General features: G+C 46.6%; 3 protein-coding genes across 3 annotated transcripts; 1 reads left to right on the plus strand and 2 right to left on the minus strand.

Annotated features, from left to right (window-relative positions):
- Positions 1-24347: 24347 nt before the first annotated feature.
- On the minus strand, positions 24348-26641 carry LOC135384879 (uncharacterized). Its single transcript, XM_064614061.1, has 2 exons — positions 26168-26641; positions 24348-24503 (listed from the first exon to the last, which is right to left on the minus strand). The coding sequence occupies exons 1-2, from the start codon at positions 26639-26641 to the stop codon at positions 24348-24350; spliced, it is 630 nt and encodes a 209-aa protein (XP_064470131.1).
- A 2686-nt stretch (positions 26642-29327) lies between these two features.
- On the plus strand, positions 29328-35605 carry LOC135385813 (uncharacterized). Its single transcript, XM_064615342.1, has 2 exons — positions 29328-29952; positions 34600-35605. The coding sequence occupies exons 1-2, from the start codon at positions 29829-29831 to the stop codon at positions 35151-35153; spliced, it is 678 nt and encodes a 225-aa protein (XP_064471412.1). The 5' UTR covers positions 29328-29828; the 3' UTR covers positions 35154-35605.
- A 16012-nt stretch (positions 35606-51617) lies between these two features.
- Positions 51618-52394, minus strand: LOC135384880 (uncharacterized). Its single transcript, XM_064614062.1, has one exon. The coding sequence runs from the start codon at positions 52392-52394 to the stop codon at positions 51618-51620; it is 777 nt and encodes a 258-aa protein (XP_064470132.1).
- Between the last annotated feature and the right edge of the window lie 19695 nt (positions 52395-72089).

Here is a 72089-nt window from a genome sequence, read left to right on the forward strand (position 1 = left end):
GTACGCAATAGCCTCATTCGATCAACGTCGGTTAAACGAGATCAAGAATCCCTCGACTTGGAATTGCGATTCAACTCTCTTTCGACACCACTGTCAAGCATTTCTAAAATAAATATTGCGTCTCGAATTAACCTTATTAATAAAAAGGTGTGAAGGATTTTCAATCTCGGTTGAGCGTTCAATCTCGTTAACCGGCGTTGGTGAACCCCGGCGTATTTCAAATGTCCACTCGGGTGAACGCACACCCTAGTTCCAGAATGTTACACATTGCTCATTTTAGTGGTTTGGGAGGGAAGTTTGAAGAACTTGCATGGCTACGACATGGACAGTGTGACAAGTGAGAGCACAGTAGAAGGCGACAGCATTCCGTTGAAGGCGCCATTCACTACGTATTTGGTAACACACAACGGCGGCGCCCTTTATGTCCCTTTATTCTAAAAAGCTGACAGCATAAAGGGCATCTTCAAAATCTTCTTGCGAAAGCCCACGAGGGCAGGCACAGTTTTGACTTTGACGGTTTTGACAGCCGGGGCACCACTTGCGTTCCTCAGTCCTCACACGAGTGCCGGTTGCTGAAGGCCATGCAGATCCAGTGCGCATGCCCAGACCCCCATCAGACGCCTCACTCCTCCTCCCCCGCGAAGTAACAGGAAACCCGTGTGATTTGAAACAATGGGATCGCGCCCGGTATTTTCGCGGGGATATGCCCGTATTTTTCACGACTATTTTTTACGGTGTGCTGTTGCTTTGTCAATGTCCTGTTTGTTTCATGTCATTGCGTAACCGTGGCTCTTAACATAGTGATATTTAAAATTGTTCCACTCGCTGTGATGCTTCAATTTCTGGAGATTTCGCTGATGCTGCCCCATTGCAGCATCAGCGAAATCCCCAGAAATTCAAGCATCACAGCGAGTGGAACAATTTTTAATACCACCGGGTGACCCTACAGTGGGTCCCCGGCCACACCGGCATTCAGGGCAACGAAGAGGCAGATTTGGCGGCTGCTGCGGCCCACCGTATCTCCAGAGCCGTGTCCATTATCCTCTCCAACGGGGATAGGCGCTCCTACTTGTCTGCGTTGGTGTCACCCTTGGCCCGCCAGCAATGGCTACATGACATCACTCAATGGTCGCTCTTCCATGCAGTGGACCCGTCATTATCATTTAGGATGCCAGGTGGCTTCCCTCGCAGCTTTACGACACTCCTGCGGCGTCTACGACTCAACGTCGCCTTCACCCCTGTGTTCCGTGTTAAGCTGGGTTACAGTAACACGGCGCTGTGCCTAGCTTGCCGCACCCCAGCTACGATCCCCCATATCATCGAGGACTGTGAGCGGTACACGTGTGAACGTCGGGTACTTCGACGGCTACTTGAACTTCTCGACCATAGACCATTTAGCCTGTCCAAAGTACTTGGCCCATGGAGCTCCCCTGCGCATCGGTGCCGGGCTCTTCGCTCCCTTTTTGCTTTCATGCAAGCCACTGGACTCCTCGAAGAGCTCTAAGCAGAACTCCGACCTGTCGTCGCTTCAATCTTACCATAATTCATCCTCTCATATTAACCACTGTGAAGTGGGGTAGTGTCCTGTGGCTACCACGGGGAAACATCCCATGTCATCATCACTTCTTCATTTATTGTTGTTGTTGTTGCCCCATTGCATAAACATCTGCACTCCCTTAATTGTATAATTATTTGCGATACAACTGTTAATCAGAAATTTAGTACTTTTTTCTTAGTGAATTTTATTTATTTATCTGACGTGTCGCTTGTACAAACTCACTGCAAGTGAGCTTGCGGTCAAGGTCAAATTAATGTCATTAACGTGCAATGTAATCACTAATCACTAACCACATTCGAAATTATTGCCATCCGTAATGAACAGCATGAAAGCGTTATTGTAGTGGTACATTAATGGTCTACCAGCAGTCTGCATACCAAGTCGTAAAACGACCACAGCGGTGAAAGCCAAAGGAAGTGCACAAGAGGTAGGTGGACTGTTTGTATACCCGGTACAAAGGAAGGAGCAAACCACAGGAAGGTGACATGGTATAAAGAACGTACATAAGAAGACCAGTAAAAGGTGAAAACTGTTTTTGTAAGGGATAGCTGATTGGCTGACTATCGCTGACGTCGACGAGTAAGCAGGCTTTCTCGATCTAGGTGGTGTTGCTCAAAGGCGCTCAAAGGCTACGCGTGACGTCATGTGCACGAGCCTCATTAGAATTTCGTGGCCATGGCTGTCGTGCGGAGTAGGTTACGTGCAGTGCACACAAACTGAGGATTTTTTAAAAGTTTTTCAATGGTGGCCGCCATAACGCCAAAATTTCCCTATCATGGAGGTGTTGCTTAAAGGTGAAGCGTGGATTTCGTGGCACAAAAATATCAAGTGCTTTAATTTCGTGAGTATAACGTAACAGTTACCAGAATGTTACTAAATTCGCGATTTGTTTTTCTATCGGAAAGGTCGTTGAATACATCTATTCCTGATGTGGCCTTCTCAAAGGGGGTGGTGTATCAGTAACTAGTGCAGCCGTTAATTAACTTTCATAATTAACCTTCATAATTAGTGAAAATAGGTTAAACGCGCAATTGCAATGTTGTAGAGAATTGTTGTTGTAGATATGTGTTTCAGCAGAAGCGCGGCTGGTGCCATTTGAAGAACAAGTGACCAGTTTACGCGCTCCGTATTCCGCAGATACGCTTCAATACAACTCAAAGTTTCGCCGACCACATCACGTTGCCTGTTCATGGCTGTCTGCGGAATGGTGGCGTGGTGCAGTGGAGGCGTGACTGCCAAAACACAAGCGTATTCTGTATGAAGAACGCATGTATCTGAACAGCGTGTCGCACGACAACCGCCTCCATACTGGATCCGTAACCGCGGCGGAGAGAAGTTGCAGTGTGAACCATGCTTGATACACATGTACGACACGTCGTGCGACGTTCGCACAACGACTTGTCGAGTGCTGCATTCGCACATGGACAGCGGCATCCCTACGGTGAATTACCGTGTTGCTAGAAGAGCGTGGTCAAAGCTACATTCACTTATCCCTTATTTAGGTAACGATATTCCATTTAATATGATACGAAAAACGAGAACAATTCGTTCCTTATTTCCCTCCCCCTGTTCCTGTCCCTCATTTTCTCTCGGACCCACCTAGGCACCACATTTAGGAGAGAGGCAACATCATTGGCTGCTTTGTTCGTGACGTCACCACTTCTGCACGAGAACCCGCTGACGGAAACGGAGAGATACACCAGTTTTGTTGCTCTGTGAAGTGTCCTAGAGAGCTGCTGCGACGACTAATTTCGCCAGAATCCGTCCCAGTATGCTTTGCGTTGCGACGCGTTGGACAACGCGGTAGTCGAGCTGCAAGCCACAGCGGCGGAGGACAATAGGGACCCGACGTCGTTCCTGAAGTCCGAGACGAGCAGACCCTGACAGTTGTGGTAGTGGTAGTGCTAAAAAGCGCTCGCCGTTGTAGGTCTCACAGAGGTGGGCGACGTCACGACTAACGCTCTGGGGAAACGTGCGTCCTGGGTCCACTTCTAAGGGAACTGTGCCGACATATGTCCGGCAACGTTTGAGGAAAACCCCGGGAAAATCCCATACAGCACAGCCGGCACCAGTATTTGAACCCGGGTATCTCGCTGTTTCGACAAGACATGGCCAGCGCGCTAACCAATGAGCCACGCGAACTGGCGACCGTGACGGCAGACAGAAGCGGAGCACAAAGTGGCCGATCAGAAATTAGCGTTAGGTTAACTCACGTTAGGTTAACCCAGTTGCACCAGTTCTTGGGAGAGCCTATAAATGACATCTCGCGAAATTGCTCCGATTCCACGGTAGGATCACGTTCGGTAGAAGATCAGAAGATCGTTGCGGATGTTAAAAACGGCAGTTCTTGTGTCAGCGTCCACAATTTAACATGCGAAATACAAAGTCAAGTGTGCAACAGATTGATGAATGCTGCGTTCGCTTCGTATGTTTTAGTAGTTTGGGGGGATATGTTTATTAAAAAGAAAACAACAAAAGAAAAGGTCAGCCAGGGAAAGAGACGACTTGCTATTCTAAAGAAAAATAGAGAAAGATAAATAAAGGAAAGGCGGTTTGGAAAGAGTAGTTTGGGTGCTGCCTTCTGAATAGCGGGACCGGCATTCACAGCAAATGGCTCCGTGCGTACGCATTGCTGCAGTATCTTGCTTGTTATAATATGTTATCGTTCGAAAGCACCTGTGTTTGATACTTTTTTACTTGTCATAAAACTGTTTATCAAGTCATGTGGAGTTTCTTCCTATGAGAGAGTACGGAAAGCCTCGCCCTGGACGCTGTCCACCAGCCGTTGTGGAAACGCAACATGGCGATAAATCAGGTGCATAAACTGCGACGTTCACGAAGCAGTGAAGTCGCCTGTGGGCCCGTGGGTTGTGCCATCCCCCCTCCCCCCACCCCCAACAGCTCTCGCTAAATCTGTGTCAAAATGCATGTTACTGCGCACGGAAGCAATCCGTGCCTTGCCATTGGTCGGACGTCACAGGCGTGTTCCGATTGGTTGCCGGATTTTGGAAACAACACTTCGCGCCTCTTCGCCTGCGTACCTGCGTGCTCTCTCAGCGGTTTCATTTGAAATTGAACGGTGGACGTCGGGTCGGCGGTGTCTTTCGCTGGGGAGGCAAGTGCGTTCGCTGTCCGCCGTCTTATCCGTTAAGGTGTCTGATAGTGTTGTACTGTTTCTCGACACAAGCATCAGTCTACAAAGAGCCAATAGCATTTGAAACTGAAGTGTTGTCGTGAATTCTGGCTCGATGAACACGTTCGAGCGCAGTCAGATTTGCAGTGCAGTGGCAAGAAAATAGGATTCATAAAGCAGCATTATTTTACGTTTGACGTTTAGCAGGCAAGGAAAGGACATGTTCAACAACAGATTGTGCGCAAGTACCTGACAGTTGTTCGTTGTTGGGAATAGGTTGTGCCGATATGCCTGCTTTGCAAGTTTGTACTTGGTTCCAGTGCACCAGGAAGCGCTACGCAATGGACTCAGTACACTCTGTGCATGTAAATAGCGTAAACCTGTCAGGCGATTGTGTCACTATAGTGACTCAAATAAAGTTATGTTTCATTACGGCACTTTTCGGAGTTGTTTTCGAATCACGGAATAACTGTACGGCGTGCATAAAAGCTGGTAGACAGAGAAGTCAGCCGGGTAGCCGGGACCGCACAAGCCTGTATGACCTAGAGCCAGAACCAGGGGAATGAACGTGTAGTATATTTCTATTGTTGGGAGAAACTCACGTGACCTCTGACGTCGGGCCAATCGTTGGTCCTCGGTAGAGTAGTTTTTTGCTTTGTTTTATTTTGTCTCTCTGGGTGACGGGTGACGTAAAGCGATGCTGCCGCTGCCGAGGCGTTCTTTTCCCCTTTCCCCTCTGTTCTCTCCCCCGCTTTGACGGTTCTGGATTTTCGTTCGCATCCAGTGAAATAAATAAAACGCGGAAGCGTTGACTCTTTCTGTTGCACAAGGTGCTTTATTTTTCAGGATTGGTATTTCCAAATTACAGATATGTAGTCTTCTGTATCTGCGCCAAACACGAACTTGACATGAATATTGTTTCTGAAGTTCGAGTAATATGCCGAAGCAACTTCGCATTCACTGTTAGCTGATGTCTCACATGGAAGATTTCACAGTAGGTCAGTAAACTCACTGCACAGGCACGCACATTCACAAATCCAGCATGACAGGAAACATGTCCATATCCTTTGCTGTTTGTGTAGTGTCACATGTCAAGGCTGACCCGTCACAAAGGAACCTGTGCAGCTGCTAAGCCGAAAGATGATGTTCCAACCACTCGGAGTGGCTTATCCATTCTACTGCATCCACGCAGATGCTTTTCTGACGCAGATATGAGTTGAGCAGTACCTATATATAGTTGATACCTGAGCAAGAAAGACCAGAACCGGGATCAGAAAACGTGAAAACTAAAAATTCTACCGGCCGAAATGGTGCGTATATGCCACAGCCGTGGTGCTATGCTATGCTACACTAAGCGGCAGAATGGAATAGGAACTGACTTACCTGCCATCGAGTGCAAAAACACAGTATTGATCCTTCTTGAATCGTTGTCGCAAGCGAAGCAGACCTGTCTTCCACTTCTCTATCACTGAATTTACTTGCAGAAGTATCCAAGAGGATTCGAGTTTTTCAGAGTCGGTATCGGCGGGCACTAAAAACCATCCAAAGCGGTACCGGCAAAGATGCTTTGTGTGCGTCCCTGCTGCACCCTGCTGCATATTTCGAAAGTTTACGGCGAGCTCCTCCGGCGCCCCAGACACGGCGGTGCCGGCTTACGCGCGCCACGAAAAGGTTACAATTTCAAACCGACCAATGAGCGCTCGCTTACCGGGGGAGCGGGCGCAGGAGCCAATGGGATGCTCCCGGTAGACAACTCGCGCTTCGACGTAAAAATTTTGACGTTTCATGACGTTCGATGACGCGAAAGGCTCGCAGCGCCTCACTTTAGTCCGCAAAAGAACTCGCGAGTTTCATCCCCTTGGCCAGAACCGGCAGGCTGCGAGCCGAATAGAAAGACTTCTGAATGGAGGATTGAGGGAGCAATCGCTGCATTCTAATTGGTTGTGTGCCCAGTATTGTGTGAATTTTGCTAAACTATGGGCTCTATGGGGAGTTGCTGAGGGCTGGTTGTGCTTCGCGCTATCAGTGCTGCAGCGTCGACTTGTCGAGTGCTGGAAATCGTCGTAAAAAGTGCCCAGCTCAAGGAGTGTTGACAAGCGAGTTTCAAGCGAGTCGAGCTCTCAGGCTAGCGCAGCGACGGTACCGAGGCTTGTAATGGAGCGACGAGATCGAATAGTGTCGGAGCAGAACTGTTTTAGACGACATAAAGGTTACAGCTCTGTTTGTAGGCAGAAGACATTTTAAATAAGAACACCCAAAGTCCCGAGCTCCGCGTTCATTGGTGCCATGCACCAGACTGTCGTCGTTCTGGCTCGCGGGCCCTTTTCGTCTCCTTTTCTTTTCTGGAGCCTTTCTTCCTCTACAATCCTGACTACGGCTGTCGTGTCGTTGCCCAGGTTCAGTGCGTCAATGATTTGGATGGCTTCCAGGGTCCGATGCCTCGGCTCTGGAAATTTCGAACAACGATGGTAGAAGGGCCGAATTATTCACCGCTCTGAGGTGTTCGTTGTCCGTGTCTCCAAAGGTTAAGGAGATGACTCCTGATAGCGGTGGTGAAAGACCCGGATGTGCTGGGGAGCACCTCGACCCGTGGCCACACTTCACAACTGCGTCGATAGAACTGATAAGCCCTATAGTCGCGGTATAGCGAGGGGGGCGCAAAGGCACGTCGTCGTCCCACGGGACGGCACAAACCCATTATGGAGGTCTTCATGCGGCTGTTCTTCTGTCTTATCCTCATCTTACCTCTTCACTTCTGTTGCTTTTGAATCTCTTCTTTTCATTTGTTCGCTTTCGAAGGAAAAACGATGACTACATACAAACAAACGTACATACAAAACAGCTCTAAAAATACTCGTGGTCGTTTTTCTTCGCCCGTCGACAAGTTTGTCTGTAACGAGGTACATCTGGCTTCATATCGAATTACCAGTCGAAAGAAAGGAAAACGAAAATACAAAACAGCTTAAAGGCTACTCTTGGAACAAATGTGGAGCAAATTATGTTTGCATTGGGCAGAGCAGAATGGCGGTGGTTCGCAGCTCGCTTAGCGTCGGCGGACGTCACATGTACAAATATAGCTGCTGGTGTCTAGACCTGTTTGAGGTCGCTAATTAGGTTTCGACAGGGTATGCATATGCATGGTCCACCATCGATCAATAATAATTATTTCGGAATGACCGTCAATAAAGAGCCCCTTTTGAAACATCATGTGGCATTCTGTTACCCACGTAGGCAAACATAATTTTGACGAGGTATTGTACGTATTTGAAGATCAACGTCATGTACTCAGATAACTCGGGTTAGTTTTTTTTTCTTCTTTTATTGCTTTGTGTCGAAATGTGACCGAACAAAGACCTGTCAATGGTAACAGCTTTGTGACTCGCAAAGCAGCTCAGTATGGTGCTCGAAGTTCTCTTACGAGGAAGCTGTATATACAGTTTTCTCGTAAGAGAACGTTTGCTCTTGTCAATGGAATATAGCGAAAACTGGTCGTCATCTTTCCTAATCATGTCGTAGTACTTCAGCAAACCACTCTGGTTCGGCGCCTAAGCTACTGGTGTCTGCTATCGTGACGTCCTAATTCCCCTCAGTCTCATGGGCACCGCAGGGCCGCCACGATCATAGGTGCTGCGCATGCGCGTAAGTGAATAGGAGTGAGTTTTTCTATGGTAAGATGTGCGATTACACCTGATTATCATAGAAAAGGGGAGTGCACAAAATCGCGGCAATGGTTCGAAGAACACGGCACAAGTCTCATGTACAGTGTACAGTACTCGTGTACTGCCTCATGTGGCGGCTGTACATCCGTCGGTTTAAACTAAAGCACGTGCCTATCGTAGAAATGGGCGGGATCTATGGAATCATAGCTGCAAAATTAAAGGGTTGGGACACTATCATAGATGTGAGTCATTACATCTTGAGAGCATTGTGCTGCACACCAGAATACTGCGGAAAGAATTATTCTTCTACGTGTCGTAGTTAGCGAGAAACAAGCCATCGAACACACTCTCAAGTACAGCGCAGACGTCACTGAGCTCAGAGGTGCGACCATTAACATTTGTAGCCGCAAACACGTGACTTCTCCTGCGTTGTCTCACTGGCGACGTGATGTTAGTCGCGTGATTTTCGGTATTCGCGGTGCTCATTTTCTCCGCTTCTATTGCCCTCTTCTCTGCGAAACTTTCAACACAGGTTCACATCGCTACAAAGAACAAGCTGGGATGACCTGGGATCCCCCTTTAAAGTAGCACAGAAGTATTTTTAACACCCCGTTTCTTTTGTATAAAACTGCTAAGCAGGCCAGTAAGATGCACCATATTAATTAATTCATCCCATAGAGTCATAATTATTACAGAAATTGAATTTAAAGTACGTCGCGAAAAGCGACTGTGCGCAACGGCGGTGGAGAGCGAGCAGTGCCGGCCTGTGATCTGCCTGTGACCTCGCGCTGACGCTACAGGGGCCACTCTCGCAGATTGGTGCAGGGAAATCTTGTCTGCTACTCCATTGTCCATTGCTGTTCGGGGTTCTGAAAAAGCATTGCTCCTGGTTCGGTCATGATTCGGCTTCTCCTTCTATCCCTAATTCTCCGTGGGAGCTGGAAAAACTGGTTTGCGGCGGCAAAAGGACAGGGCGCTGACCTCCACTGACCAGCGAACCAGTACGAGTTGCCCCTGTAACGTCAGTGGTGACGTGGCATCATATTTCTCCTGTTCGTTATACCCGGAGTGGCGAGTTAAGGGTGAACGCGCGGAGCCATGTTTATGTGAGTTTTTTTTCTGGGAAACAAATTGCACACATCAAAACCTTTCGCGCTATTCGATAAAATGACACACACGCTTTCATCGGACGTCTTAATCTGAATTATTATCATTATTATTATTATTATGATTATTATTGTTATTATTATTATTTATTGATTTTTATGGTCCTCTGTACTCCTTTAAGGGCCCGTCACTTCTGTACCCTCAACAAGATTTCATCGAGTAGAAATTGAGAAAGGGTAAGGGGAATTTCACCAAATGACCCTGAACATTCTTTTAATTCTTTTGCATGAACGTCACGATCACGCTGAAGCTCACCAGTGAGAGGATATTCGCGGTTTATGCGTAGAGGAGATTAGGTACGGATTTTACAGCTGGAACTGGGTGAGTCGGTGAAGTGAACTATGAGCTCAGCATTTCTTTTTCTTGGCATCTCTTTCTTTAACAAAAGGAGTAAAACAGGAAGTAATTGGATCTCCTAGACCCCTAGATTACAATTACTCCCCATTTTAGTCCCCTAACCCCGATATTTACTCCCCAGGACTGCAAATAATCACTGATCTTCGCAAACGGTCTCCTGAATGCAAGTCTACATAAATATGTGCTCTTGGTGAATTTGATGGAATAAGGCTATACAGGATGCCTTTTTTTTTTTGATACAGATTTTTCATAAAAAGAACTATGAGGGCTATAGACTTCCGGTTTTCAGTTCTATCATCTGTGGGCCGGCGGACGTTCTTGGCCATCTGTTGCTCAACCGTCGAATGACTAATTACCTAAAAATCGTTAATTTACTTTTTAATTATAAAAACTACGAAGTTGTTCCAAGGAGAACATATGATCCCCTCTGTCACCTGATAACGTAGCCGTTTTCAGAACAAAAATCCGTTCGATAGATCGTCCGCAAAAAATTCGTGAAGGAACACCATTTTTTCTTTATTTTGTTCATTGCGCATCTGAGGAGACGCGTCTTTCCTTCACCCGCAATGTGAGAGGGTGAAAGAGCATATCGCCTCATGCGTGGAAGATTACCTTTAACTTGCGGAAACAAAACAAAAACAAATGTATAAAAAGTGAATTAACAATTTTTAGGTAATTAGTCATTTGACGGTTGAGCAACAGATGGCGAAGAACGTCCGCCGGTCCAGAGATAATAGAAGTGAAAACAAGATGTCTATATCCCTTATAGTTTTTTAATGAAAAATCTGTATAGAAAAGACACCCGTAGAACTTATCGAACTTTGCAACTTTCTACCCACACAGAGGAAAAAATAGCGGTTCTTTCTTCGCAAATTGTGCCGCACACATGACGCAATATTTTATATCACTCGATATATCACGGTTGACTGTTTGATTCGAATATTTTCATGCATGCACACGAATTATGTGCCTGGGACTCTTAGAACAGAGCGTGAAGTGCAGTCTCCACTCTGTGACATTCATTTACTCCCGTGCATTTCCTCCCTACAGGAACTAGTTCTTGCGGTAATGCATTTAGTTCGCGAAGGGACTAAAATTACTCTTTTTTTTTCTGACACACCTTGCGTGTAAACCTACTTCAATTACTTGTTGCGCATGTGTCTTTCGCTCTGAACCTATATGTTTGTGTCCCCCGGTGAGCCCTGTCTTCTTGGTGTTTAATGTCAAAGTCGGGAAAGGAGGATTACGCGAGGACAAGTGGGGGAGAAGGCCAGAAGAAGCCGCGTGCAGGAGGAAGGCACGGCGTGGTACGTTCTGAAGCTGAGCCGAAAAGACCCAACCAAGGAACATGTACTGGTGTTGGTGACGTGCTATTTCCGATCGATCTGTCTGCCGATGCGCCGGCATGTTGTATCGCGGGGATCGTGCATCCTGGGCCGAGTACACAGGTTACTGTGCCGACATTTGTCTCAAAGCATATGAGGAAAACCCAAGGAAAACACTCGGACAACATGTACTGTGTGTAACTTTTCGTGTTCCTTGCATATGCGCATCTCCGTGCGATGTGTAGAATACATTACAATGATGACAAAGAATACATTTATTATTTCAGTTATACACTTGTTTATTTCGATAAATTACAGTTCTATTTCAAACTCTGAAGTTTCCGTTTGTTGTCTTGATTGATGAATTCCGAAGACATCAAGTAGTTTATTCTGATTATTGGGCGCTTGAATCCAGCGTTGATTAACGCAGGTGATATGTTGTCGCCGTGTTTGTATTGCTTCAACAACTTGCACTTTGTTGTGATGAACTTGCACAGTCTATTATTGATGTTTCCTTTCTTTGTATGAAGACTCTTGAATGGCGTACAAGAGAGTATTAGATGAAAATCGTCCGGTGGTCCACCGCAATTGACATGTTTGTTGAGTTTCAATAAGTGATGATGCATCAGACCTTGCACGACAATATTGAACTTCTGTTCATTCGACATCATTGACTGGTAGAATAAAATAAATGTGTAGAGGCTCTAGGGTGGAATATATCACGTGATAAGATTTTTTATGTACTTTCCATTTCAACCGTTAGGTGTAATTTCAACAAATCCGTAATGAACCGTGCGATATAGACTGCTTGTATATGATAATTTGATCCCTATTGCTTTCTTGATTAGTGCAATGCCCATTGCAATGATTACAATTACGTTTGGTCTAGTGTATTTCAATTCTTCGTTAGCAAACCTCAAAAACTCCACCATCAATCCCAGTGGTCCTTCCGATGTTGACGTGCAACTATTTTTATCTTTACTTTCTTACTACTTCTCTTACTTTCATCTTTCACTATTTTTATAACTATTGTAGATTCGGCATACAAGTTCTCGCATCTTGAATTCTATAATTTGTACCATATCTCCGAATACGACCATGTCTAGGACGTATTGAAATGCAGCGATAATTGAATCGTTTCGAGGCTCCTCCTTTTCGAAGCAGCTTTTTATCAGGTCCTCCCATGACCTATGGTAACGAGTACAAAATTCTTCCATCTCTTCAATGTATAGCAATTGTCTGTTGTGTTTTGTTGTGTGCCTCGACACTTAATTAACTCATATCGGTGCTAATTTTATTTATTAAAAATGTATTATGTTATCGTGTTTAGAATGGTGTTAATATCCACCTGTCGTGAGAATTATGAAAGTCAATTTACAAAAAAGGTCTGATGTGCGAGAAAAACGCCAGCTTTAAACGCGCTAGAACCCTCAATTCCCGGCTTGAGTTGTTGGAGTTAGTTTATGACATTGATCACGACCATTGTGGGATCCCCGAACTCCCTGCGGGGCGTAACCTTGGCGAAAGTGCATGGGAGCTCAGCTTCCCTCTCTCACTCGTTCTTTTTGTTAGTGAGCTCTGAATGAAAAAGATGTGTTCCTGTGATGTATCGCCCTGCTTGGTCAGAAAGTGTTTCCCTAAATTAACTACTGCTTTGAGTTTGCTTCAGATGATCGCTCGATTGATATTAATAAAAATATTCTACTAGTTGGGAAAGTATTTTTCAGTTGTGGCGCGTTGATTTTCATTGTAGCAAACTTTTACATTAATTTGCATTTCAGATGAGTTGTTTGTTTGTGGCTTCTGCGTGTAGAAATTACTATTGCAAAGTTATCATAAAACGATGTAATTAAATTTGATTCTCGTTTTCGAATGAGTATTGTTTCTATCATTGAATAAATTTGACTTTCTCTTTTTGCTTGAGATATTCACTCGATTGATATTTTGTGAGTTGAGAATAATGTATGCATAATAGTGTCAGATCTGAAATACATTAAAATGCAGCGTTTCTCGTTTTGGTTGAGTATTGTTTGCCCCAATAATATTTCTCATTTGCTTAGATAATGTTTCTCTGAAACCAGTTTGCACTGACATAAAAGTCTATTCTTCGATTTTTTCTTTTTGCGTGCTATTGTTTGTTGATAGAATTCTTATTGTGTTCTTGAGAATCGAATAATTCCAATGTCTATTTGGGATCAATAAAAAATTTCGTCTCTGTACACCGATCCTAAGAAGATTTCCGTTTGGAGGAAAGAATGTGAAAAAGAGAGAGGGTTTCCCCACTCCGTAGATTGACAATGGATGTGCGGATTCTTCGCTTTGGGCTGTATAGAGGGAGAGAGTGACCCCACCGGCCTCAAGTAGCAAAGATTGGCTGTACTGTGTAAAGCTTGTCTGTACTGCATGTGTTGGATATCTCCGTCAAGGTAATGTTTATAGTGCCCGAGTAGGACGAAAACTGTATATTGTTAGGTCGCAAGCATGATTTTATGATAGTTCAAAAGATATATTATTTCCATTTCAATTTATTAAATTCGTAATGTTTGATAGTTTGTTTCGCTATTATTTTCCTGTGTGTTGTTTACATGCTGGCAGATACATCGTTCAAAGCGTTTCTCTGCTATTCATCCGTGCATGTTTATCGTTTTGAAAGATTGTTTTTCAATTATTTTCTTTTGTGTACCTCTTGTTTGCTTTGGTTCATTTGTTTGATTCTCTATTAGCTGTTGATTGTATTTCTCATTATTTCATTGCATGTATCTATTGTTTACATGTGGATGGTGTGCCGTTCAAAGTGTTTCTCTGCTATTCAGTGCTAGCTCAGTGCATGTTTCTCGTTTTGATAGATTCTTTTTAATTTAGTTTCCTGCATGTGTCTGTTGTTTACACGTTTGCAGATGCGCCGTTTAGCGTGTTTCTCTGCTATTCAGTGTTAAGTGCGTGCATGTTTCTCGTTTTGATAGATTCTTTTTCAGTCATTTATCCTTTGTGTACCTCTTGTTTACGTGATGGGTCTTGGTTCTCTATTATCTGTTGATCGTATTTCTCGTTATTTCCTTGCGTGTGTGCTATTCACATCATAAGAAATTGTCGTGTATCGTAAGTCGTGTTGGAATATTCAACTTAGCTTCCCATATTTTTTATTATGTGTATTGCATTCCTTCTGCTTTCTTTTTTTGGCTTGGTTTTTCGCATTCACGCAGAGTTATAACATAATTCCTGCCACTATTTGGCTTTACTATCCTTTGCATGTAAACCGCCTACTGCACACCTGTTGTAGGGGGAAAAAATTAGCCATCCAAGTCGTCCCAGATTGAAAAATGACGGCGGAAGTCGGCCCAGGTGTGACGGTATGGTCGCCTGGATGGGATGAGAGTGTGCATGTCCCTACTTACATGCAAACCACTCACGCGTCGCCTAAAAAAATTGCGAACGAAGTCGGCCCGGGCGAAAACTCGCCAAAGAAGTCGTAGAAAAATACACAACGATAAGGGCGCGCGCTGCTTTCCGGCTCGCTGGTAGGCAGTCGGACACCCCCTCACCCATCTACTTGCACGTAAACCACTCACGCATAACCTGAAAAAAATTGCGCACGAAGTAGGCCCAGTGTGAAAAATCGCCAAAGAAGTCGGCTGTTGTCAGTGTGCATGCCCCCTACTTGCATGTAAAGTGCCCACGCGGCGCATGAAAAAAAATGCGAACGAAGTCAGCCCAGCTATTTTCTTGAAGTTACATACATCCTATTAGAACTTTGTAATTAAAACTCCACTATGGTGCTCACGCATAATAATGTTAGACTTTTTATAATACAACTTTTAATTTTGATTGTAATCATATTGATTAAAAATATCTTCTTTGATTAAAATGTGCTACTCCTTCTGCTTAATTGAAAACTTGCATGATTATCATTAATAAAAATTGTGATACCCCTTAAATGCTATTGCGTCAGATTTTTGTAAGTTTCTCTCCTTCACACAGAGTTATAACAATTCCTGACACTAATGACTTTAATAAATATATTTTCACTTGTACTTTTGTGTATGGCTATCCTTTGCATGTAAACCACCTACTGCACACCTGTTGTAGCTGAAAAAAAATTGCGAGTGAAGTCGGCACAGATTGAAAAATGACGAAAGAAGTCGGCCCAGGCTGAAAAATGTGAGCGGGTAAGCGCACGCAGCCCTCCGGCCACGCTCCGCCCACCACAGCAGCCCTTCACCCGAGCGTCGCCCGCCGGTGCGGGAAAAAATACGCGAACGAAGTCGGCCAAAGCTCAAAAATGTCGAAAGAAGTCGGCCCAGGCTGAAAAATTTGAGAGGGTAAGCGCACACGCAGCCCTCCCCCCGCCGATAAGCACGCGGACAACCCTCCGCACACGCGCCGCGCGGGAAAAAATTCGCACAGGGCTCAGGGACAGGGGTGGCAGGGGTGCCGTAGCTTCGCGTTGCCGTAGTTTAACATAACTTCTATACTACTAAAGTATAACTCGATTAAGGCGACTGTCACCTCGTAGTGGCTAAAACTGCAGCGCCGGAAATTCCTATTCGTTTGAAACAAAGGTAAATGCTAAAGAATATATACATCAATTTTGCTTTTGAATTCTCGAAGGCGGATTCTGTCCAGAGATCTGCACTTCCTCTAGTGAAAACGTCAGGAACAATACTGCAGCTCCGTGTCACGAGTGCTTATTCTTCCTTCCACGCTTTCCAAGCATCTGCTAGAAATATCGCGCAAACGTTGTAACTAGCGATGTCGCGATCCAGCCGCGATTCGAGTTCTCAGGGATTCGAAGAGAATCGAGCTTTTTCAAAAAGTTCATCGAAACTTTCGAAGGGGTTCGACACGTTTGCCCATGCTCAATGCAGAAGTCTACAATTTACAGTTTTGACAATTTTTTGATAAACCGCATGATTTAACGTCCTATTACAAAGGAAGCAAAATGTTCATAGCTTCCCGACGTGCAATTCCTAAACATAGCAGTATGGAGAAATGTACATCGAAGCACAACGCCACATAATCCACACACTGATCGTATCAATCGAAGCAGTCTCTCATTCTCGTTCTCGTCGTAAGGAGCCGCGGACAACCTCCGATGGTATAGGGTAGAGTTTTTCACTCTACAATTACTGCACTCGATTCTGATTCCATTTCCAACAAGGTACCCACGCGGAGAGAATGAATGCTTTGTGTTTGCCCCCTACGTGTCCCTGAGTATTATTTCTTCTTGAACCGTAAAACACATTACATCGTTTAGCTCGGCACGTCTTTCACCCTTTTGCCTCTGAAATGACATCGAACCAATGATTTATCCCGACCCCCAACCATCCCCTTCCCCAAATCATTGACGACACTCCGCTGCCCTTCTCCCATGTGCACTCCCTACAGCTCAACTGACACGTTTCGGCAATGATATGGAAAGCACATACAACGTAACTTAATTGACCCCAACCCGGCCGAGGACGCCAGCAACTTGGTGGCAGGGTACAAGTTGCTTAGACACGCCGTCTTCCGCGAGGGACGTTAAATACGGGGTGCCGTGTGATGAGCTTTCGTCGCACGTTAAAGAACCCTCAGGTGGGCAAAAGCAATCCACAGACCGACCTCTGTGGCGTCGCTCATGATCTCAGTTGTCTCGCGACGTAAACACCCAATTATTATTATTATTATTATTAATTGACCCCACCCCAATTTTTTTGCGACACCACCGTGCTTGCGGTTCTGGATAAACCACTCCACCGAATCATGCCAACCTGGTCGAACCATTTGAAACACAAAGTTTGACAGCGAACTCTGCAGCGAACAATTTTTCCGGAGATGTAGCTTACACCTGTGCGCATTTCCCCACATATATTACTGGTCTCCTTCTGCATACTACGTACATAATTGACGTCTGTCCTAGTGGCTACAAGGTTTTAGTACGTTGTACATCGAGTTCGTGTCGGAAAAATTGCAAGAGGTCCTAATTCTTCGTACAAGGTGACAGGCTTTAAAGTATTCCTGGAAGGTAAGCGGTACCACGTTGGTGCCCGATGGGTCATGCGCTGCGAATGAAGGCGGTGGCAGAAATGGAATCTGGAATAGTAGTCTTTAGTGGCAATCTTGGAAAGCTTACATCCTGGGCCGACTTCATACGAAACTATGGAGACATTTACGTTAGAGCGTAAGGCGGGTTATCGTAACCGTTCAGTCGCTGGTAATGACAAAGAAGATCTAGTGAGAGCTTATATGCAGTAAAAACGACGCTTATACGACGAACAGACAGTAGTGTAGAACACTATCGATTGTCTGGCAGGCGCGTTAGCTAACATCCGCCAAACGTATCGTGAAGAGTGCGCGCGGACTGCCCTGAATAGTGCAAAATCCCGTATGATGCAATGTAAAAAAGAAAAATACTGTAAGAGGTGTGCCATCTATCCAGAAAAACGAAAGGTATTCGAAAAAGTTTAAAGAAAAGGACATTACACATCACAGCCGGCCACGTGCTCAAGAACCATTTTTTTATCTGTTGACGATGAGGATGGGCACACAATTTCGGTCTGCTACTCAACGGGGCGCTATGCAGAGAACCGTTCAGAAAAGATGGATGCGGAAGCCATTCAAAACTATTTTGATGGAACGTCGAAGCATTTTTCCCCACAAGGGACGAGAGCTTGAAACTCATTCCTAGAAGAACCATTGCTCGTGTTTACCCCAAGGCACCACACGCGACCGATCCATATCATCCGCAACCTTTTCGAGGAAACTTTGCCCACGTAGAAAATATTCCTATTTCGCACGCAGTTATGAAACTCATAGCTTGAAAGGCTATCATGACAGCCTGACGAGGGAATGACTCTGGAATAGTATTACTAGAGCCCTGTGCAGGCTGAAAGTATTTCGCTTCAGAAGAGCCCGTGATATAACACGTGCTAAGTGCACGTAAACAATGCGAACTGGAACACAGTTTGAGTTGAGTTTGATTATAAACTGGAACACAAAAATTTCGTCGCTCATTTGATGTTCGGATGAAACGTTTCCAGTACATTTGCGAATAACATCCTTGGCGTAAGGTCGAGAGGTCACAAAAGTGAGGTACTTTGTCGCTATCTACGGTCGTCGTTCTGCCCGTTGTTATGCAGACGATCGGCTAGAGAGTGCCAAGATGCTTCCTTTAGAATCCTGCCGTACGGATATCTATGCGCTGCTTGAATTTCTACCGTCTCACGTTTCCAGCAAAGGTTAAAACCAGGCAAGACCCGTGCCGAGTGGCGGTTTCGGTTGTATCGGTCATGCATTCGTGTCGTGCACGAAAACCGGAAACCACGTATTGACTGAATTCGAAAGTTCCAAGTTGATATTTCCGGTGACCCACATACGGTGATTGAACGCTCGACGAGCGACCCCAACAGTCCGGTATCTTTTTTTTTTTTTTTTGCGCGTAGGCTAGGAACTACAGCGTAAGGGAAGTGTTTGATGACCGACGCGGATTAGTTTGCCGTCATTCCCCGAAACCAGCAATGCCCGTTGACAATAGCCTGCACAGCGCATATCGCGGTACATGTTTTTCTTGTTCCTACAAAGTACCCGTCAAGCACATTGCAAATTGGATTGAATCGTTGCCTGCTTCACCGTTGGTTGGTTCGTTGGTGTCAAAAGTTGGTGATAAGGTGAATATAGGTGGTTGTTTTTTTATTAACGTTTACAGAAAAACTTTAGCAAGAGCTTGTTGCAAGTGGTGATTATCAAGCCTATCTGGTTTGGTACTTACTCATAAATATGAACAGCAGAGGGATATGAAGAATACAGCCAGCGTCCAAAGTCCACAACAGCATCGGCATGCAGGAAATCCAACAGTGAAGCATTCTTTGATTCTTTGTTCTACACAAGCTTTCAAATCAAGCCAACAGGAACTATTGTTAGGTTGAGACAGGAGAGCTTCGTGAATAACGTGAGGATGAGGCGATGGGTAAATGCGCGGATGACGTGATTTCTTCCTTACACTGTATATATTTCGGATCACTCCGCGTTGCCTTTTGACGTATCACATAAGCGACGTATCACGATTATCCAGTATGAAATAATATAATGCATAGTAAACCCAAATCCCTTTTACTACAGCTTTGTCAAAATATAAGACAACACATGTTTGCCTTACAGTCTTCTTTTTCCTAACTAGACGTCGATTAGACATTGTGAAATAGGGCTATTATTTCATATACCTAATGCTAAAAGACTGAACGACATAAACGAGTCATAAAATCAAGCATTGGGAACACGAAAGCCACATAGACAGTAGTGTGTAGTTTCGTGTTTTTGAAAGTATGTTCCTGTTTTCCAGGTATTAGCTGTTATGATTTCTGAACATTTCAATCCTGTAACCAATGCATTTTCAAAAATATAGGCTTTGTACAAGGTGAATGTAGCAAAGGTTACACATTTCGATCGGGTCGTAAAAATATAAGATAACGTCTCTGGCGCTTCAAACTTTGCAGACTGATAGCCATTCGCCCGAAGTTTTACCCTTATTTTTCCAAATGCTATCTATCACTTTGTAGAAAAAAAGTTAGAAGCAAAGCAAATTCTGACCCCATGCATTTCATGGCCTGTAGCGCCCGCAAACCGCAATTTTTCTCCCTCTGTCTGCTTCAGGTTCATAACACCACGAATAGGTGGCGTTGCCTGGAGACGAAGCAAAACCTGAACCTATGGAGCAGCCAACAACCAGATGGACCAGACGCAGGGTATCGAGGAAGCGCCACCTATATGTGGTGATGTAAATGTGAAGCAGAGAGAGGGAAACATGGTGGTTTTCGGCCGGTATAGGCCATAGCAAATGCATGGGGTGAGAATTTGCTTGGTTTCTAACTTGCTTTCTGCAAAATGATACTGTTTGAAAAAAAAAAAAAAAACTATCGATAAAAGTTGAGACAAATGACTGTAAGTGTGCAAAGTTTGCAGCGTCAGAGAGGTCATGTTCTATTTTTACGACGGGCTCGAAATGTCTAACTTTTGCTAAATTCACCCTGTAGTTATGAAAATGGTTTATTGATATTTTCCTGTTTTGACTTTGCATAACAAGTCGGGTACTTGAGTAGGTGATGGCAAATCATTAGAAAAAGCACTTAAAGAACGGTACAAAAGTACACAATATAAAATGTACTAAAAGTACAATATACGTACGAGTATTTTATACCTGCGCAAATGAAGGTGTACTTCAACGATCCCAACACCGCATTGCCGTACGCTATACTTGTTACATATCCAGCAATGTAAAATCAGTAAGTTCATGTAAAATCAGGCGCTGGTACGCATGCTACAAAGCTACTTCGCTGACTATCACAACAACTTCAAGCACCTCGGAGGTCACCACCACCAGGCAGTATAAAAGACAGCATGGTGCATTCCGCTTTTTCAAAATGAAGTACCTGACTCCACATTCCCATTTGAAAAACTTTGTAGGGCGAAGAAAGATGAGACAAAAATAGCAATGAAGTGCTGCTGGTGTGTGTGTGTGTCACTGCGATTTCCAGAGCGAAGCTCGAAACAGTTGGCATGTGGTGGTGGTGGTGCTATAGAGAAAGAGCTCGCCGTTGTCGGGCTCGCAGAGGTTGGCAACGTCACGATTAATGCTCTGGGGTGGGGGGAGCAATGTGCTTCCTGGGCTTCTAAGGGAGCTGTGTCGACATATGTCTGACAGCGTCTGAGGAAAACACAGGAAAATCCACAGATAGCACAGCCGGCACCGGGATTCGAACCTGAGTACCTCCTAGTCTCGTCGTGACACGGCCAGTACGCAAACCACTCAGCCCCGTAAGCTAGTTCAGGTGGTATGTACGTTCTTCTCCTTTTTTGTTGCACGAACCAGTGGCGTCAACGTATATAAAACTTGCTGAATCGATGAATATCTCGAGCAACGCTAGATGCAGCATATTTCGGCAACGAACGGACGTGTTTCTTTTGTGCTCCTGCCCGATATTCGTTTCAGGCCTAGCACCTTCGAGTCGCACTATTCCCTTTACTTCCACGCACAAATCGACAAATCCACTCAGCTTCAGTGGATTGCCTCTTATACTTACGCTGTTCAGGGCAGCCTGCGGGACTGCCCTTAGGTAGCCCTACTATGAATTCGATTTCCAAACTTAGTGGCACAACTGCCGGTGACCTGAACGCCCTTGCTGCGATCCCTCCAGACATACCTCCAGCGCTACCTCCAGAAGACCTCGGCAAGCTTCACGTCAACGCAAATCCTGCAACCTCAGGCACGCAATCTGCTGCCCGAGATTATGACATTGACCGTCATCTGTACAACACGGAAGACGACTACGCGCACTCCGATGTCGGTTTCCAATTACCAAAGTCAACAACGGAACCGCCGACGGCAGCGGGACCGGCGCCACAGCACCTCCAGCGATGAGACAGTGAAGATCGCAATCATAAGAGCTATTTGGTCAGCGGAAACTCGGAAACAGTACTTTTCAGACCAATTGGTACCGGAAAAAGCATATCATCTCTTCGTGTAATCAAGCTGAAGCAATTCCTCGAATCTGAGGCGCCAAATGAGATCACTGAAATACGGATTAACTGCAACAAAAACATTGTTGCAGCAGACGTCAAGATCTCTGGAAGCGTCAACAAGCTTCTGTCCCTCAATTATCTAGGTGCCATCCGTGTTCGAGCCTTTATGCCTCCTCCACTAGGGTTTGTCATAGGATTAATCCATGTATCCGATACAGCCGTGAGCGACAACTGTATTGCGTCACGCGTACGTTCTGACATACCAATAATCAGTGTTCACCGGCTTGGGAAAGTAGGAGAGGGGGTGAAGGTGGCTTTCTCCCACGGCCACTTCCTGACAGCGTACACTTTGGGGTAGTAAACTTCCCGGTGACTTCTTTTCTAATCCACCCTATGCAGTGCCTGAAATGTGGACGTTTTGGCCATGCTAGCACTGCCCCTTATCGAGACCAAGTGTGAGTAAAGTGTGCAGGGGATCACGAGGCTCACAATTGCGCAAATGAAAACTGTATAACGACGATAAAAACCGGAGACACGGAACAGAAAAAAGACAACACGACACGTTCTCAAGACACAGCAACCCATTTAATCTGCACAATGTACCAGCTCGCCTGCACCCCTGCACTTCTACCATTGAAAACTGTACCAAGTGTGCGTGAACTGCGGTGGACAACGCATGATGACCGACATGACCCGTACAAAAACACGCGAGAGCGGCATACAGGCTTAGCCGCTCCAATGAAGTATCAATCAAGGAGGCCAAAAGGATAATGCGCCAGAGAAATGCTCAGCATACTTTGCCACATCCACAGCCACACCCATCACAGCCACAGTCGTCGGTACAACCTTGCACACAGAAGGCTGAGAAATCGATCGAATCAAGCGTGTCAGAATCTATTTCTGCAGTTTCACCTTCTCCGCCCACTGGATCATACGCAACCGCATTGACTAGCAAACAGTCCAACCTACGCACAGGCCCGTGTCCTCAGACTCTAGACCAGGCACATGAGCGCCAGGCCACTACTGACACTATGGCACCAAGAGGGATGCTGGCCCACCTAAGGGAAAGCTGCAGTCAATGGCGACTAACTAGTCGAAAGCTCAGCACGTCGCGACGTCCGCTACTCCCGTGGTTATCACTATAATCGACTTCGCTTTCAGAGCGATTCATCATCTCTCCCAGTGTGTGTCGGTTTCGAAGGGGATACGTGACTTTCTATCACAGTTGGCTCCTCTACAGCAGACCATGACCGTCTTTTTAACGCCGTAGTGGCGTGAATGGTAATTAGTCTGCCATCTGTTAGCAATCAGCGCCGCCCTGAAGCAATATGGAGGGACACCACAAAATACTGCAATGGAATTGTGCCGGGCTGCGTCCCAAGCTGTCAGAACTGCAACTACGACTAAAGGAAACCTCCTACAGTATCCTGGCTCTTCAGGAAGTCAACGTCCCCGACACATGCAATATAAGGAGTTTCGTTAAGTACACCTCACCCGCCATCCCCAGCTTCAAACACGGCAGTGCGGCCATCTTCGTCCTCCAAGACACCCCACATAATCGTCTACCATCCACGCATCTGACAGACGACACTGCGGAATGTGTAGCTGTGCAGGTCATGCTAGGCCACCACAATATTAACGTAGCGTCCATATAAATCAGGCCCCATGCAGCGGGACGCCACCTCACTCCTTCGTACATAACAAAACTACGAGAGGCTTTTAGTGGACCCATAATTATATGCGGCTACTTCAATGCCCACCATCCGCTCTGGGGTTCGAAAACAACAGATGAGCGCCAAGGATATATCCGCCCGTCATGAAGGCTCGGACCTAGTGGTTGCTTATACCGGTGAAGCCACGTTCTTCTGTCACCCTCACTCTAATGCCATCGACGTTACCGTACACTCACCCGACGTCCCGGCACAATGGGCAGTGTTAATCGACACCTGGGGAAGTGACCATTTTCCCATCGAGATCACACTGGCATGCAAGGAAAAGAAATCGAGGAGGTGATGCACAGTGTTAACTGGGAGAGATACCGCGCGTGATTTTTTCCGGATAGCATAGAAGAAGGAGTCAGTGGTATGGGTTCCCTGTCTTCGTTGTAGACGAATGCGAGAGGTCAGGAATTTATCATTGCCTCAACTTCGGTCAGTAACATTTGCAACTCTCCGGATTGCCGTACTCTCCTCGAAAAGGTCTTGCAATGGGCAGACTTAACGGACCTTATGAGGCGTTCGTAAAAACCTCCCCACCAGGGCGTCCGTTCTGCTATAAACTTCCACTGAATTGCATTTCTAGAGGAGAAGTCTTGGATTAGCTGTTCCTTGAGGATTTTCCTTGCACAATTAAGTTCTTTTGCCACCTTGAGCGCCCTGTTGAAAAAAACCATAGAGCCATCTGTATCAACAACCACATGGAGCTCATATATGTGTTTATTACATGAGTAATCATAGGTTCTATGAGCATGTATGAGCTATGTGAGCACTCTCATACAGCGTATGAGCTATATGAGCACTCTCATACAGCCTTTGCGCCATATGAGCATTCTCATGCAGCGTATCCATGTACATGAATGCACATGAACCGTCTGAGCAAACGTGCAACATGCGTGATTAAGCTAAAATGACAACACGTGATTACAAAATATCGGTTTATTCAGGTACGACGTAGGTCCCTCCGAAAGCTTGCCAAAGCTTTTTCATGAGCTTTTTCAGTTTTTGTACAGGCACCTTTGATGTCGATGTTTTACAGGCACCTTTGATGTCGATGTCGATGTCTACCTTCTTCTGCATATTTGACAAAGGCATCTGTTGAAAAAGAAAGAACAAAATTAGAACTGCGCTAAATTTCTGCGCCTAGAAGTATTCAGTTCCCACAACTTATACAACCGTAGCGGTTCATGCTGAAATGGACATGATTAGGGTCCGTTTCTGATCCCAACGCATAGATCACACCTCCAAAGTATTAAGTTATATTTAGTCAGTCACAATAACGCACGAGGTCATTTTGCCGATTAAAATTGAACGTAACCTTACTCGAATGCTGTGACGTCCAATGAACCCGTTGAACATCTGAGTATGTATGCGCAGTGCTTGCAAAACTGAGTGCATGTACTTGTTCGCTGACTACTACAGCAACAGATTAGTGATACAGAGTGTTTGTGGCTTGCTTGACTTTGGGGCATCCAAACACACACTTTTTGGAGCATGCTAACGTGCGATTTCGGTGCGCCCTGCATCACGTAGCCACAATTTTTTTTGTACAAGAATTTAGTGCGCGATACACACGATAAACACTCGATACACACATATAAAGGCTATCAGCGAACGCTTTCCACAAAGAGTCACAAAAAGCAAGAATACGGTAGTTGCACACAGCTAACCCGACAGACATAACGAACGATAACGGAAAAACGGGACTGCAACGTACCTGTAATGCGCACACGCCTCCCACGGCTTCCGTAGGTTGATTCCAAGGTACACACACAAAACACCTTCAGTGATCACTGAAACGGCACAAAGACACTGTCGCAGCCTGGAGACGGCGACGAAAATATGAGTCCCACGCAGAGCGGAGCGAAATACGTCCACGGCTCCGAGAAGCAGGGTAGAATAAGCAAGAAAGCGCCCAAGCACTGAGATGGCACTCGCAACGGCTTGGATGAGAATCCAGGAGCGAAACAGAATGTGGTAGGACACAGAACGGGAAACATGAACCTAAAATTTGAACACAAGCGGACGAAGGGAAATGGAGTTCCGGCCGTTACGGCCCGACGACAGTGACAAGCGTCTCTTCAAAGACCATCACCAGACGCTGTGGCGCCAGCACTCGATGCGCACATGGTCAATGTGATTTCAGATTCCGCTCATTGCACATCTCACAGCGCTCATTCGTTTGCTCATAACTGCTCGTAACGCTCACTGCTGTGCACACCCCCCCCCCTGCTCCCCTTTTCCTCTTGCTAATATTGGCTTGCTCACAGTGCTCGTAACGCTGCTCACAGAGCTCATAGCCGTGCTCACAGCGCTCGAGCGCTTCAGCTTGAAATGTGGCGCGCATTTCGCTGCTATTTGAGCCCCATTGCTGTAGCTTCATTGAAGCCTTGCTGAATATCTGCTGCTTTTCATTGTATCTACTCCTTGCTTCTTTGGGCTCACTGATCCCAAAATGATATCATCTACGTAAATAGAGCCAAAGAGTGCATTTACAGTCTCGGGATAGTCCCTGTCATTCCGCCGCAAGTGATGTTGTAGGGTAGCTGCTAGCAGAAAGGTGCTTGGAGCTGTCCCAAAAGTTACTCTGTTCATTCGCCACGTTTCGATTCTCGGCATTGGTTCCCCTTGCCTGGGTGTCGTTTCGTACCATAAGAGTCTGAGTGCGTCACGATCCTCTTCACGAATCAATGTTTGGAGAAAAGCCTTTGTACGTCGCTGATCAATGCCACTGGGTATAGCGTGAAGTTTAATATCACCGTCATTATGTCTGGGTTGAGGTTTCGACCAGCGTTCAAGTTGGCGTTCAATGACCTGGTGAAGGCTTCATGCGCCGAGGCATCGAAGACGATCCTTATTTTAGTCGTTATACGGTCTTCCTTTACCCCTGCGTGGTGTGGCATGTAGTAAGTATGTCCTGTCTTGTTTTGAGTTCCCGTAGATTCTATACCCCTATCAGCGACGCCTGACCTGATATATTCACGAATTCCAGTACCGTAGTTGATCATCAATTCAGAGGATTTGGTGAGTCTTCTGGTAACTTGTGAGAACCGTCTCAATGCGATATCCTTGTTGTCTTCCATTGAGACTTCATCTTTCCAGGGTAGAGCAACCACGTATCTAGCTCCTTTGTATTCAATTGTTCGTTCGAAATTTTCCATGACAGGATGCGGTTTTTCTGTCTCGTGCTCTTGAATACCGACTCCCTCGAGAGTCCATATTTGGTCCATCATTTTCGTTATCTCTAATACGACTCTATATACGAAAATATTCTTGAGGAACTCTGCTTCTCGGTGGTCAAGTTCGTCTGTTTTACGTATACTTGGGGACTCGCGATGCACCGTCTAGTTTCCCTTACTTGCGTAAGACGCCAACTAACTGCCGAGATTGGGTTCTCACCACCTGTTGCTTCGTACGAGTAAGAAATACAATTTCAAAATGTCAGTGGAAGTCAGTGTGTAGGCATCGAAATATATAACATACCGTTTCGCACAAAGCTCCGTTGGTAACCTAACGTGGTTGGTAATCTTCCTATCGGCGCACATTATGCGTGTCTGCGAACAGTGGTAAAGGTGTAAAGCGAACAGGAATGCCTGTCACTCACAAAAGCATATTTGACACATTGTCTACATACCTCAAAAACAGTTAGAATCCCGAAGACTTGAGATCCGCGGCCGACGTCCTCACACTTCAACGTTTCAAAACAGACTGATTGATCCGCTGACGACTGGCCGAAACGCTTCCACATACGTGCAGTGCAATAATGCACGGATTGCAAGAACAATAGCTTCAAGGGGGAACGACAATACAAGGTTATCACGGCACGTGTTCCTTGGAGGAATAATGCACAAACATGTGAAATCTTGCGAACTATTTTCCAAAGCGGACGAGGTAGCATATCCCGCGGCTCGGAAAACATGTAGCAACTTGCTCTGAGAGTGTTGCACGACGCACTGTAGCAAAGCTGTCTGAGAGGTCCCCCCAGACCCCTCAGGGCTACATGAATGATTCTACAACGTCTTCCAGATTTTCTCTAAAAGGTCCTCTCAGACCCCTCTGTGCTGCCTGAAAGGTCCTAACAGACCTTTCAAGATTTCTTGAAAGGTGCTCTCAGACCTCTCAGGAAATCTTGATAGGTCTCTTAGACACATTTTGGATAGGGACAGAACCACCGCTGGCAAGGCCCTCATCGGGAGACTCAAAAACCGCACAGAAACTCGCTTCGCAGCCACCACCCGCGCTTTCACCGAGGTAGTGCCCGCTCCACCTGCAATGCCCCGTAACAACGCACCTTGGACAGTTTTGGAAATTCACAGCGAGCTATATTTAGCTGGACTTCGGAAGAAAAATTAGCTCTCTGACGCAGTTGTTCAGTATCTTGCCGGCGAGCGTATTCACGACGTCTACGGCACTGCCACCCACATTAACACTGACGCCAGCGTTGACACCAGAATGGGCAAATGCGGCATAGCGTACTGCGTACCATCATTGAAGCTAGAGTGGGCAGAAAGCTTGAAGGAGAGCTAATATCTACCGACGCAGAACTGATGGCAATAACTGAAGCGCTTACGGCTGCAGAGACCGCGAAGTTGTCAGACATCGTTGTAATCACGGATTAACGAGGTGCTATCTCACGCATCGATCGCCATTCTGAGACATGCTATTTCGCAGGAGAGGCCCGGCACCAGCTGACAACACTTACATCGCGCGGTACTGCGGTATCGCTGCAGTGGATGCCCTCTCATAAGGGAATTTCGGGGAATGACCGAGCTGATGAGCTGGCCAAAGCGGCTACAAAAATCGAACCGAAAGGCCAGGCCCGTTCAAGTAGTTTCGCCTGCTCCAGATCTATCAAAAGACATGTATGGAGGCTGCACCCCGATACGCGAACGGGAGACGGGTCTGCACCCGCACCCTGTGCAGTGAGTGGCCTCTCCCAGGTTGAGGTTTCCCTCCTCCTTCGCATCCGATCTCGTAGTGCCTATACACGTGCGCCCACAATTTCAAACTCGGCCGCACTTCCAGTCCAAATTGTCACCAATGCGGTGAGCCAGAAACGGAGGAACACATTATAATGGTGTGTCCGGCTACATCCGACGCCAGACGGCAACTTCAAAAAGCAGCGCAGCACCCTGGAACATCAGAGCTACAGATTGAGGAGATCGTCTATCCGCGCGGCAACCTCCAGCGCCGCAAATCCGTACAGAAAGCCCTGGTGAACTTTCTGAAGGCAGTGGACCCTCACGGTCGGTTGTAGCTGTAGAACCAGACGTGTGAGCCTTCCTCTTCGCCTATCCCCTTCCCCCACCCCCTTTCATCCTTTCCCCAAGCAAGGTGCCGCCAATCTAGGCAGGCAGACTGCTCGAAATCCCCACGTCAGCCCCTCCTCCCTTCTGGAGCATCCAACCCCAACAACAACAACAGGTAAATTGATGATGATGAATGGGAAATGGAGTACTCAATGCAAAAGATAGCTCCCTATTTCTCCTCCGGTATCCAACAGGAGGGCCAAGTGCGGCGATCCACTTATTGCCTTAGCTACACCGTTATCATTGTAGCAATCCCTAGGGAGTAGAACCACTCAAGCCGGAGCCCAGGGAAGAACTGTGTTTAATTCTGACCTGCGATGGCGGCTCGATTCCTCGGAGCCCGTGCCAGGCAGGAATAGAACTAGACAAGATACGGTTAAAAAGATGGCTAAATGGTTAGGGAAAGTCTAGGGAGATGGGTACACAATCTTCTGTGGCTCATCTCATAGAGTCAAAAATACAAGGTGATGGATGCGTGGGTGGCGGGCACGCTCATCGTCTTCAGCCCAAGCAGCTACTACAAGCATATGAGCCGTTGATGCTAACGAAGCACGGAATACCGTGCTCCGGGGCCCGAGATACTGGGGGGTGACGTTATGAAGTGTTGTGAGTTTGTTTACATGTGTGAAAATGCATTTCGAGGCCGTACGATAACGGGATAGATAACGTTTCTGAAGGCACGTGTTTTAGCAACGCCGTGAGGGCGCTGCTGTTAGCCCTTTAAAAGGGAGCAGGTTTCCCGAAAACGGGAGTTGAGTTTCCAACGGTTGTACGGGCTGGAGGCCACGACTTATTCTACTGAAGGTAATAAACCTTTCTGTTCTGTTGTTCATTTGACTGTGCTGCGTTTTCCTGGGTCGCTGAACGGACGGGCCGACGCCCCGGGAGTGGGAACCCTTGGGTTCCCACAATTGGCGCCCAACGTTTTCGGAACCGGGTCGTCCGTTCGGTGGCGGGGGGCACGCAGCCCAGACGTTCTCGGTGCCTAGTGTTCATCGGCATGGGAGTGTTCATTTCATCTGTTATCAACTTGTTTTGGGGGAGTTGCACGTTAGTGCCTTGTTTTTGTGTCGTCTTTTGAGTGTTTTTCAGTTCCTGTCAACGCTTGGAAATGGAGCATTCCCCGCCGCGCGGACACCTTCTCCGTAGCGGTGCCCGCTACGGACTCCCAGAACAAGTCCAGCCGACAGGACCGGTCGGTGATGGGACAGCACCGGCGGGGGTGCAGCCACAAGGTACGTCGGCTGAGGTATCTGCAATGCCACAGCCAAACCCTGCAGTAACGACAGAGCTACTGACACGCATAACAGAGCTCTGTACGTTGACGACGCAACGCCTTGCAGCCGGGTTTGTTTCGCAGCCACAGGCTCAAGCGCCATTACGACTCTCTGTACCCGTCCCCACCTTTTCCGGGTACTCAGACAAAAAGTCGGTCGCAGACTTCCTAGATGACCTGACAGCCTATCAGACTGGCATGGGAATCTCGGAGGAAGTTCTGCTTGAACGCGTCCTGCAGGTTGCCCTAATCGGAGATGCCGCACGCTGGCTTCGGTTGCAGTCGAAGTTTAAGTCCCTGCGGGACTTCCAGCAGCGGTTCAAGAACGAATTCCTCCCACCGGATTACGAATACCGTATCCTAGAGGAATTACATAGGCGATCTCAACACCCTAATGAGAGCCTATTGGAATTCGTTCGGGCCTTACAAGAACTGTACAAGAGAGCAGATCCCTCCGCTCCAGAGGAACGACGGGTGGCACGGGCAATCCGACAATGCCACCCGCGCTTCCGGCCCTATCTCCGAGCCCAGCGCTTCAACAGTCTAGAAGCGTTGGCCCAGGAGGCTCGTACTATACAAGGCGACCTCCTGGCAGAAGCCGAGTATCGGCCCCCGCCACCACCCGAAGAGGTCTTGGAACCACGTTGCGCGTGGTCGGCGGGTGTGGCCCCGGTTGAGCACTCACCTGCGGTGAGTCTGGATGACAGCTACCGTAACCCTTACATTGCGGAGTCATCCCACCGGCAACTTGACCCCTTTCGTTATGAACGAAGGGTGACCCCAGCAGGACTGCATCCTGCTAGACCGGGCGCGACCCGAAGCTTTGGGGAGCAGCGCACGGGAGCCCAAGAACAGCGGTACCTTCCGCGACAAGAGCGCAGAACGTCCGCTGGCTGTTGGAGCTGCGGCAGCCCCGACCATTTTCGTCGGGACTGCCCGCGGGACAGACGGAATTCCCGCAATTTGCAAACGGGAAACGACCGAAGCCGACGTCACTGAACACCCGCTCAGCGACGTCGGCAGTTACCACTGGCCCTAATCATTCTAAAGCTGGCCTTACAAGCAGCAAGATAAAAAATGGAGACGCTTTAGCTCCTTTTGCTTTTTCTGTCCGGGATAACATTCAGGATATAGAACCAAACATTGCTGTTCGAATTTTGGGTAAAGATTACATCGCCCTTATCGACACTGGAGCTACGCTCTCGCTTATCGGTGACTGCGTTTACGAGCACTGCCTATCTAGACACGTGCACCTGCAGACCACGGAAGTTTCCCTACGCCTTGCTTCCGATGACGTCATTCCAGCACAGACTGCAGTAGCACTCTGGTTGTGCTTCGATGGCAGACGACGAAAGCAGCGCTTCGTCCACCTTCCCGGCCTCGCAGTGCCTATTATCCTGGGCAGGGACTTCATCATCCGGCAGAAGTTGGCGCTGGACCTGCCCAATGGAGGATACGTTTACCACGGATCGGCAGGATTTTTTCCCTTCGCCGTGGCACAGGAAAACAGCTCAGCTCAGCAAGCTGCTGCGACTTCCGTTGAACAGTCTCCGTTCCCGACTGTGTTGGGGTCATTCCATGGTCCTGAGGAGGAACGCCGTCAGCTTGAACAAGTACTGCGGCAGTTTGACGGTGTCTTCACGGAAAAACCCGGTAAGTCGTCTGTGTTACAGCATAGCATAGACACGGGTAACGCTAGGCCTTGGCGTTGTAATCCGAGGCCATTGAGTGTGCATAAGCGTGCTTTGTTAGACGCTGCTCTTGATGAAATGCTCCAAACCGGTGCAGTTCAAAGGTCCCAGAGCCCTTGGGCGTTTCCTGTCGTCCTGGCTCCGAAACGTGATGGTACGGCTAGGTTATGCGTCGACTACCGTCGACTTAACGCAGTAACTGTAAGGGACTCTTACCCCTTTCCGTCCATCGAGTCTATTATGTATTCCCTGGGCAACGCTACAGTGTTTTCAACGCTTGATTGTAGTAGAGGGTTTTTGCAAATCCAAGTTGCCCCGGAGGATGTCCCGAAAACAGCCTTTACCTGTCATAGGGGTTTGTTTGAGTTTGTACGGATGCCTTTCGGTCTGTCTAACTCTCCCGCCAGTTTCCAACGGCTGATGGATACCGTATTGGGAGATGCGAAGTATAACTTCGCGATGGCGTACATGGATGATGTCGTAGTGTTTTCCAGAAACTTTCAGGAACACTTGGAACACCTGTCAGTCGTCCTTGCAAGGATGAAGCAGGCGGGGCTAACCATCAACCCCCGCAAGGTGCAGCTGGCATCGCCTAGGATCAGCCTTCTCGGCTTCATGGTGGACGGAGGAACCATCGGTCCTAGCGATGACAAGCTAAAGGCGATCATGGAGTATCCGGTTCCCGGTAACGTAAAAGCCTTGCAGCGTTTCTTGGGTATGGTTGGTTTCTACAGACAATTCATTCCTAATTGCGCTGAGTTAGCGCAGCCGCTCAACCGATTGTTGCGCAACGATACACCCTGGCAGTGGGCAGAGGAGCACGAACGATCATTTCGAGCTCTTTCTCACGCAATCGCTAATACGGCCAGGCTATATTTGCCTGACCTGAACAAACCGTTTGTAGTGCAAACAGATGCTAGCGATTATGGGGTTGGCGCAGTTCTCTTGCAGGAGCATGACGCTATTCTCTGTCCAGTGGCTTTTGCAAGTCGCACGCTGAATCCGGCAGAACGGAATTACTCCGTCACGGAAAAGGAATGCTTGGCGATCATCTTCGCTCTCAGGAAGTTTGATCTGTACCTGGACGGCACCACTTTCACCGTCCAGACTGACCACCAGGCACTTTCCTGGCTGCAGCGGCTCCACAACCCATCTGGACGTCTTGCCAGGTGGGCCCTGACGCTACAAGGCTACTCCTTCAACGTGGAGTACAGGCGGGGCTCGACGAACGTGGTAGCAGACGCGCTTTCCCGTGCGCCTCTACCGGAGGGGGGAGAGGAAGGCACCGATGCGCCTTCCCAGCTCCTGGCAGCAGCGCAAGTGGCACGAGACGTATCTTCGTCTTGGGGCACGGTCGTGAGCAGAGAGCAGCTCCTAGACGCTCAGAGAGCGGACGGCCTTTGTCAGCGGGTGTCTCAATGGTTAGCTGAGCAGGACTCGGCAGGCACCGGAACGACTGACGGACGGCACGACTCCTATCTGCTGGGCGAGGATGGCATCCTGTTCAGATACATACCCCAGGCGGATGACGATGACGGCTCATCCCCATTCAGAGTCGTGGTGCCACGGAAGTTGCGTAAGTCTTTCATACGTTACTTTCATGATTCGGCCTTGGCAGGTCAGAGCGGTGGCAGGAAAACTTATGAAAAGTTATGTCGTGTTGCGACATGGCCAGGAATGAGGCAGGATGTAACAAAGTATGTTCGTACTTGTCCCGTATGCCAGAGAGCAAAACCTCGTGGTGGTCCACCCCCTGGGCGCTTACAGCCTATTCAGAGTAATAGGCCCTGGCAGATAGTTGCTTGTGATGTGATGGGACCGTTTCCACGTAGTCCTAGAGGTAACCAGTATTTGTTTGTGGTTACTGATCATTTCACGAAATGGGTTGAGCTGTTTCCTCTCAGGACGCTGACTTCCCAGAGAGTGTGGGAAAGACTACTCGACACCTTTTGCCGGTTCGGGTTTCCTGCTCAGCTCATCACAGATAACGCTACCTACTTTACAAGTAAGGTGTTCTCAGATTCTTGCGCTGTCTTAGGCATTCGGCACAAGAAGACTTCCCCATATCACCCTCAGGCTAACATTACCGAACGTGTTAATCGGAACCTGAAAATGATGTTGGTTGCTTTTACTAGTCAGCACCACCGTGATTGGGATCTTCGCCTGGCTGAACTGGCGTTCGCTACACGGACAACAGTAAACAGATCTACAGGCTTCACCCCGGCGTTCCTGAACTTAGGACGAGAGGCACCTTTTCCAGTGGAGAATGCTCTACGCCTCCGGGATGACAGCACCCAGCCTCCTTATTCAAGGTTCGCTGAGGAACTCCGGAGTCGACTAGACGATGCAGCTCGGACGGCTCGGGAGAATCTGGACGTCGCACGGTTGCATCAGGCTCGCCAGTACAACCGAGGACGACGGAACCTCACCCACAGCGTCGGTGACCTCGTCCTTCGACGGACTCACCCGCTAAGTGATGCGTCACGAGGCTTTGCAGCCTCACTTGCAGATAGGTGGGATGGCCCCTTCGAGGTAAGTGCGTGCTCCTCCGGCCTCACTTACAGGCTTCGTCGCTGTGACACGGGCGAAGCAACTGGGCCAGTGCACATCTCGGACCTGAAACCTTACCACCTCCGAGACCCCGAGAGCGGAGACTCTGACCTTCCGCCCCCTCAACACCTGGACCAGGATCCCGCTACCGGACCAGCTTCCAGTCGCTACAACTTGCGTCCCCGCAGGCTGCGCACGTAGTAGCCACTATCTCGGTCACTATGACCTAGTGCTCACGAGTTATGTGATATTAGTGTGATTTCTGTTTCGCAGTTTTCCACAAAGTCATTTTAGGGGAGAGCCCTTTCGAGCTCTCACGTGTGGAGATAACCTCTCACCGTATTCCCTTTTTCTCCTCTCGGCAGACACCATGCCGCGACCCTGCCGACAGAGGACGGGCCAGCCCCGACCCCCCCGCCAAGAGACAGGAGGTCGCCCACGACCCAGGGCATCCCCGGAGAGGACGTCTCCGCAGCAGCAGCAGCGATCGGCGGCCACGTGGATCGTCGTCCACAACGCACGGCCAGTAGGATGGGCATCGCACACCAGATGGGCGGCTCAGGTCCGGCCCCTCCGCGGCACCAGCCCTTCGCGGATACCCCTGCCCTTCCGAGGGTTAACCCTCACCGACAGGCATCCTCAGGACCCGCCCATCCCATTGACCGCAGAAGAAGAGCGCCTCCTGTGTCCCGTATGTCGGGTGCCAGAAGTGCACCGGAGCACCCACTTGCGAGGCGCCCTCCACCGCTCCAGGATCACTGCCCCACGCACCGCCGGGTCAGACGTAGATGCGGCCCTCGCAACCCTCAGGCGCCTCCGTCCAGACCTCCTTCGACAAGGCCCTCCACCGCCTCCCCCTCAACTCGAGCCTAGCCCGGAGGACATCATCCTCGAAATGCCATCCGACGATGACCTTTGAGCGAAGAGACGGCAAGGAAGCAAGTTGGCGACGTGGAATCACTCGTTTATTTATGTTATACTAATTTTCCATTAATACAGCGTTGTTTCGCTTAGTGTGTGCCAGTTGCACAGAACAGTTATGCGATTTGAACACTTTTTAGTGAACCATGTGAACATTTTGTGAACTTTTATCTTATAACCCCAGAGTCATGTTTCTGGGTGGGGGAGTGTTGTGAGTTTGTTTACATGTGTGAAAATGCATTTCGAGGCCGTACGATAACGGGATAGATAACGTTTCTGAAGGCACGTGTTTTAGCAACGCCGTGAGGGCGCTGCTGTTAGCCCTTTAAAAGGGAGCAGGTTTCCCGAAAACGGGAGTTGAGTTTCCAACGGTTGTACGGGCTGGAGGCCACGACTTATTCTACTGAAGGTAATAAACCTTTCTGTTCTGTTGTTCATTTGACTGTGCTGCGTTTTCCTGGGTAGCTGAACGGACGGGCCGACGCCCCGGGAGTGGGAACCCTTGGGTTCCCACAGAAGAAAAGAGGAGTGAGGTCTGCCCGAGATACTGATGAGTTCAGAGTGTTTTGTATTCATTCGCACAACGACAAACGAAAGAAAGGAAGCACGTACCCAGGGTTTTACACTGGGCTGTGGAACTCGCTGGAAGTTTTTGACTGCTGTTTCTTGTCCGGGCTCTCTTCGCCCGTTCATTATCGTCAAAATATTTCTTCTTCCTGGTCAGTTTTCTTCGGACTGCGAAGTGTGTGTGTGTGTTTTTTTTAATGTGGATGTGCAGGCAAGTTTATTCGATTTTAAAAGAGGAAAATGTTCTATATTGTCTTTCTTTTTTCTTTCGTGAAAGCGTGTGAATGATTTTTGCATGAAAACATTATTGGTTCGTATTACACCAGCCCTTTTGCCCTATAGCAGCTGATTACCTGTGCGCTTGAAAAGAAGCCATCTGATTGATTGATTGGAAAAATACAAAGTGGGGCGATCTATTTCATTATATATTCATGAGTAAGTAGCAAACTGTAGTGAGGATTTATAACTGGCACATGCCACACATGCTTAGTAAAATTTTTCTCTAAATGTCAATCAAGGTATAATTTTCTTCTAGTTTGAGTTTGATTGTAGAAAAACACATATATTTTCTTCTAGTGTTGGTGACCAACAAGCCTAGAATAATCTAAACGCATTTGCGGTGTACTTGACCAGTAGTTTAAGTGTTTTGCAAAGTACTTTGTACTATACTTTAAGCGCATTCGCAGTATGGTAATCTTCACGGTACTTGACGGACCAGTGACGCGAGGTACTTAGCTAATATATGTCGTAATCCGGAGTCGCCAGCACATACTGGAATTGTTTGTTGCTATCGTTTATATTAAAAAAACTTGAACAATTAGTTGTATTATGAATTTACATGACACTTAGCAAGAAGCGACCACTTTAGATATTTTCGAAAAAGATAAAAGAATCTGATTTGTAAATTCTGCACTCGTACCAGATTCCAGGGGTATTGGTAGGGATGATAAAACATCGTGGAGAGCTGATCTGAGGCCACCGCCTACAGCAGTCACATGCAGTCCATCGACCCCTCGGTTGCCTTTTTCATTGCGGGTCGCTGCAGTCGTCAGGAAGAGTCACTGCTGCAGCGCCTCCGTTTCAACGCTGTCCGCACCCCATTGCTCCTTTACAAAATGGGCCAATCCAGCTCCCCCTTGTGTTCCAGCTGTGGCGAGGCGGCCGACGTTCCTCATTATCTTCTGCACTACCAGCAGCACATTCCTCAACGGCAAGACCTCCGTCGCCGTCTAATGCAACTTGGGTGCAACACAATGTCTATGACCACCCTCCTTGGCCCGTCGCTTGGCCCCGTCACTCGGCCTACCCAGTGGGCCGTCACTAGAGCCCTGCTCCGCTTCCTGAAAGACTCGGGCCTTGCGTCTGCCCTCTGACTGGGCTTTCTTGTGCCATGTCGTATATGCGCTGCACTAACCGTTTTTTTGTTTCCTTACTTTTCCCTTTCCTTTCTTTCTTTCTTTTTTAATTTTGTTTTTTTCTTTTCTTTTTTGGAGTAGCAAGCCGGCAGTAGCATGCCTGAAATTTCGATTTTTCTTTCTTTTCATTCTATTAAACATACCCCCCCCCCCGCCCTGGTGAACCCCGTACCCGAGGTCTGTATGAAATTAAAACAATGTATGCAACATAAAATCACCTTCAAAATATATGTGGTGGACGTTGCCTTCCGGGAAAATGAAGCTGACGTTCGATATTTTGCAGCGAAAGAGGAGTGAATGTCGTGTCCGGGTACGTCCTCAGGGGAGAGCGACCTGTGCGGCCGCACAGGGCGCCATCGACAGGAGGGAGTCGACGTTCCTAATGCCTGCCTCCTAGTAAGAACGGACGCCCTTCTGTTCAGCCATGGAAGATATACTGACAGATTATGTCAAAGGGCTTACCTTGAAGGCATTTTGTGAAACTCGCTGGGAATACCGAATCAACAGTCTGAAGCCCGTTTGCCACCAGATGGCTGAACTTTATGACGCGTTTCTTCATCTGGCCGAGTCGCAGCGGGCAGACCCTTGCATCCAGCATGGAGCCCGAACTATTGCCGGACAGCTAACAGACATAGTCCCTCGTATATGGTACGACATTCTTTTAACGCTAATGTTAATAAGTTAATGTTGCAAGCAAGCACACGCAAACCAAAACGGACGACATCGCAAACACAAAGGTGCTGAACGCATATGTTGAAAATAGGTTTCAAGTTACCGACAGGATAGGTAAGAAAATGTATTATTACACGGCGACGTCCCTTGCGGAAGACATGGGCGTTGTCAGTGTAATGAAGCCAGCTCCGCGGCTGCGGCGCAGAAAAACGCGAGTTTAGCTAGGAGTTTGTAAGAGTGGAGTAGGACGTGAAGCTTTGGGGCTTTCTCTATGACTTAACGCAAAAGGGAGAACGGTATCAAGATCTCCATAATGCCCTTCGAGACCAAGCAAGCGTGGACATCAAAGATCGGGATCTCTGCCAAGAGCTTTTCTACCTACGCAGCGTGCTACCCAGTAGTCGGAGTACTCCCCGAGACTTCCATCGGTTCTTTTTGGACAACCTCTGTGACACCTTTTCCGTCACACGGGTGTTGTTGAGGATTGTCCTCACACTGCCGGTGTCAGTGGCGATCGCGGAGAGAACTTTCTCCAAACTAAAGCTGATGAAGACATGCCTAATGTTGACTATGGCAGACGACAGCTTGTCGTAACTTGGAATTTTGAAAATTGAAAACAGAGTTGCGTCCAGCAACCTTGCGCAGGCTGTAGCTCAATCTGCAACGGCAACAGCTCCTATAATGTTCCATTATAGGGCTTTTGGAATAGGGCTTTTGGAATTTAGGAAATGGTCCGTGGAATAAAGTTGTATTCGCCGTAAAGTAAACGCAGTGCGCTTTCTGGTGAATTTGCCACTGACGAACCACTCAAGCAAAATACGAGACCGGTGAAATCAATAACCCAAGCACCTGGAACCGAATCGAAGCAGCGCGGGTGTCGAATTTGTAGGCACTTGTCTGAATGGTATGGGCCGGGAATCAGCGTGAAAAAGACGAGGGGGGGGGGGGGGGGTGAGTGTGCACAGGGCGCCGAGTCATGTAAGGGCTGCCCTGATCGTGTCCATCTTAGCCTGGCAACCTTTCCCCTCACATCACAATGTACTGGAACGACGGGACGAACAAGCGGTGGTCATTCTGAGAAGCCGTGGTCTAACGACCACTCCTTGGACCTAAACTTGCGTGTTGCACATACTGTAAAGCACTAATAGTCATTAGCACGTTTATTTTCATTTTGTAGTGTGGTACATTTTGTGTCATTATACAGGGTGTTTGCTCTAACGTGTCCACAAATTATATATAAAGCAAGCGATAAAAGAAGAGCAAGTAGTACTTCTCTACTACTTGAATAAGAAACAGGTACTGCTTCACTAGTAGCACCTGTTTCTTAGTCAAGCAGCTGAAAAGCAGCGCTCGTTTCTCTTTTATCGCTCGCTTTAAATAAAATTTCTGGACACGTTAGAGCAAACACCCTGTATAAAAGGCAAGAAACACCTATTTCTTTTGTCATTAAAGAAATCGAGCTGGATAGTATTGCTCGGTCGAATTTTCTGTCCAATGTTTGCAGATATTCACTATGTGCCTGTTTCATTATACAGTACAGAATTTTTTATTTTATTTTTATTTTTTGCCACCGCGCCGTACACCCAGGTCGTGCATAGTAGGCGAGGTTTCCCTGGGCTTTTTGCGGCACATTTCCCCGTGAAGTCAGCCGAGGACGCATACTAGCGTCTCTGTCACTCATTCCTTCCCGCTGTCCTGTCTACATCTGCCCACGTCTGTATGCCACTCATACCCATATGGTTGTTTTGCGGCGCTAACAGGGAACTTAAAGTTTTTTGTTTTTTTTTTCGTATTGTATTGCAGCGCAAAACAGTGTTGTGCTCCGTGATGAAAGCTCCCGGCTCATATCTCCCCTCTTTGCCAGTCTCATCAAAATGTCAAACGCATTGACTTCGACGAGTGCTGTAAAGGACTCGAAGGGCTACTGTTGCACAAGAAAGAGGTAACGGTTTGTTTGTGAGACGGCCTGTACAGTACAGCGATAACTCTCGAGTCCGGAACTAGCGACATGCGCATGTATCTGCATAAATGCGCTGCAGCTTCATGTCGGCAACCCACATCCTTTACGGCGCTTGTCCCTTCAAATAATGACGCCATATATTTTCCTTGTCACATGTGCCTGCAAGGAATTTCATCTATTTGTGCATTCGAGTAAGGATGTTCCTTAACTACATACATACATACATACATACATACATACATACATACATACATACATACATACATACATAAACATTTTATTTCCATCAGCAGCCATAGGAGGTGCCTCCGCCAGCCCTGCGAGAGTTTGTTGGCTTTACTGTTGCGACTGAAATGTGAGTAGGCGCACACATTGCTTGCGCAGGACAGCGTGTCACTGAGCTGCCCTATTCAACATGAATATAGTTTTTGGGAGAACCATGTAGGTTAATGCCTGTGCAATTAGGTTCAAAGCCTTTTGCGAGTGCTAATTTTACGTTTTAACGCTATGTTCTCAAGAGAAGTGGAAAACGACCAGGACATTTGCATAAAATAATCCTTAGTACAGATGGCGACCAAAAGGTTAAATGGGTACCTCAGTGAGGAGTGCGTGATGCATTGAGATATTTAAATACATCAATATTTTATAAACAGAGAGGAGCACGAAGGACTTTTTGTCTCCTGAGTGTAGAAATGGCTCGCGGTACTTCTTTTTTGTCATTTTCACACGCGACAAGCAAGCCTCAGCGTGGTAGTCCAAATTTTCTGCAAAACAGAAGACACGTGCTGGACAAGATGGCCGACAACGAGGTGAGCGCGCACATCGAACAGCAAATTTTCATGAAGTTTCTCGTGAATGAAGGCGTAAAGTCATCTGAAATTCACAGAAGACTTCAGGCTCAGTATGGCCGCGATACACTTAGCCGCAGCAAAGCGTTTGAGTGGTGCAAACGGTTCCGAGACGGCCGTACATCAGTGCAGAACGATCCCGACCGGGGCGGCTTAGAGCTGAGTGTCAGATTTCCTTAGAACATCCAACTTGTGGAGCGCCTGATCCTCAAGGACCGACGGATAACATGTCTCGAACTGGTTCGAAAGACGGACCTCTCTGTGGGAACCTCGAATACCATCATTCATGAACACCTCCAGTTTCGGAAAGTTAGTGCCCGTTGGGTCCCGAGGCAGCTGTCCGTGTTTGACCGGCATAGAAGACTGGAAATCTCCCAAGAGCAAAGGTACCGTTTCGACACTGAGGGACAACCGTTCCTTGATCGGATCATCACGTGCGATGAAACTTGGGTGTACCATTTCACTCCTGGGTGTAAACGCGCATCAAAACAGTGGAAGCGCCCCGGCTCGCGAGCTCCCAAGAAGTTCCGATGCATCCCGTCTGCGGGTTAGGTCATGGCCACGGTTTTCTGGGACAAGGCTGGCGTTGCTCATGTTGATTTTCTGCCCAGTGGTACCACCAGCAATAGTGCATATTACTGCCAGGTTCTCAGGGATGCGCATAAGGCGCTGAAGCAAACCCGGCCGGGCCTCATCACCAAAAGAGTCCTTGTCCTACAGGACAATGCACGCCCGCATACCGCGCACCTCGCGACACGGACCTTACAGGAATTTGGCTGGGAGTTGCTGCCACATCCCCCTTACAGTCCAGATCTCGCCCCCAGCGATTTCCATCTCTTCGGGCCACTGAAGGCGTCCCTTGGACGCCGCCACTTCAGCTCCGACGACGAAGTCAAAAATGCGGTCCGATCATGGCTGCTACGCGCCGGTAAGGATTTCTACGCTGCTGCCATCCAAGCCCTCGTGAAACGCTGGGACAAGTGCATTAGTGCAGCTGGAGATTACGTTGAAAAATAAAACTAATTTCTCGCCTGTAAGTTCATTTTACTTTTGTGTAAAATTAAAAGTCCCGGTTTGACTTGAACACCCCTCGTATTATAACAGAAACAGCAGAAGTAGTGCCTTTTTCTTTTATCTTTTCCCCTATGTAACACATGCATAATAAACCTTAAAATGTGTCGGAAAAACCTATTGGGTCTGCAGCATACAGGTGCATGCATCCCCATCACAACTGAGCATTCCTGTGTAGAGTTGTTCATGGGATGGTGCAGCTTCTACTTGCTATATGGGCAGAGTGAAACTATCTGAGTGCTTGTATTATGTGTACCTTTATGAAAATACAAGGTGCCTCTTTATGTGTGTGTACTTGTATCAGAAATGCATTATTTTCTCATTAACTTGTACTGCTTCTTTCAGTGCCTTTTCTTTGATGGTTGAACAAAAACATGACAGATGGTGTCAAAGAAATATAAGTAACTGGGATAAGGTGGGTAGCCGCTCTGGGAGCAGTGGGTGCTCAACTGCATGTGCCCTTTAGTCAGAGCTCTGTTAGTAAAAAAAATTCGATGTTTAAATTTATAAGTTTAGGTTAATATTAGAAGAATAAAGGAGTATGTGTATCCATTGGTACTCTGATGTACAAAGTTCTACAGCAAGGCAAAGACAAACTTCATTCGTTCAAACCATATATTGGAAGAATTTCACACAGATGAAAGTAGGAAAAGTAGGCTACTTACTTGGGAAAAGATGCTTTCCTGATCCCCTCTCTCTGCACTGCTTGCAGTTCTCTGTGATGCATTTCTTGGGCTTGTTGGCATTGCCGACTTTTAAAGGCATCGCTAGCCAAGAAACCTTTGGAATCGCCGATAAATTCACTAATTAAAGTTATTTGACGCGCTTTATGGCTGGACCGTTTGACGGTTACGGAATAGAAGCCGAAACCTAACTAGAGTCGAGTTACAAAGCTATGTTGGAGGCCGGTCTAAAAGAACCACGTCGGAACAATAAAAAAAAAAAAACACGATATATGACCCAGCCTTGTTTTAATCTTTTTTTTTTGCACGTTTCGCATGTATTTGTTTGTTACACAGAGTGAAAAACGACAAACATGAACCAAAAACATCGTTCAGATTTCTTCCGCCAAAACAAGCGGGCTCCGCCAGTTCTGGTCGGGCAACTCCGGGACGCCTAATGGCGGCTTCCTTCATTTGACGGAGGAATGTCCTGGTGGAATATCTCATCTACGGAATTAAAGCGACAAAGTAGTTTCGCAGTCCCATTAGCGAGCCCACTGTATGGCTCACATATTTCTTTGCGTAAAAAACAACAGCAAACTTTAGTTTAATGGCGATGATGACTAAGGTGGTAAGACAGGCAATACTCTACCACATTGCTGGCAGTAGCCTGGTGAAAATACAGTTATGGGCCTAGCATATAATAAGCACAGCGAGCACCAAACCCCACCATTGTTCAGAAAACTGAGCAGCGCTTTTATGACAGCGCGTTCGTTTGCTGCATTTAACCAAGTAGCACGCATCTGCGAGAGGACGAGAGTCTAGCTGATTTAAAGTCGCACTAAGCGTGGTCCTGAAAGGTTGGTAGTGCGCGCAATACAGAAGGATGTACCCTCTGAAGGAAGTATCCACTGACAGCAGCTTCGAGAGTTCACGTGTCGGTAGCAGTAACACAACTGAGCAGTAAAAGATGCATCCTGACAAGGACCGTTGGGAGAAATTCCAAAGAGATGTTGAAGGGAATGTCGGTTTCCCACTGGCGGAAGGCCACGGTACCAATAAGCATCAAATAATGAAGCGACAGCCACGTCTCAGCACAGTGCGGCACTCGTCTGTGAATTAGAAGAGCGCGTTAAGTAGCGGCTCTGGTGATGGTGAAAAGTCTAGCCGTTGTCGGCCTTGCAGAGGTCGGCAACCTCACGACTGTCGCCCTGGGGGAATGTGCGTCCTGGACCGACTTCTACGGTAACTCTGCCGAAAACCTCAGGCAGAACAGGCCGGCACTGAGATTCAATCCCGGGTACCTCCCAGTCTCGACGTGACATGGCCAGCACGCTAACCACTGAGCCACGCGAGCTCGTAAGTAGCGGCTCAGCAGAGCGCTCTCCTCCCACTCTGTCCATCTCGCTCCGGAGCCACTGCTAAACGCGTTTTCAGGCCAAGAGGACGTTACGTGTGCAAATGATGTGTGCACGTTGCGTGTGCAAAGCGCCTCTGGGCCTCTGGGTGTCACTGGGTGCGTTAAGTAGGCGCTTTTAGCGCACTCATATCGGGAGTACGAGACTCCCGGAGCGGCCACTAAACAGCGAAAAGTAATTTTGGAGCGCTACACTGCTCGCTCACCGATGTCGCTTCCTGTTGTCTGCTCGTGCAGTGCACAGACGAAGGACACGTTGGCTTAGTTTGAACCCATAGCAACGTTGGAAGAGACGACGGCCGTGGTGAACACTTCTCCTTATAACAGCTAATGAAATTGAAAAGATGGAAGGAAATTTGTAACAGACGTCATAGGAGCTGTTTACTGCGAAGATGACTGCATGACGCGAAGATGTCTGCTTCAAAGCACTGCATTTATTTATTTATTTCGTGGTACGTTAAAGGCCCTTGGGCACTACATAACGGACGGCGGACACAGCACATATAAGAACACACTATGTACATACTATATGGGCTAACATGGGTTATATAAATAAATTTTTACAAAGACACAAAAGGTACAGACTTCAGCTACACACTGTTCTTTCATTGTCCCCTATGATGAGTGCGGTGACTGTTTTTTTTTTTTTATTCTAAAGGATCATGAAGCGCTGCCAATGTTACGAGTTAAATCATTCCAACATTTCGCTATGTAACAACCAAATGAGTTAAGGAAGAAATCATGGTGGCAATGTGTTAGTTCAACCTTGTAGTCATGATCCAGTCGTGCAGAGATAAACGCCGCATTTCTTAAAAAGTCTGTGCTTAAGATTGTGTTGTGGAAGACCTTATGAAAGAGACAGAGTCTGGATACTTTCCTACGTAAATCTAATGTTGGGATATCAATAGACGACTTCATTGTTGTTATACTACTATATGGAGAAAAATTATTTAAAATGAATCGAACTGCGCGGTTCTGCAGCGCCTCAACTGCACAAGAGAGGTTGGAGTGGTAAGGACTCCAGATGGGGGAGGCATACTCAGGTATGCCTCCCCCATCGCCCATCCCACATTTCCCGCGAATAACTGCCGATATCCGTGTGGATGTTGTCCACTAACCGAAAAGCATGATAACACTTATAAAAATATGACAGTTTCTCGAAAAAGGAGCATCGGATAACATAGTAGTTCCGTATTTTGCTTCCGAGCACACTCTTCGGAGGCCGTGCTGCCGGGGCTCAAGAGAAAGTACGTCACGGAAAATCCCAAGCACCCGGGCGCTTGTCGCCTGCTTCCATGCACCCAAACGAAACGGGAGCGGGAACAGCGGCTCGGAGTGTCACACCCCCGGGTGTGCGAGCGGCGCTTGTGTCACGTTAAATGAGTGGTGTCTGAAACACTCGCGCTCCGGGGCGCCTACTTCACGCATCCACTGAATGTTCTTCTCCGGTAGAACCGCCTTCCGATCCGGCTTAGTGCAGCCAGATCAATTAAGGTGCAGGTGGGTTCAACCGGAAAGGAGAGTGGAGAGCGCGAGAGGCACGCGGACTTCTGGATAAGAGAGCGGGACCGCCCCATTCCGCAAAAGGAGATGTTCCGATAAGTATAAAGGTGCGCGCTTCATGCCCTTCATGGCCACTACTTAACGTGCCGGACCCTACTACTTCTGCGTCGCGGTCATCCTGCTCGTTCCCCACTACCCCACAGTGACGCGGAACAGATGGGAGAACTAGCTTATGGACCTGCTTCAAAACACTTTGCGGTTAAGACAATGTCACATCCGTCACCAGGGGCCGGTGTCACGAGGTCCAGCGGGAGCGCTCCGTTTGGTTAGCCATATTGATCTCACAGATGAATACCGGGACCAATTCCACAATATGTACTTCAACCTATGCGTTTCACCCTAAGCACACCCTATCTCGTAAGCAAAAACACAGAAGAGAGAGGTTGGACTGCCAATGCGTACCTTACAGCACATGTGAAGGCGAAACTGCGAAATGACACAGAGACAATGCACCTTTAAAGAAAACAAGTATTTACTCAAGAAGAACAATATTTCTTTCGACCAACAATATTTCGACCAAATCTCTCGCACGATTCCCCGGCTCCTTGCATAGTTTCTTCGCCCCCAACGATATACTCCCCCTGAAAGGTTTACATTTCCACCCCGAACCCAGGGCTGGGCAGTAATAGTAATACTTTGTATTATAATACTATTACTGTAATACTTTGAGTATCTGTATTATGTATTATAATACTGATTCTAAAAATGTATTTGTAACTGTATTATAATACACAAAATTGAGGTATTACGTGTATTATACTAATTGCGAAGTCGTAATACTTTTTGTGGAGCTTTTGGTCCTAACAAGAGCGCGACACGTGCGGATGATCGGTAATCTTCCTTCCAAGAAGCCCATCTCCCATTGGTGACAAACAAAAGCGCCTGGTATGCGGCCACACTGACCGTAAGTTCACAGTAAGACCCCTATCCTAGATTACACGGGACTGGATCAATGCTTTCAGAGGTGAGAACACTCGTTTCCGGGCGTTTCTTCGGGTCAATGACAACATCCCCTCATGTCAGTCATCACAGGTGCAATGTCTTCCTAGAAGGGTGCTTTACGTGCCCGGTCAGAACTGTAGGTGGTTCTTAACGTGGACGGTCGCACAATTTTGGACTGCCGGACCACATGAAGACCGTGCCACATTGAAGGCAAAATGTGTATTCTGTTCGAAAGTGATCAGCGCATCGAAGCAGTCAACCTCGAATTTGAAGGTTCATCTCAAGGTCTATTGTCTTTATTTATGGTGTGTGAAGAAGTGAGGACATAACCAACATCACCCTAATAATGATGACGCGTCATTCTTCTGCAGCTTAAACTGACCGCACATGTGAACGGGATGCGTAGAACATTCTTGCACGAGATCCGTTTTTTTTTTTAACATTTCAGAGGGTCAATCCTTCTGCACACCTAGAGTATGAAGAAAGCATGAAAAAGAACCCTTACGAAAACGGGCTCACAATCAATCCAGTGAATTGTATTACTAGTATTACTCAAGTAATACATAGATGTATTATTATTATGTATTATAATACCTTGGCGCAAGAGTATTATGTATTTGTATTATAATACCCATTGCCGTCACGTATTATGTATTTGTATTATAATACAAAATATCAGTATTACTGCCCAGCCCTGCCCGAACCAGACAAAATAAGAACACACAACCACAAAAATTCCGAAGCAGCACAATGTACTGAAAGTGGAGTGCAATGTGGATGGACGGGTAGGTGGATGACCTTGAACAGACCCGTGAAACTAAAGAACATTGATAAGACACATACCGTCCACCCCTATTGCACTCGACTTTCTGTACATTGTGACGCTTGGGTTGGTTCGGGAGCCACGACGTCTTCAAGTTTCCCTCTTATTTATTGCTTCCTGCTGTTTGTCTCAGATGCATGGGAAGGAAGAGCCCGAGTTGAGAAACCTAACACCCCGACGCGAATGTGTTTACGTCCTCCAGGTCGCTCTCGACTACCCGCGAGAGAAACACGGATGCTATTTCCCGGTCACTCCCACCGTCACCGTCATACGATACCACGTGTTTTGGTCCGGAGTCTGGGAATTGTTTCTAGACCTCAGACATTTGGAGAAACAAGACTACATTATTACTGTTACATAAAGTGGCCAGCCGTGTTTTGTGACAGGAGGACGATTCTAGTATGCCTGTGTTTTGAATGGCGTGCTTACAAGAAAATAAAAGTAAAATGACGCAAATAATTTCAGTGGGAATAATTAATTGGGAATAACCCTTGCTAAAGCAAAGGAAGGAACGAAGGGTGGGTAGAACATTTCTGAAATATCGACAGGCGGCTTGACGATACGTAATTCTGGAGAAGGTCTTGCCGATCTGCTACATAGCCGGTAGTATGCTATATTGAGAAGGCTTTTAGTATCGATCCCTATAGAGCCGGCAACGTTGAGCTTTCCCGTGAAGTGCACTAATGATAAAGTTATTAGAAGAGCGTCTCACAAGAACGAACGAATGAAATTATATGCACTGCGCGAAATCATACGTCTTCGGAGCTTTATAGCGACTCTTCCGCCCTCCTTTGCCTCTTTGCCTGCCTTCACTGCGCCATCAATGGAGCTTCAAGAAAGTAAACACTTGAGCGATGGCAGTTGAAGGAAGTAAACACTCTAAGCGTCTAATCTCCGCGCTTGTTACTTCAGGTGCCAAGGCAATTCCCCTTCGTTCCCTCCACATTTGCAGTGACGCCTACATACATTATAGCTTCCCGAGAAGGGAACTGGAATCAGGTGATAGCAGCCATGTTGTTTACAAAGAAACCGGCTGTAATGCACTTCTGACATGACTTTTAGTCTTGGTGAACTTTGCTACCTCCAATAACAAAGCGGCTTACACATCTAACGAAGGCTTAGGTGGATAAACAAGAGGGTTATTCAATCCGATCGCTAGGATTTGCGCTGAGTGTATTCCCCGAAGTAGCCTGAGAGGATTATGTGTCTTCTGACCTTCGTTGTGTTCGAATGCGGAACTGAAATTCTTCTTTTTTGCTTCTCCTGATGAAAAGGAATACTTAGCGTTCATCCCATTATTATTTTTTTATTTTTTTGCAGAACTTGCGCTCGTCACATATACGACAACAGAAATGATTGTTGCTCCGATATGATCTTTAGTATTGGTCCTTCACAGAGATCCTTTGAGCTCATCCTGTTTGTTCGGCGACTGCTAATACATACGTCATCTTAACAATATAGAAGTATCTTCTAGTTGGGTAGTCTCATTTTGAATCAAACATGGTGCGGAAGTCGCGTCTTTGAATTCAAACGAACAATAAAAAAAGAAAGAGCTATGTTGTAGGTGACCTGGAATAACGTAACAACCGCACCATACAAGGCCCTGTGGAGGCGATATTTTGCGAGGAGAGGAGGGGCAAACACTGAAGCCTGTTGCGTGCGCTCTCTTCTGTGCCGACTTTGACCGCTTCATGATAATAATAATATAATAATTCGGGGCTTTACGTAGCGAGACAACTGTGATCATGAGCGACGGCACAGTGGTCGGGTCTGCGGATTAATTTTGCCCACCTGAGGGTTCTTTAACGTGCGCCGAAATCTCGCCACACGGCCCACCACATTTACCCTGTATTCTCACGAGTCAGTTTTCTGCCGGCAGCAAGTCGGGAAGGAGTGAGAGGATATCCGCGATAAACGAGGTCACTACGCGTCTGAAGACGCCCGCTCGTTCTCTAGCATTCACACGAGTCATTTTCCCGGCGGCTGACAGTTTTCCGATCCCTTCCTGAATTCGCGCTTGCATATCGTTTGTGTCTGGAGCAGGATGGACCAATGAAAGAAAAAACTTATTGCGCTAGGGCTCCTTGTGGATGATTCAGATGCATTCACGTGAGAAACGGGACAAGATATGGGCCAAAGAATAGGTTCCGAAGAAGCGCTATGGAATGTAAAACAGCATTAACCCAAATCTTCGTGTGGACGACCCAAACGCCTGTCGGAGTATTTTGATAATAGACGTTGTCACATTCGGTTTTATTTTCCACTAATGAAGCGTATCTCGTCGATGCTGAGCATCAATATAGGCGTGACAGCGTGCTGACAAGTGATGGACTGGCGATGAAGCTGTGATGTCGAGCTACAGGCAGTTAATAATTAATTAAATTAAATTAAATTAAATCAGTTTTTATTTTCCTTTCGGTAGGACTAGTACCTTCCAATTATTATGTTTTTATGCATGTATTGGAAACGTGCAAGCGAACGATTATGTGTAGTCAACGTCTGTCCAGCGAAAGAAATATACGCGTTTGTAAAATTCATGCTTTGTATCCCGTGTCTGTTTCGTCTCACGTAGAGAAAAAAACTTCCTATGCAACACTACATTGTAAGCATCTATCTATGCATTGCATAATTGTTCCAAAGCTGCTGCGCCGGTGTGTCGTTGCACCACTTTCGCGGTAAAGCCAAGCATCGTTGGCGTTCCAATTATGTCGTTGTATGGGGCACATACAGCACAATCCTCATGAAATAAAAAGCAAGCGCGATAAGTATCCGTTGCGTTACCTTCTCCTTCTGCCGGCAGCAGACGCCGTCGGTCGTCAGAATCTGTGCCAGGAGGACAAGATATCCGGCTGCCTCCGACTGCCGCTCCGGAGATCAGAAAGTGGTGACGTGGCGAAGAGCGCCGGTCACGTGGCACCAGAGAGCGGTGACGTTCCCTGCCGCCTGAGCGTCAGCCGGCAGAAAACTGACTCGTGTGAATACAGAGTTAACGTCCCTCGCGGAAGACGGCGTGTCTGAGCAACTTGTACCCTTCCACCAAGGTGCCACCGTCCTCAGCCGGGTTCGAACCCGCGATCTTGGGATCAGCAGGCGGACAAGCTACCGAGTGAGCCACCGAAACCGGTGACCGCTTCATGAGTCGTTAGTTTTCGAGCTACAAGGAAGACATTCATGATAAAATGAAGTGATGTTAGATGAGGAAATTGTTCAACGTGGGAAATGATACCACCCACCAACCATGTCTATGTCAAGCATGTGTATCGATATTAGACAATTCTAATCACCCATTTATGAAACATTCTTACCTGTAACACGGTACACGGCAGATAATTCCATGATTCTTCGATGAGAAAATCGCGAAGCATCTGGTATTTTCCGAGAGACGTTGAGATGGATAGCCGTTAAGGCCTGAAAGAATATGCATAATTAAAGGCCGCTTTACACTGCTGTGGTAATGGCTGCGCTTGCGTGTTACGTCCGCTGACTCATTGCAACGGAAGCGAAGCGTATCATTCCAACGGAACATTCTTCCGGGTGAAACGAAGATACACGTAAGACGCTGTACGCAGCCGTAAACGCAGTAATGTGAATCAGCCTTAAAAGTAGAGTGAGCCGACCACAACTTAAAAGGAGCACACGTACGCTAATATGCGTATATTACCAGCATAGCTGTTTGTATTTTAAACTGTAGGATGGGACAAGTGCATGTAATGCTTGCTAGGATTGTCTTCATTTTCATCAACTCAGTGGACTGAAGCGCCTGCAATAGAGCTTAAAATGAACACTGTCAAACGAAGGCACCGCGTCCGTCTTGGTGATTTACTGCGGATGCCGCTGGTGTCTCCATTACCTAAGAGGCATACTCATTCAAGGCTTCACAAAGTTCAAGCTGTATTGGTGCTACTCATGTTGGGGATTACCACATTTCGACAATTAATCGGTGTATACCCTGTTTTGTCTGTGACATATCATTACGGCCGATGATTTTTAATCCCCAAGTGATTCATTATGCCCAAAACCTCGGTTCGACCAAAGGTTTCGCAGTGCGACGAAGACTCTCTCATTTCGGAAAAAAAGAAAAAGAAGACGCATCCGCCGTGTTAGCGATCACAGTGTTATATGCTTCCAAAAGGTGCCATGCGACGGGCATGCCCTCATGGCTTGTGTCAATATAGTGTATGCTCACAGTATTACGTGACAGTGCTTAATGCATCTCTCGTGAAAAATGCTTTTATTTCCATACCGTTGCTTTTGATGTTGATGTATATGTATTGGATCCCAGTATTGATGTGAGGGAGAACAATGAGGCCTAGCCGGACGTAAGGAGAAGAGCGGTTTATTTGTGGTCAGTGCAACCGGCTCTTGGCTACGCGCTTAACTGGGAGAACGTGAACTCCGAATTACCGAGCGCTTGGCGCGCGCGGTGGAGATGTGGATGAGGCTGGCCGCTTTGAGTCGGCGTCGTCATCACGACATGGCTCCCCCTCTGAATGCACGGAGTCCTCGGGATAAGAGTTGCTGGTCACCAGGTGGGTTGACCAGTGCACGTGGAGTCGCCTGGAGCTGCAGAGAGAACCGGGTGGTGCAAAGGGGCTGACGAGGTCACAGTAGCCAGAGGCGGTGGGTCTTCGATATAGGCTGGCTTCAGCCGGTCGATAGCGATGATGTCGTGACGGCGTCCGACGTCGACGACGTATGCCTTTATGTTACGCTTGACGACGAGGTAAGGGCCATCGTAGCGAGGATCGGGGGGCTTGCGGAGGGTATCGCGGCGCACAAAGACATGGGTGCACGTCTTCAGGTCTTGGCTGACGAAAACGTGGGTGGCAGGAGGTGTCCGGTGGAGTACAGGGCGTAGCTTGGTCATTGTGTTACAGAGGGCCTCGGCGTACTGCTGAGCGTCAGGAAGACCGGTGCAGCGTCGCGGTGAAGAGCTTTGGAGGAATTCGCCGGGTAAACGTAGGGTGGCGCCCTCCACTAATTCGGCCGACGAGCATTGGAGGTCCGTCTTCAGTGCAGACCGAATACCAAGGAGGACCATTGGCAAGGTCTCGGTCCAGCGATGTGAGTGGTGTGCGCGGAGAGAAGTTTTCAACTGGCGTTGAAAACGTTCCACCATCCCGTTGGCTGCAGGGTGGTAGGCAGTCGTGCGTACTCGAATTATTCCTAGGGTCTTCATGGGGTCGGCGAATAGGCGAGACTCGAACTGACGTCGGCGATCTGTAGTGATGGTGGTGGGGACGCCAAAACGCACTATCCAGCCGGCGACGAAGGCGTGAGCGACGGCTGCTGCGGTCATGTCCTGTATGGGGAACGCTTCGGGCCAACGGGTGAACCTGTCTACGCAAGTAAGGAGGTACGTGAACCCTTTGGATGGTGGTAGGGGGCCCACAAGGTCCAGATGAATGTGGTCGAAACGACGAGTGGGAAGTGGTATGTTTGACACAGGTGTGATATATGGTGTGGCGCTGAATTTTCGTTTGCTGACAGTGAGTGCATGCTCGCGTCCAGGCTCTGATGTCGGCGTTCATCTTGGACCAAACAAATCTTGCGGTGATGAGCTTTTGAGTGGCCCGAACGCCTGGGTGAGACAGACCATGAATTGCGTCGAAAATGAGACGACGAAAATTGTGCGGGACGAATGGTCTTGGGAACCCGGTGGATGTGTCGGAGACTTGACGGGCGTCAGAATATCCGACAGAACGTTATTCGAAACGTAAGGAGGATGACGAACGTAGGTCAGCGAGCTCCTGACATTCCTGATGATCAGTCATGGCAGCGAAATCGATTCTTAGGATGCCAGGAACGTGGAAGCTGTTGTTGTGGAAGCGAGAGAGAGCGTCGGCGACAGCGTTGTCCTTTCCATGAATGTGGCGGATGTCTGAAGTGAAATCGGGAATAAAGGCGAGTTGTCGGAGTTCACGAGGAGAGTCACCAACGTCATTAGTTGGCAGAGCGAAGGTGAGCGGTTTGTGATCTGTGAGCACGAAAAATGGGCGGCCTTCAACAAAGAATCTGGACTGCTTGATAGCGAGGAGTTCCCTGCCGAAGGTACAGTAGCGAACTTCTCGTGGTGATAGGGATTTAGAGAAGAACTCGAGCGGGGACCATTGACCGTCTAGGTGTTGCTGCAGGACAGCGCCCACAGCGTGCTCGACGCATCAACCATGATGCTTGTGGGAGCGTCCGGTTTCGGGTGGACGAGAAGCGTGGCGCGAGATAGCTTGTCCTTGAGTTCAGCGAATGCAGCGGCGGCCGAGTCCGTCCAGGTGAAAGTAGGCGCTGATGCGCGTTTGTGACGGAGAAGGTCGTGCAGTGGCCGTAAGATCTGCGCACATCCAGCAATGAACCGGCGGTAAAAATTTACCAGCCCTAAAAATTGCCGCAGCTGCCGCTGCGTCCCACTCATTGCATCTGTGAGCATACCGTTCTTATACGTTCTGAAAAGGTTACTCCACAGAAGCATTGCCAAGAGCTGCCTTCTACAGTTTATGTCCCTCTGAAATAAAAAAAAGTACATAAGGTGCCGTACAACATAACATAACTCTAGTTCGGTGATGGTCACAAGCCATGTCGGCAACAAGACATTTTTTACTGCTTATAGGTGTACACATTCAATACAGTTCTTTCTTTCTTTTTTTTTTGAAACGAACAACCACTCAAAGACCATTGTATCGCACTGATGTCACAATGTTGTAAGCGTGTGCCATCCGGGGCGACACCTTTTGAATAATGTATTATCTGATTTGGAAATTCGGAAATACCGTAAGAAACACGATGTAAATTGAGAATTCGTATGTCAGAAAGGAAAGCAATAATGGTTACCTACAGGCTTCATGCTTTCATAGACTGGTTTAGCATAGCAGTGTGCTATCCACATATACTTGCATTCTCATAGGAGTAATTTGACTGAATGAAAACAGCCGTAGTCCATGTAGTAGGCGCGCTTCGATATGTTAGTGAATACGCACCGTTACTAGCTGTTTGTACGTTTCGGAACAACAGATTGATTCGAAGTTAAAATGCCGATAACGTATCATCGTACAGCAGCATTTATCATTCTGCGTCATATTTCATTTGTTAAAATTTGTCGTCATAGTTGTCCAAAAATAAAAGCACGACTCGGTATCTCCTTGAGTTGCTTGCGGCCAGACTTGTGCCCGTTACCAAAATAAAGGAACTAAATGCCGTTACCCGTTACTTCAGAAAAAAGTAACTAAATACGTTACTCGTTACCAACATACAAAAGTAACGAGTTCTCGTTATTCACAGGTAACGAGTTACTTTTACGTTACCACCGCATAGTTAAAGGAGCCAACAAACATGCCATCATGAGTACCAGCTTGCCTGGACCTTCTCCCTTCTTTCTGAAGTGGGGGTGATCGGAGATTATGAAAACACAAGAAAAGACACAGGTTTTCGCGCGAACGATCACCAACGGTTCCCACAAACAGACGAGGGGCTGCGTCATAATTCAGGGCGCTCAGAAGCTTAGCAAAGACAAGAAAAAGCTAGAAGTTGAAACGCGTTTTTTGTAGCCATATTGGTGCCCATTCTTGGGAAGGAGTCATGATCGGAGATTACGGAAACAAGAGAGAAGACAAGGGCCTTCGTTGAAGACGATTCAGCACGTCAACAACACATCCGGCGAGGGACTGCAATAATACCTTGATTCACATGTGGTCGTGGGTCACACAGGTCCACGCATTGCGCCACACGGAGTGCCGAAATGTGCTCCCCCGCGCTGAAGAAAAGGAACGAGTAACGTCAGTAACGCGTTGCCAATTTTTCTAACTGATTCCGTTACTATTACCATTTTTTAGAAAGTAACTGAATCGTTACTTTGTTACCAAAAAAAGTAACCGTTACCAAGAAAAGAGTTACTTGTAACGGAAGACGTTGAAGAATTTTCAACTTCTTCGCTTCTTCGCTTGCGGCGAATATCTCGTACAGATGGTGTGCCTGTGTGCCTTCGCGCACCATACTAGGCGCCTAAAAGGGTACCTGATTTGAAAAAAATATTTCAGGAGAAAGTTATTTAAATACACTTCCTCGTTCTTTGCCATTCCAATCATGTCTTGTGACTTCACAAGGGATTCCGGAAAAAAGTTGCTGGAGTCCTGCCCGAAGAGGTGAGCTGTTAACACTACAAAACTATTGGTTCCTTTGTTAAAAGGAGACTCCGCACAAAAACGTGTTGAAGTAACAGTGCGACTCAATCCATACCTATGACGTTTCAGTGGACACAATTTCTCGTCCCCAGGTGGCACAGATAATTAGAAAACGAATATTTTCCTTTAAGTGATTCGGTGCTCCTCAATGGAAGAGCGGTTCCGCAACACTGGGCTTCAGCTCACCGATATATGCTTCTCGCGCGCCTTTCTGTAGGTACTGCTCCATCAGTGGCGAGTACTTTACAACGAAATCGAGGAAGCAGATGACTTGTTATCCATGTCGCATGAAGAAGTAACCAAGCGCGTGCCCGAACCTATAAGTGAATAGCCGCACGAGACTACCTGTGACGTCACGCAGGGTACAGGAGACCTGATGGAGGAGCCTTCAGGAGTTTCGGTCTTGATATAAACTTCCCAGCTTTTCTGGCAACTAACGAGTCCACGACCCCTAAACCAACTTTGTTTCTTATTTCTGAAGAATGTACCTATTTACACAGTCACTATAAGAATTTCGAATTGTCCCGGATCATTTTGGCCCAAATATCGCGGACGGTCGTGCCGAGGGAAGCGATTTTGTTGCATCTCCCATAGACCCCCATGTATTGAAAATTTGACAAACTTTAATTCGCCAAAAAAGAGTGGATCGCATCAGGCCTTCAAAAATGTGCAGTTCCCTAGATAAACTCGAGAGGAACACGCCTGTACCTCTTTCGTGTAGTAATTTAGAGAGGTTTACGAGAACCCTGCGAACAAAAATTCCCCATAGACTTCCCTAAGAAGTGAGTCCGCCCTAACAAAGAAACTAGAAAAAAAAAAACATACACGTACCGTTTAATGAATTGTATTTTTTTATTGTCAGTGTTTTGATATTACTATTTTATTTCCTCATGTTTTCATATGAATCCATGACCTAATGAAATCAAGTTCATTCCACGGTCATGCTATGAATTTTTTCTGGAAGTCACGTTTTTAAGCCTTCATTTTTTTCTTTTTTCTTTTTTTGTCCTGATGCAGATTTTGGCCGAGCATGAGATGTTGAACACGTATCAAATGCAGCTTGTGCACATTAAAACCAGCTACATAGAGCCAAGCGTATGTTTCGAAGATTATAGGCTATTCACTGTTGCTTTTTGCTTCTTTTTTTTTTTTTTTTTTTTCAGGTATAATTATTCCTGGAACAAGAATTGTACCATTGCAAGCTGACCGGGAATAAACCGAGGTGAGATGAGAAAGGTGTTCTTTCTTTTCCAGCGATTCTTGGATGACTCCAAAAAGTCACAACAAAGTATCTATTTGGCTAACTGGAAGCTCCGTATACCAACGTGCTTCACAACAAAGTAAACAATACCTCATGATGAACACGTTACACAATTTGCTGCATTGTGCTGTGCCATGTTTATAAACTGTTGATAAGTTGGTAAGTTGATAAGAAATTATACTGTTTATCTCATAATACATCCACATCCCTGCGTATATGTATAACTATACTGTGAGCCATAATGTACTCTGGACCATAATATATGTTGCAGCCCAGTATAGATACGCATTCAGCAGAGTATGACTGTATGAGCCATGCAGTGTGCCCTTATGGCTACCCCGGTCGCAATAAATATGACAACCTTTTGACTTTTACTTGAACCTTTCGCTGTAATGAGATACCTCCGGCCGTAATGAGACACGTTCGGCCGTAATGAGATTTCAGTCGCAATGACACATTTGGAGATTAAAGGATTATCGGCCGTAATGGGACCTCGGCCGTAACCTGATAGAATCATTTTGTCAGCCCCATAGTGCCGTACTTAGGACAGTTACGGTTTCCGACGATTTCACGAGGTTGTTCGCCCTTAAATAAGCCGCGCAGGGCACTGGTGGGTAGCTTGAGGGGCGAAGCAGCGCCGTCTAATTCTCCGTGTGACTGTGCACGTGCGAAGTTGTAAAGTTTAAAACGTTGTTGCGCAACGTGCTGTTTGTGCATTTCGGCACGCAGCACGGCCGTGCACTGTCTTTCTTATTCTTTGGCGGCCGTTTGTGCAGCAACGTTCCGTAAACATATGTAATTTGTTATTTCTTTCACCTCATAGGGGCTACGTGTCTAGTACCAGCGCCAGCGATGACACACATGAGACACACAGCGCCAGACTCATGATTGTGTTCTCTGAAAAATGTTGACTCTTATGTTATCTGTCTCCTTTCCATGCAATTCCTCTCGATAATTCCGGTAAGTTAATTTTTTGGCAATTTTATTCCATCAATACGACTGACCCACTGGCAATCGCGCCATTTCGGACGTTTCCATACGTTTCGTTTCTTGCGAACGTTTCCATACCGCTCCGTACCTGAACGTAGTCTCAATGGACGCACAGTCCTTACACAGAGGCACAGCAGACGCCAATCAAACTGTACCTCAAGATTTACATCAAAGGTGCCTCATGTTTCTAGCATACTGCTTCAATATCCAACCGATTCTACAAAAGAAAAAGAAAAAGAAAAACATATAACGGTAAGCGCAGACGCAATCATTCTCGTGCATTCCCATCTTTCTTTCATTGATCAAACATACGAAACGTCTACGCGACTCCTATGGCCGTTACACCATTCACACACTCACATAACATCACCCCACCACGCACGCCGCAGTAGCATCTTCGGCGAACGCGGCACCGACAGCAACGTCGTGAATTTATTACGCTACTATGCTGGCCAAGTTACAAATAGCAGCATATTTGACGTAACGGCACATGCTAGAAACGATTGCAAAAGCTGAAATACCACGCTCGTTTGGCGGGTATCGCCTTCGGCACAGCTGGTCACGCTATTCGCCAGAGAATGATAAATCCCGCACGTTGCAATGCTCTTGCTGGCTGTTCCATCCCCCGCAGGAGAGCGTTTCGTCGATGATAAAATTTCCAGTCCGTCCTCTCCTTCTCTGCTATTAATCACGTGGTTCCGCAAATCGGGAATATCCAGCGTAGTGGTGGTCTTAGCTCTATTAATCATCCAAAGTATGTGTTTCTTCGCGGTACCGTTTTAAGGAGGCTGCAGGGAAGGCACAGGAATATTCTCTGGCGCTCATTGATATTTACGTTCATTGGCTGCCAAATAGCAAGGGCGGACCATGCTTATTCCGTAACCCTTACTGGGGTGACTGCATTTCATAGAGGGAACAGTTCGGAAGCCTATACTGATCGAGCGTGTGTATGCGTGTACTGTGTTAGGTGCATTGAATGTGTATGGAGGTTGGATGAAAGGGCTGAATCTATCTGCAAATGTATCAGGCCGTATTTTGTGTGTGCCCAGTATAGCATAATTTTCTTTCTCGAAAGTGAGGCGCAAATCGTGCATTCTTTACGGAGGAATTCGAATCGTTGGTGAACCTTGCCAGCTCAGCTGAGCTGACAGTATACAGTTTGAGAGATCAATTGAACATGGTGACTGACAGTATTCCTAGCCCTACGAGCAGGGTCACTACAAATAGTCCTCTGCCTATACTGACAGTGAGATTACCCTGACTGAATTGTAACAGGCGCCTTTCTGGGTGAAGAATGATGATTTACGGAATGAAGTTCTAGTTCTAGGATCTGACTCGACACAGTACAGGTTCATTCTTTTCGCCTGCACTGCCTGCATCTCCTGAACTGCTTGAAGGAGTGCAACCCTCTCGCATTATTTTTGTCGTAGACCTCACGTGTACTTAAGAACTGGTGCAGCACGACTGCAGCACTTTTCTTTCGAAAAGAATGACCCTACAGTTTTAGCAGAACAGCAAAATATTAAGCAGCAAGATGAGCGGCGTGTTAAAGTCCCATAATGCGTATTTGCCATCATACCCACTGTGGCAGCCGTTGTTGAACGTAGGTTATAGGGTGCTACAAAAAAAAAAAAGTCCGCGCCTATATGCGTGACAAAGTTTTTGTTCATGAGAGAACTGACGTTCTGAAGCTGGAACAACATAGAAAGGACAAATACATACAAGGCCTCATCAAGGCAAGGTTTCATCAAAAGTTATTGTATTAAAATGACAATGCTCTGCATTCTCCAGTTCCGTTTCATACACTGCGAGCTTGTATACATGTTGATCGATGGAAGGTGAAGAATGTTTTGAGGGTAAGTACGTGTTTCCCTGGTTCCCTAGCGTAGCTTGGTATATCGGAGAGAGGGCAGCTCGCATGGCGGAATTTGCAGCGTCTCTCACCGGCAACCAGAAGGTGTGGGTTCAAATCCCACTACTGGTGCCTTTCCTTCGACTGCCATCATTCAATTTGAAGTACGCAACTAGCGTTTTGAGGCTTGTGCAGTGCACTGCATTCATTCGCTACTATACAGGGTGTTTCACCTAAAGTGATAAAAAATTCTAACTGACGACGTACTCGCCGGAGGACTGTGGGACTTTCGGCAATTACCTTCTGGAACCTTTTGCCGCCATTTAGGAAGGCTTTGGCCATTTTTTAATTGAGGGAAATTTATTTAGCCCCGCCTTAGCACCGCTTTAGCACCGCCTGCTTGGTTGTCGCAAAGAAGATCGCACGTAAGGAGCATGGAGAAGAGGAAGTGTTCCCGCTTCTTGCTTTACCTTTCGTTCCCCCGCTTTAACCTTGATGCTGGTGACAACTGTCTTATCACAAAGTATGCAAAACAAATGAAGGCGGGGACACTTCCCCCTCTAGACGCACATTTCGAGTGCGCTTCTTTGCGACAATCAAGGAGGCGGGACTAAAGCGTAATCTTTACTAATTTCTTCGACAAATTCTGTTCCAATACTGTGCATAGTTTTTGTTGGGTATGCGCTTATCCGTGGAGGACTTAATATTTCTGTAAAAAAAGTGAGATTCGCTTGACAATTTTCAAAGTTCAATTTAAAAAAATTCCCGTAATTAAAATTGGCCAAAGCCTTCCTATATGGTGGTAAAAGTTTCCAGAAGGTAATTGCCGGAAGTCACACGACCCTCGGGCGAGTGAGTCGCCAGTTTGAATCTTTTATCACTTTAGGTGAAACACCCTATATGTTAGCATGTTTTCCTGGCCATGGGCAACGGAAGTCGTAAAGCATAAACAGAGACCGCCATCTTCAAAACATGAAAATCAGGCGTGAAGGTTTGTGGATAAGTATCGTGCATGTCTCCGCTGTGCCCGCGACTAAAATGTGAAGAATCAGTGAAATACAGCATTAAAAACGAGAGTAAAGACCTTGGTATATTTGTCACACATCTTATTTCAGAGTACATGGAGCTCGAAACATTATTTATGTAGCTTATAAGTGACCGGAAGGTCACCTCAACAAAGCCGAATGCTAGCCTCTAGCAAGAAATATATAGAAAGCTTAGACTCGGTTGCTCGTCTCAAAATGTCCTTTAATTTTATTGGTGGCGATCTGCCGTCCACTGGGTGTTCCTCTTCCCAAGAAGCGGGTCAAACATCGAAGGGAATGTCTTTGAACCACTCAGCTTGTTAGACCTTGTAATCTATTCTGTACTATATTGTATTATCCTCTTATTTTTTTTCGTTTTTATTTACGGTTATTCGTGTTCTTATTATTTTTATCATTTTGCATGCATACTTTGTTGCTTCACAGTACCTTTCCATTCTTTAGACACCACACACGCTTCCTCATGCAGTTTCCAATGCTCATTTTGGCAGTTAAAAGGTTCGTTTTACGTGCATCATATTCACTTTCGCTGAGACGCCAAAGAATACTCTTAGGGGGCGCTCACACGGGCCAATTTTCAGCACCAGCTCAGACCAACTCGAAGCAACGTCTTTGGACCAACTTCAAGACGGTACCGTCTCCACGTTCACACGTACCAACTCGTTAGCTCCGCCCGCAACCAACCTTATGGCAATCGGGCTGTATGGGTTCAAGTCCTACCGCTGGTGACTTTTTTTTTAATTGTCGTTAATCAAAACGAAGTCATTTTATTTCGTCAGAAGGTCACCAGTATCTCAAAAAATGCCTATTGATATGTTTATATTGCGCTAGCAACAAAAAAAGTTAAAAAATTATCATGTACCCCTGTAGGATTTGAACCCATGCCAGGCAGTACGACAGGAACGAAATCGCTTGACGCCCTCGAGGGTCACGTTGCAATGGTCCTCACGTTGATTGGTTAGACCACCACCAACTCACCAGTTTTCGCTCAGCGACCGATTCCCACGAACTCGAGTTGGTCATGGTCGGTGATGTCGGCCGACTGCCACCAACTCCAAAGTTAGTCCGAGTTGGTGCAGAAAGTTGGCCCGTGTGAACGCCCGCTTACTCTTTCTAGTTACCCAGGTTCCCTTCTAGTCCTGTGTTTTTTCTCTAACTCAAGTCAATGTTAATATTGACATACAGTCATGTCTCGGTTATCCGGAGAGCACCGTTCCTGGCCTCTACCGTCCGGATAACGAATTTCCGGATAAGTAATAATTAATAATTGGGTGTTTACGTCGCGAGACAACTGAGATCATGAGCGAAATAAGCGAATCAAGCGAAAATCCAGGGGAGTGCGCGAGAGCCCTTTATTTTTCCAACTGAGAAACAAATAAAATACGTCACCCCAAAGCACCAGCTACCTCAAAAAGTTATATAAAGTGAGCTGCCTGAAATTTGTAGGCATCGCTGCTACATGTGAGAGAAGCTTGCTGATCGCCGCGGCACTAGCTGCATCATACTGCTGCTCGAAGAAAAGGAACGACTTAGAAAGGTGGTCCGGTGCACATGCTTTCGACGCAAGCTCCTGCACGTCAATGCGGAGGACTTCTTTGGTCCATGCCATGAGGCTTGGTATGCTTTCGCAAGGCTTCCACGCAAGGCGCTTGCATATGATTTTTTTGTGCCCGGTCGTTATCGGACACCTCTTGCGCTTCACGCACGCCACCCCTACTCTGTACCCGCACAAGTGCAAATGAAGTGAGCTCTGACGGTTAAAAAGTAGGACAGAAGACGCCTTTGCCCCTCTGGGAAAGCCCGCGAGCGGTGACCCTTCTCCGGCGCAGATTAAAGAATGCCGGCAAATGCCACTTACAGATAGCGTTGACACGGATTAGGGCCACTGGTGGCCAGTCCGGATAAGTGAATCGCAATAACATAGGTTCTCGAACATCTGAACCCCCACTTCCCGTCCGAATACGAATAAGAAATTCCGGATAACTGAGCCAGAAGTCAGTGGTAACAGGTTCGTTCCCGCTTAGTGTAGAATGTAGTGTGACGAATATTCGGGATAACTGAATTTCTGATAACCGAGACATGACTATATTGATGCTCAACGTGCGCTACCTTAATTATCCTGTAACTTGTACCTGGATCCATATTGTACCAAAGAAAACCCAACAGAGAATCGTGACTACAGAGGTGACACAAACCCGCCATTGTTGTTACCACACCCAAGCGGGTGCTTTTCGCAAAACTGCCATCTTGTCGTGGTCACACGTCATGTGAGTTTGCTTACAATGTTTTAGCGCTTGCCGACATATTCTCGTTGGCATAAAGTCAAGAGATGAACGTAGTTCGCCAGCGTAAACTATACGGTGCTTCTTCCGCGACATGGTACCCAATTTCTCCTTAGTTTAAATACATCATACCGGCTCAGTGTGTTTTAACGCGGGTTCGTAATCACATCTTTGAAAGTGGGCAACAGTACGAGCCCTCATATACGTACAAAACTGCGCGTTTTACTGCGAGATTATTGGATAAAAATAATTACCGGTATCGAAAAATGTCGAAAACGCCGCACAGAAAGAGCAAAGGCTTTGTTTACAAAGCGATAACGGGCGCGGCCATCTTTATAGTCACGTGTGCGTTGACGTGTACGTTGTACTTGCAGCTGTGTGACGCGTAGTTAATTTCCAGAAAAATCGTAAACTCGGCATGTGTGTCAAAAAATCTCACAATTTACGGTCACGTACCACCGTAAGTATTTCTCCCACTGAAGTGAAATTAGTATCACTCGATAGATCGTGCAACGCCCTTTCGTGTGATATGTTTTTTATGTATGTCGATGTGGGTATTATGTAATTTGGATGCGTTCAAATGTGCAAGGTATGCGATAATACGGAAATTTTGGCCGCAGATATCTCAAAAATGCCATCTTCGATTTTAATAATTTTCGGCACATCAGTAGCTTCACCCCGCGTCTTTCTAATGGCGGAAATGCATTTTTACTTTTTTGCGTTTGAGAAGAGGAGCGATTTTTTTCCTGAGACAATGTTTACGACACGCACGGTTCGCACGCGCCGCTACGCACTTTAATACGCCACACGTGCGCATCAAAGAACACCACGAAATAGTGTGCCACGCTGAGCTTAGGCACTATACACAGCTATGTCCACTCTATAATATTAATTACTCCATTTGTTATGATCGTGTTGTACTGTTTCTCGATGCAAGCATCAGTCTAAGAACACCACGAAATAGTGTGTCACGCTGAGCTTAGACACTATACACAGCGATGTCCACTCTATAATATTAATTAATCCATTTGTTATGATCGTGTTGTACTGTTTCCCGATACAAGCATCAGTCTACGAACAGCCAACTGTATTTAAAACTGCAATGTTGTCGTGAATTCTGACTCGAGAAACATGTTCGAGCGCCGTTAGATTTGCATTGCAGTGACAAGAAAATAGGATTCATGAAGCAGCGTGATGTTTTGTTTGGTGTATAGCCGGCAAGGAAAGGACGTGTTCATCATGTGATTGTGGGCAAGTATGTGAAAGTGAAAGTTGGTCGTTGTTGGTAAAAGGCTGTGTTTTGAAAGGGTCAACGGCAAGGTTCAACGGTTTAACTTTGTTGCTAGGAAGCGCTTCGCAACGGACGCTGTACGTTCAGTGCATGTATGTGTGCCAGTCTGCCAGGTGGTTGTGTTAGTATATGATGACTCAAATAAATTTGTTTGTTGACACATATTTTGTACTTGTTTTTTGAATCACGGAATAACTGTATGGTGGATCTGAAAGCTAGTATTCCTAGAAATCAGCGGTAGCCAGGACCGGCCAAGCTAAGCTGCGAGCAAAACATGTTTTATTGCATGTCCCAAATCCAAAGGACAGGCCACAAGAGTGTGTGAACTTCGCCGGTTCCTGTTTCAGACAGACGGCTTTGGCTGTATTGATTTCAGGCAGATCTGACAGAGATCAGTTTTCCCACGTACTTGAGACCCTTTTCGGTGCTGCATAGCTGTTTTGCAACTAGGCACACCAAATGGATATTATAGAGTGGTCTTAGCTGTGTATCGTGTCTGAGCTCAGCGTGACACACTATTTTGTGATGTTCTTTGATGCGCACGTGTGGCGCATTAGATTGCGTAGCGGCGCGCGTGAGAGCCGTGCGTGTCGTAAACATTGCAGCAGGGAGAAAATCGCTCCTCTTCCCAGACGCAAAAAAGTAAAAATGTCTCTCCGCCATTAGAAACAAGCGGGGTGAAGCTACTCATGCGCCGAAAATTATTAAAATCGAAGATGGCATTTTTGAGATATTTGCGGCCAAAATTTCCGCATTATCGCATACCTTGCACATTTGAACGCATCCAAATTACATAATACCCACATCGACATACATAAAAAACATATCACACGAAAGGGCGTCGCACGATCTATCGAGTGATACTAATTTCACTTCAGTAGGAGAAATACTTACGGTGGTACGTGACCGCAAATTGTGAGATTTTTTGACGCACACGCCGAGTTTACGATTTTTCTGGAAATTAACTACGCATGACACGGCGGCAAGAACAACGTGGCGCAGACACTAGTACCCTGTCTCTCACCCCAAAAAGAATTTACCCTTTACGATGAAAATGAACGGCTCCTGAAGCGCTCAAATATGGTGTCGACAGAAGCGCTCGAAAGAGTCTCAGATCTTTCCTCCTCTCCACCTCAGATATTAATGCCTGAACGAGTTTAGTGTAGGGCTTGTTTTACATCGCCCGAGGTCCCATTCAACATATATTTTTTTCGTCACAATCAAAAGACCCAACTTCTGCGCCTTGTTCGATTTAAAATGAAACTGCCCAATAGCAACAGCGGGCCTTCCCGTGTGACGTAGGGCGCGGGGCTTCTCCTTCTTGGAGGTGTTGGGTAAGCTGTGCTCAAATAAGTCCGAGAAACCGAGAAAAAGGAAGAAAGGTGCAATCGCAAACTGTGGTGATAAGATGGTAGGGACCCAAGCAGCACAATGTACTGAATGTCGAGTGCAACAGGGGTGGACGGGTGGGTGGAAGGCCTTGAACAGACTCCTGAAACTAAAGAACATTGATAAGATACATACCGTCCACCCCTATTGCACTCGACTTTCGGTACATTGTGCTGCTTGGGGAGCAACGGACGTCATATCAAAGTTTCCTTTCACCGCACCAAGAGTAGAGTCGCACAAACGTCCGTGATGTTTCCCGCAGATAATCGCCATTCTTCTGGAATTTTTGCGGGCGTCTAATTTGCTTTATTGTGTAATGGGGTGAACATGCACAAGCAGCACAATGTACTGAAAGTCGAGTGGAATAGGGGTGGACGGTATGTGTCTTATCAATGTTCCTTAGTTTCAAGAGTCTGTTCAAGGTCTTCCACCTACCCGTCCACCCCTATTGCACTCGACTTTCAGTACGTTGTGCTGCTTGGGTGGTAGAAAATTTTAGCAAACCGTTCGTAACGTGGCTTGCAAGTGGATAAGATTCTGAGTCTTACATAACTGGAAATTGGCACCGACAAGCATGATAACCTTACAAACGTTCTGCTAAAACTGCTTTTATGCGGTTGCTATTGATAACCTGAAATAAGAGACTTCAACTAGCAAGCAACGACAGTTATCGCCAGTCCCATATGAAGACACTTTATAATATGCGAGAAGCGGTAAAGAAAAACGCGGATGCAAGTACAAGATTTGTCACCCGTCGGAAGCACTGTAATGCTTAATCCGCAGTCTCCGTGGGACTTGCATGACTTGACATGACAGTTTGATTAAAATGCATGGGAAACCTTGTGAGTGCGCACGAGAACACATTGTTAAGGATGAACAAATAAAATTTAAAAAGAGAAACAAGAATTTTGACCCCACGCGCCTTGCTGTTGTAACGATGGCGGTTAAAGATGCTCAGTCTGCTGTTGTTCTGCAATGTTAACACCTTGGCATTCTGCAAAGCGGTGTGTGTGTGTGGGGGGGGGGGGGGTATAAGTTTATTTCTGAAAGGTCAGTCTGACCGAAGGTCGGCTTGCTATTTCTAAAACAGAAATATAGCAGAAAGATGAAGCAAAACCGAATAAAAGATAACGAGGGTGGGGTGAAGTGTAGATGACATGAAAGGTCAACTCATAATTTGCTCATGAGGGGACTTCCTATATCGATGTAGTCCATTAGGATGCAATGAAAAGTGGTCTACCTTTCACATACTAGTCATGTTATGTCGTAGTGCCTAATACAGGCCATTCAGGATGAAAATTGTGATGCTCTTGCCTTGCCTTAATCTTAATAACTCTCTTCGTAAAAAAGAAGAAAGGCATGACCCTCAGATCGAACCGGGGAACATGAAACCTACAATCGACATCTGCATCACTGAACCACCAGCCCAGAACGTTGTCATCGTGAGAGACCAAGACGCAACCGCTTTGGAACGCACACTCAGCAGCCGTTACTTCTTTCGTCGTGTAAAAAGAAAAAAAAAAACACCTTTATAATGAATTTTACTTTTACAGAATTACTGAAAACAAGTTGAACGCGCAATTCCAGATTTGTAGAGCACAACCCTGAGAAGTCTAGTCAGCAAGAATCGAAACAGTAGTACTTTATTGTGCCTTTAAAGAATATGCGAAATTGTCCTATCGTCGAGCGTTGGGCGTGTTCGGCGGCCGCTTTTTCCTGTCGTTCTCTCACTGTCAACCTTTGACAACACTGACATCACGCTGTTCCTGAAAACATGGGGCACCCCCGCTTCCTAGCGTCCTGGTCGATATCTTCGTTTTTCTTTTCTGGTAGAACGTACACACTTATCGAGCAGCAAAATCTGTGATTTTATTTTTGTTATCTCCGAGGTAATACATTGGTAGTTTTATTGCGTGACAGTTGTCACATCAAATCGCGAACTGCCTTGGAAGGTGTTGAGCAGATCAAACGAGATAATGACGGAAAGAAGATCAAAGACGACATGTTTTATGATAACGTATAGACTGGGAAACGGCATCACTAATTCCCCTCATGCTTACTTCTGGGGACAAAGGGGGCTGTTCCATGATTTCAGGAACAACCTGATGTCAGTTGAAAAGGGGTGACACCGAGACAGGGAGAGGAGAAAAGTGGCCGCAAAACCCGCACAATGCTCAATTATTTTGTATTTTCGCACATTTTTTAATAGAGCACAAAAAGGCGCTGTCGTGTCGGTTCTTGTGGGGTAGACCCACCAGGGTTGTACTCTACATCTTTCAAATTATGCAGTCAACGTATTTTCATTAATTACAAAGATTAATTACGAAAGTTCATTGACGGCTGCGCTATTTACTGATACACCACCAGCATTGAGTAGACCTCGTCGGGAATAGATATATTCAACGACTTTGACAAAAAAAAAATGCGGATTTAATAAAATTTAGTCACGTACCCTGTATATATGACAATGAGCAGCGTGTATTTTTAACATATTCATTATTTTGGTACCTAGAACGAGTTAACCCGTAAGGAGATTACGGCCTTGCACAATGCTGAGAACGAAAGTTTTGGCGAGTTGGGGAATAAAGTAGCCACATGTCCGAAATTTATGCTAAATGATTGACATGTATTTACACTGCAAGAAACAGGCTTGGTAGGTTGTTTGTTTTTACCATTAGAGAGCGTCAAAGTTGACCCGCATAATTGGTTCCGTCGTCACATCGATCTCGAATGAAACTTTGATGAGTTGCGCGTTCACAGAGAACAAAGGACGTTTAAGCCACAAGTTTGAAATTTATGTTAGAGGATTGACAATCATCTACATTATAACAAACACCCGCGGCACTGTGCAAAACGGAGATTCCTGTAACGGTGAAGTAACTCGGAGTGCAATGGAAAGTCATCTGCTATTCACATATTAAGTGCACAGGCGATCGCAGAGCATTACCGCAACTAAATCAAACCGAACAGCATGCAGTATGACATTGAGCCAGTACGGCATTATTAAGCCAAAACTGTGACGCTGTCTGTCGCCCTGCCGTTACTCTCATAACTCCCTCTACAAAAAAAAAAAAAAAAAAAAAAAAAAAAACCACGGCCCTCGAAAGCTATAACCTTAATTTTCTTTCTTTCTTTCTTTCTTTCTTTCTGGAATAGCAAGCCGACGTCTCGTTTGGCCGACCTTTCTCCCGTTTTTTTTTTCCTTTTCGTCTAATAAATATATGCCCTCCCCCCCCCCCCAAAATCGCCACCAGTGGGCCAACACCGCCCGTTGCTGTCACCTTCAGGAATATAGGAGGAGGAAGATACAGACGCTTCGCAGGCCACACTGAGCTTGTCAACACTTCTTTTGTCGTGGGAACAACATTGGAGTGGCCCACAGTTGCGCACAAAGTTGCAAAGCGTAAGAGATAACTTTCATGTCTGACATGAGCATTTTCTGCAGAACCCATTGTTTTGGCCAAGTACGAGAAAAGCAGCACACAAATCATTCTGCCACGAAGCCAACACGGCGAAAATAAGTCCTCCAGGATCAAAACTGTGACGTTCTTGCGCTTCCATTCCACTTGTACGCCATCGAAGGGCTTCTCACAACAACACCCATGTGTGGGCATTTCTTTCTACAGTTCAGGCTCAACAGATATTCTAACAAAACCAGATGGGATGCATTGCTTCAATGGAGGGCAGCGAGTACGCCGGTCAAGCCAACTTTAAGAAGCTGTGTCCGGCACTTCTGGGAATGCTTTTGGAAGTTGTTATCAGTGTGTGCAATATAATTACGTGAAAATGCACTGTTGTGTTGTCAGATGTTCTTCAAACAGAACGGCAATTGGCGATAAACAAAAAGTATACTGCTAAAATTTTCTCAAATACGTTAACACAAACGAATTCATCGAACAGCGACATCTTAATAATTTATATGACAAAAGATAACGCTTCAAAATTCGTGTTCCATCCGCGGGCGCATAATGTACCAACCATACTCTCGAAATTTTACCTACCTCAAGAAATGAGGTCAAAAGCAGTTACTAAATCTAAATAAGCAGATAAAAGTTCAACTGACGCGTAAAGGTAACTTCCCTGCTACGCACCGCTACAACGCGGAGAAGACACTTTGACTGTTTCCGAATTTTGGCAGTTGGGCCAGGTTTGCCGTACAAGCAATGAAATCGTTTCCTGTGTGAAAATCCCCATACCTCCCATGTATTCACGGTCCGAAAAGCGGGATGTCTGGGGAACCAAAGGTATTTCATGTATAACGATATTTTTCGTTTGTATACGCTTAGAATAGATGTCTGAACGTGTATCCTCGGGGATATTATGATACCTTGGATAGAACAGCTGCTACAGCACTTTTCTATTGTCTTGGCAGCAAGTTTCACTCAATGGCCGCGAGAGGGCGCAAGGCGTCGCTGTCCATGAAAGCTGGGAATGTATTGTGTGCTGTGTCGGTTGGTTCCGGTTTTGTGTCGCTGCCATATGCTACTTAGAGGTTTGTTGACGTTGAAAACATGGAAATTACTTGAATATGGCACAAATAATGTTCGCACGAGGACAATAACGTTGAAACACCAAATGTACGGTGAATACGACGCATGACGCTGGAAAGTGAAAATTGCAGGGACCTACATTATGGCGTCGAATTTGCTGGCGACCGTGGCGCTCTCCTGTGGATGACGTCATGTGAATAACCTCTATAGAGCAATACATTGGATGCGACCATGTGACCCCTGTGATCGTGACCGTCTGATGGATGTGTATGCTTCGGAGAAAACATCTCTCCTCCCTTCCTCCTCCCAAACCGCTTGCTGCGCATGCACACCGGTAGAGGGAAGACTCGGCTGGCCGTCTTCCAGCTTCCCGTCTTCGTGGCTCGAAAAAAATGTACCACGTCATAACCACGTGGTATTACTGAGTCAGGCATCATAGTTGATACCCATTGGTCGAAGGACATTGCGAGCTCCGCGATTGGTTGGCAGTTTGAAAGTTTTGAAATAGCATTCTTTCGCGGACTGCCGATCTGGCGAGCGCTTACGACAAGAGGAGAGTGGCAGCGACGTCTCGGCGACGTCGGTTGACAGCACCGCTCTGCTGGAAATAGTAGACGTGATCTCATTGACTTCTGCTCGCCATTTTAATGAGATTCAATGAGAAATCAGACAGCGACTTTGTTCAGCATGTGAAAGCCGACTATCTCTCATTGAATGAATTGTAAGTTAAGCAGGGAAGCTGCCTTCGCGAAACCGGGCTCTGCCGTGTTGTGTTGTGAAGCCCGCATCACGGAGTAAGGAACCAATTGAACGAATTGGTTTAATGGACGTCAATGAGAAACTCTGACTTTCAATTCATTTAATGGGATCCAACATGTTGTGTATTATAGAGTGCACCAATAGAAGGAATGAGAAGCCAGTTGGAGGAACCTAATGTGTATCAATGAGAAACTGCTTTCCAATTGATTTAATGGGATCCAACATGTTGCATGGCCGCCAATACAATAAGTGAGAAGGCGGTTGCAGAAGGAACGAGGTAATGGCGACCAACGGTACATCATCAATCCGAAATCACTCCGGAAGAACGCCGTCCGTCCGTGTCAAAAATGAACTAATTCGAGGAACGCCTCCAATTCGAAAAAAAATGAAATTCCAGAATACGCATAGTATCGAAAAATGCTGCAACTGAAAATTGAATGAAAATATGAAATTAAAATTTATTCCGAACAAATCAACTGAGCAGGCCGTTCACCGATGTTGCCGCTGGCCGAATCCGAAGAGATCCGTTGTAACACGTTTCCGTGCCGCACCACATAGCGGCTCGTCGAAATCTCGAAGTGTTCGAACGTGCGCCGTGTCCCGTCATGGCTCACAAGCAGTTGCCGTCATTCGGACTTCATTTTGAGAATTTTATCCGTCTATAAGGTATGCGGTCATGCGTCAAGCATCCCCGTTCTTTCTACGCCGTTTCACATGTTTTTACCCCTGCTCGTAAGCATTACGACCGCTGATGAGAGGAGAGCGAGATGTACAGTCAGACTGTTACCACCCACGTTGTGTGCAGCGGTATGTAACATATTTTGACGCCCACCCTCACTGACATGCTGCTGTTCCAGTATCTTCTGAAATTGTATTTCTTCAACGTTATGCTCGTACGACGCGACTGGCACAGGGGCGTCGGCATTTTCAGCAGGTGGTCAAAACGGAATCTTACCAAAGTTGGATGGCGTTAATTTTCGCGCGAGAAAGGCAAGCTGGGATCACCTACAAAGCACAGAGGAGCGTGATTGCCGTGGTTTTTTTCAAGGAGTAGCAAGCCGGCACTTGCCTGGCTGACATCTCCTTTTCTGTGAATAAACATATACCCCGCCGTGGCGTTCAGTGCTTCTAGATTTTTTTTTTCGTCGGCGGTGTTCGGACATCAAGGATACATCCCCATGAATTTACTCGTTATGTATTTATGTTGTGTGTGTTGGTGATGGACAGTATGCTTTCGAAACATGTATGTGCTGAATCAAGTTTCTACTCTTGTTGTTTACTATGACTTGCTAGCGATTTTCAACTGATTGGTGATTCACACTTATGCAGAACATCTGAAATAACTTCTACTTTTGTATCGTATCTGCCACTTTTTATATCTACTGTATTGTTATATACAGGGTGTCCAAGCAAAGTGTGAACATATTTTTTAAATATATATATATATATATATATATCACTTTTTC

This window comes from Ornithodoros turicata, chromosome 2, assembly GCF_037126465.1.
Source record: "Ornithodoros turicata isolate Travis chromosome 2, ASM3712646v1, whole genome shotgun sequence".
In the NCBI taxonomy this organism is placed as follows: domain Eukaryota; kingdom Metazoa; phylum Arthropoda; class Arachnida; order Ixodida; family Argasidae; genus Ornithodoros; species Ornithodoros turicata.

What these genes read in the sequence shown, in the direction of transcription:
- LOC135384879 (XM_064614061.1), bottom strand. Translation starts at nt 26,641, where the DNA reads ATGATGGACCAAATATGGACTCTCGAGGGAGTCGGTATTCAAGAGCAC. An exon ending in TCAACCCAGACATAATGACG is followed by an intron (nt 24,504 to 26,167) that starts GTGATATTAAAC and finishes CTTTTTCAACAG; the next exon opens with ATGCCTTTGTCAAATATGCA.
- LOC135384880 (XM_064614062.1), bottom strand. Translation starts at nt 52,394, where the DNA reads ATGACCGCAGCAGCCGTCGCTCACGCCTTCGTCGCCGGCTGGATAGTG.
- LOC135385813 (XM_064615342.1), top strand. Translation starts at nt 29,829, where the DNA reads ATGGAGCATTCCCCGCCGCGCGGACACCTTCTCCGTAGCGGTGCCCGC. An exon ending in GGCGGGGGTGCAGCCACAAG is followed by an intron (nt 29,953 to 34,599) that starts GTACGTCGGCTG and finishes TCCTCTCGGCAG; the next exon opens with ACACCATGCCGCGACCCTGC.